The 66,309-nt window shown below is 39.2% G+C and overlaps 6 protein-coding genes across 8 annotated transcripts; 3 read left to right on the top strand and 3 right to left on the bottom strand.

Moving 5' to 3' along the window:
* Positions 1-150: 150 nt before the first annotated feature.
* On the top strand, positions 151-5,641 carry nr4a1 (nuclear receptor subfamily 4, group A, member 1). The gene is made up of 7 exons (XM_032520055.1): positions 151-302; positions 1,392-2,184; positions 2,290-2,419; positions 2,510-2,673; positions 2,778-2,980; positions 3,093-3,271; positions 4,443-5,641. Exons 2-7 carry the CDS (start codon positions 1,402-1,404, stop codon positions 4,697-4,699), a joined length of 1,716 nt encoding a protein of 571 aa, XP_032375946.1. The 5' UTR covers positions 151-302; positions 1,392-1,401; the 3' UTR covers positions 4,700-5,641.
* Positions 5,642-17,438: 11,797 nt separating this feature from the next.
* Positions 17,439-19,951, bottom strand: gtsf1 (gametocyte specific factor 1). 2 transcript variants are annotated; one of them, XM_032520109.1, is made up of 8 exons: positions 19,866-19,951; positions 19,545-19,592; positions 19,012-19,133; positions 18,809-18,924; positions 18,188-18,314; positions 18,018-18,101; positions 17,778-17,835; positions 17,439-17,681 (listed from the first exon to the last, which is right to left on the bottom strand). In XM_032520109.1, exons 3-8 carry the CDS (start codon positions 19,094-19,096, stop codon positions 17,609-17,611), a joined length of 543 nt encoding a protein of 180 aa, XP_032376000.1. In that variant the 5' UTR covers positions 19,097-19,133; positions 19,545-19,592; positions 19,866-19,951; the 3' UTR covers positions 17,439-17,608. The 2 variants fall into 2 exon arrangements, with proteins under 2 accessions (XP_032376000.1, XP_032376001.1); XM_032520110.1 differs by lacking the exons at positions 19,545-19,592; positions 19,866-19,951 and having other exon boundaries at positions 18,809-18,915; positions 19,012-19,111.
* Positions 19,952-20,848: 897 nt separating this feature from the next.
* letmd1 (LETM1 domain containing 1) lies at positions 20,849-29,610 on the top strand. Its single transcript, XM_032520082.1, has 9 exons — positions 20,849-21,074; positions 23,904-24,058; positions 25,312-25,427; positions 26,025-26,107; positions 26,340-26,526; positions 27,425-27,526; positions 27,889-28,041; positions 28,173-28,269; positions 29,261-29,610. The coding sequence occupies exons 1-9, from the start codon at positions 20,959-20,961 to the stop codon at positions 29,335-29,337; spliced, it is 1,086 nt and encodes a 361-aa protein (XP_032375973.1). The 5' UTR covers positions 20,849-20,958; the 3' UTR covers positions 29,338-29,610.
* Positions 29,611-30,570: 960 nt separating this feature from the next.
* Positions 30,571-41,121, bottom strand: cd63 (CD63 molecule). The gene is made up of 8 exons (XM_032520096.1): positions 40,869-41,121; positions 39,432-39,518; positions 34,129-34,317; positions 32,771-32,845; positions 32,581-32,679; positions 32,222-32,365; positions 31,160-31,243; positions 30,571-30,944 (listed from the first exon to the last, which is right to left on the bottom strand). Exons 2-8 carry the CDS (start codon positions 39,495-39,497, stop codon positions 30,879-30,881), a joined length of 723 nt encoding a protein of 240 aa, XP_032375987.1. The 5' UTR covers positions 39,498-39,518; positions 40,869-41,121; the 3' UTR covers positions 30,571-30,878.
* A 4,729-nt stretch (positions 41,122-45,850) lies between these two features.
* On the top strand, positions 45,851-54,497 carry nemp1 (nuclear envelope integral membrane protein 1). 2 transcript variants are annotated; one of them, XM_032520070.1, is made up of 10 exons: positions 45,891-46,076; positions 47,340-47,458; positions 48,271-48,487; positions 48,572-48,644; positions 48,727-48,820; positions 48,920-49,034; positions 49,824-50,049; positions 51,140-51,316; positions 52,781-52,831; positions 53,010-54,497. In XM_032520070.1, exons 1-9 carry the CDS (start codon positions 45,965-45,967, stop codon positions 52,785-52,787), a joined length of 1,140 nt encoding a protein of 379 aa, XP_032375961.1. In that variant the 5' UTR covers positions 45,891-45,964; the 3' UTR covers positions 52,788-52,831; positions 53,010-54,497. The 2 variants fall into 2 exon arrangements, with proteins under 2 accessions (XP_032375960.1, XP_032375961.1); XM_032520069.1 differs by lacking the exon at positions 52,781-52,831 and having other exon boundaries at positions 45,851-46,076.
* A 1,486-nt stretch (positions 54,498-55,983) lies between these two features.
* On the bottom strand, positions 55,984-60,362 carry ormdl2 (ORMDL sphingolipid biosynthesis regulator 2). Its single transcript, XM_032520119.1, has 2 exons — positions 60,189-60,362; positions 55,984-56,762 (listed from the first exon to the last, which is right to left on the bottom strand). The coding sequence occupies exons 1-2, from the start codon at positions 60,335-60,337 to the stop codon at positions 56,627-56,629; spliced, it is 285 nt and encodes a 94-aa protein (XP_032376010.1). The 5' UTR covers positions 60,338-60,362; the 3' UTR covers positions 55,984-56,626.
* Between the last annotated feature and the right edge of the window lie 5,947 nt (positions 60,363-66,309).

The following is a 66,309-nucleotide window of genomic DNA, read 5'->3' on the forward strand; positions in this document are numbered from 1 at the left end:
TGGGGAGGACAATGCTGCGGTTCTCAGCCATCCGCGTCAACGGAATCCTGGAGTGCGTCATCGAACGTCTCATTCTCTCGAACGCGCGCTGTGATTGGTCGGAGGCTGGAAATCTCCCCGCCCACCGCCCATGTATGGAAATCTTTCTCTGGCGTCATGGGAACAGTAACTCGGATACTATAAAAGTGTTCCGGAGATGTAAGCGCGCAGGGACTTGCTCCTCAGCTGGGAAACACTGAAGATGACTGACGGTTGCTTGTGGAATACAGACAGTTCAAAACACTTGTAAACGGGCCCAACAGGTAAGAAATATATTTTTTATTATTTGTGATATAGTTGCCCTACACTTGAATGCGGAAACTCCATTTTTTGTAAATGTCACAACCGATACATGGGCTTTAATTGAGTTTAAATCGAAGAGAAAGCAGCCGACCCGTTTCTATTTATTAGGCAGAAAGCAAAGTAAAGTTGTATTGATGCCACAGGTGTCTATATAGTTGACTAAGTAAACCTCCTTTTCTATATTTATGTGTGTTAACGTTAGTAGTATTGCTTTATATATTTTCCCCTTACTGTTCTATTGTTGTGCACTACAATACCAAGGCAAATTCCTTGTAAGTGAAAACCTTCTTGGCAATAAACCTGATTCTATTCCTGGTCTATTTGGAGTCAACTGTATTGTCATTACACAAAGTACAAGGACAGAGACAACGAAATGCAGTATTAGCATCTAACCAGAATGCCAAAAGCAGTAAAGTGCAGAGTAATATACAGAATAATTTGTGATATCTAGAATAAAAATAGAATACAATAAAGAAGAAGGTGTGACTGTGTCAAGATATAAACAGTGTGAACAGTAGGAATAGTGTGATATCAATACGCAAAATATGTAGTTTTTTGCCATCCAAGTGTTTAACATGTGCCCCATGTGTTGTCATTGAGTCCCTTTCTAAAAGTCAACGCCCCCATACTTTCCGGCATGAGCAGCTGACCATATTTACTATATAGTAATACATGGTATAAGGGTTTAGGACTGTGGCTATGAAGAGCAGGGCACCTTCTAGGTTTTCTCATGAAGTATATGCAGTATGTCAGGTAAGGCTGGATTACTACGCTACAGCACCAGGGCCCCCACAACGCCAGGGCACCTCCAAAGTCTATAGTTCACTGTGTGGCAATTGCAGAGAAACCTAACTTAGGTTATATAACTTTTAAAATGTATTAAATTCCAGCACGTGTATACTGTACACAGTGCACAGGTAGTAAAAGAGGTCCCAGAAGCTAATTTCTGCCCCAGGGACCCCTAACGGGTTAACTGGCCATGGCTTGATTGTTCCAAATTAACTTAAAAATCAGTTTGGCTTTAATATTGTTGATTATGTCTTTTCCAGTCTTGCAGCCATGACTTGCATACACCCTCAGCATGGATCTCAGCTCTACGAGAACAGCCTTGGCAGCTCGGAGCTTCAGAGCACAGACTTTCTCTCCAGGCTGGCTGTGGAGACGAGCAGCCCACGGGACCAATTCTCTGCTCCATCCCTTCCAAGCATCAGCTCCCTGGTGGACAGTCGCGTGGCTGACTTTGACGCTTATTCGTGTCAGTTCACTGCGGCGCCTGCCCACATCACTCCGTCGTCAGGCCAGGAGACCCCCTTGAAGTTGGATGACCTACAGGTTTACGGCTGCTACCCTGGAGCGTTCACGCTGAGTTACCCTGACGAGGCAGTGTCTCCTGGTGGGTCCGACTATTTTGGCAGTCCCGCATCCACCTCGTCTCCTTCAACCCCCCGGTTCCAGAGTCAGCATACGTCCAATTCCAACTGGGATTCAGCCTTTGGGCCATACTCACCCAGTCCAGGATACTGGGCAGCAGAGGACAACCCAGTGCCACAAGAGCCCTCTTTCTTCACTTTTGGTTCTGTGGAGGATATGTCCCATTTGGGTCAACCACACTTACGTGAGCAGAATCCTTTCACTTTCACCCACCCTAACCCCTCTGCACTGACCTACCCCAACTTGGTGATGGAGCAAGCACGTAGCCTGGATGGCACTGAGCAGCTGGATGGGAGCTTATCACCCAAGTTAAAAAGTGGAAATGAGGGCTGCTGTGCCGTGTGTGGGGACAATGCCTCCTGTCAGCACTATGGGGTCCGCACCTGTGAGGGATGCAAAGGGTTTTTCAAGGTAATAGGATCTGACCTGTCTTTGCAGCCCATTCATCTATTTCCATGCAAAGACGAAGGAAATGTTTGAGACAGATTTGGAGTAATTCTTCTTTTTATTTCACAGCGTACAGTACAAAAGAATTCCAAGTATGTTTGCCTCGCCAACAAAGACTGTCCTGTGGACAAGAGGAGGCGGAATCGATGCCAGTTCTGCCGTTACCAGAAGTGTCTTGTTGTGGGCATGGTGAGGGAAGGTGAGTTCAGTACATATCCAAATGATTGGTTTAGAATTAGGATGGTAATGCTGAACTGAAAGTAACATTTGATGTCACCAACTTTTTCAGTTGTGAGAACAGACAGCCTGAAAGGACGAAGAGGCCGCCTGCCTTCAAAGCCTAAAGTGGCCCACAACATGACAGCCACTGTGTCTCCAGTGAGTATGATCGCTTCACTTGTGAGAGCCCACATCGACTCGAACCCCAGCATTGGGAAACTGGATTACTCTAAGGTAAAAAAACAAACAAACAACAAACAAAGTCTCTCTTTTTTCCCTTAAAATTTAATTACCCACTTATACATCTGTTTGAACTGCTCTGCTGTTTGCAATTTCAGTATGACGAGACAGAAGTCAGTCCAAACCAGAAAGAAGACGCTAGTGATATCAAACAGTTTTACGAGTTACTCACATCCTCAATGGAGGTCATCAGGAAGTGGGCCAAGAGCATCCCAGGTTTCTCTGAGTTCTGCTCAGAAGACCAGGAACTGCTGCTGGAATCTGCCTTTGTCGAACTCTTCATCTTGCGTCTTGCATATCGGTGAGTGCAGCGCCATGCAAGACGTTCAGCATGCTTACTATACAGCTTATGTGTATTGCTGAATCCTTGAATAAAATCAACAAACTATCTTGTTTTTTCTTTTCTATTGAAGTTCCAATGCTGACATGGACAAGCTGATCTTCTGCAACGGGGCCGTGCTTCACAAAGCGCAGTGCGTCCGAGGCTTTGGGGACTGGATCGACTCCATCTTGGAGTTTTCTCAAAGCCTCCATCGCATGAGGCTAGACGTTTCCTCCTTCTCCTGCCTAACAGCCCTGGTTATCATTGCTGGTAAGAGCTACAGTCATTCTTTAAAGCTCCCGTGGCATGAAAATGTCAATTTAAGAGTTTTTTTTAACATTGATATGCGTTCCCACAGCCTGCCTATGGTCCCCCAGTGGCTAGTGATGGCAATAGGTGTAAACAGAGCCCTGGGTATCCTGCTCTGCCTTTGAGAAAATGAAAGCTCAGATGTGCCGATCTGGAATATTGCTCCTTATGAGGTCATAAGGGGCAAGGTTACTTCCCCTTTCTCTGCTTTGCCCGCCTAGAAAATTTGGCCTGCCCATGAGAGAGAGATCATGGCTTTCAAACAAGCATAGTGGCAGTTAGTCAAGGCCACACCCCCAGCCTCCACATTGTGCCCCCCCCTCAGACTGTGGTATTATATTATTATATTATATGGTATTAGGGGACCACTAAGGCCTATATAACAGATTTCAGAGATACAGTATTAGGGGACCACTAAGGCCTATATCAAGAGACTTCAGATACAGTATTAGGGGACCACTAAGGTCTATATAAAAGAGACTTCAGATACAGTATTAGGGGACCACTAAGGTCTATGTAAAAGCAACCAAATGCAGTATGTCATGGGACATTTAACACTATTTAACACATCAACGTTTAGAAGCAGGGATATCAGGCTTAAACCCACTGTTTCTGAGTTATTTTTAAAAAGGAAGGACCACTGTTTGCACAAGGAATCTGGTTTCATTGGTGTGAACAATACTAGGGAGTTACACAACACATGATTGGCATAACAGGTGTTTGACAGATTGTAACACAACCTCACGTATAGTGCAGAGAAGATGTGAGATATCACAGCAGACTGAATATAACCACAATGCAGGTTTAATTTCCGTGAGGGGATCAATAAAGAATTCCAAAGAATTGTAGCATCATTAACATTTCTGCACCAGTTTGTGTCCGCTTTAGCAGTCCAGTATCCCACTTAATGTTAGTTAATGTTTTGTATAAAGATTTTCCAAATTCAACCTAGAGTTGTGGTCTATTTAAAGCTGAGTAAAATCAAATGGGAAAAAAAGGAAACAAAGTTATTCAAAAATTCATTATTCAGATTTGTCACGTCATGCTTTCAAAGTGTACGGTCTTTTCTATCGCTGTGTGATATTTGTGTGACGTATCAAATGAAAATACTGTATCTCATTTTCTGCTGTAGACCGACATGGCCTTAAGGAGCCAAGACGTGTGGAGGACTTGCAGAACCAGCTCATCACCTGTCTCAAAGATCACATCTCTGGCTGCGGCTCTGACTCGCTGCGGCCCAATTATTTGTCCAAACTTCTTGGGAAGCTGCCTGACCTCAGGACTCTGTGCACTCAAGGCCTCCAGCGTATCTTTTACCTTAAATTAGAAGATCTTGTTCCTCCACCACCGATTGTCGACAAAATCTTCATGGATACATTTCCATTTTGAGTGTGAAAAGGAAGATTTGTGATGTATGAAATCTGGAGTTTAAATAAGAGCCAAAAAAACAGACGGACTCATACTTCAGGTAGAAGATGAAGAGGGGATTTTGCAGCTCCAGAGGAAAAGGGCTATTTCTGAATTATAAATTGAATGATTTATAACACAGAAGCAACATGTATGTGGCGCTGCACAAAATGCTCTTCCTAGTTGTTTTTTCCAGAAAATTGTGTACTCTGTAGACGGGCCAGCTCATGGACCAAAAGGTGACTGTTTACATACAACAAGGTGCCATGAATGGAAACATTTCTGAACAGTTACAAATTGAATATAAACAATATCAGCCCCATCATTTGAAGGACAATCATTTTGCTTTTGTTTTTGCTTTTGACTGTAAATTTCACATAAAGTATCCTACAAAGCATTATGATATCTTCAAGTTCACAAAATAAAAATGGGCATTATGTTTCTGCTTAGTTTAAATACTTAAGGTGCTCCAGGATGTTTTTAAAACAAGCAAATGATTTCACAGAACCACTTAAATACACTTTCCAGCCCCCAAACTGATGTTTGGTGAGTCCACACACAACAATATCCAAAGCATGAGGCCCTCAGAGCTCCAGTTTGCGTTATATCTAATGCCACCATATGTATTTGGTGGTAATAAAGTAGGTCAAACCTACAGAATCATTCAGTGGTATCATTCATGTATCATGAAGACACATTGAGCAGCTAATATACTGTGTATCATCCAGTTCAGTCTTATACACTGACCTTGTATGTAGATTATTTTGAAAGAGTTTTAAACCTGCTGGTGTTGTTGCTATATCAACTGCTTGTTTGGGGGGGGGGGGGGGGGGGGGGGATGTAATTCTGTTTTGAGTTATTTTTACATACTAAGAAGTTATATTTTACTGCAGCTAAACATGAAATAAAATTCAAAACAGCATATTCCAACTGCTTTTTGTCATCTTTACATATTTAGAGAAGTATATTGAATTAGCTCATGCTTGTAGTTGAGGTTGAGTTATTGTAAGACATCTTTTGTTGTTCCTACTTGTGCTTGTGAATGACATACATTATAAATATTCTTACTTTGTTAAGTAAATTAGCATGCAGTGTATTCTTCCATTGTGTGTTGCCGCAGCCTGTAAGCCTGAGTCAAGTGTAACCTCTTCTTTTGGCAACAGATAAGAATCCACCTCCCTCCCAGTTATGTACTGGTCTTTTTTTAGAAACCAGTGGAATTCCCAGTCAGGTCTCAAGTGACAGACTACTTCATCATTGTATAATGTCACATTCTCACATGCATGCATGCATGCGTGCGTACGTGCATGTGTGTATGTGTGAAAACATAAATGAACACCTTGTACTGCTTGAAGTAAATGTTATGAAAGAAGTGCTGCAAGCCAATAAAACAATATTATTTATAAATTACTCTGGCGCACCTGTTGAAAGCCCATGGGCCTCTATGATCCACTATAATGATGATGATAAAATCCAAAACATGCAAAGTCAGCATGGTTACAGAGGCTCAGGATCATGAATTAATAGTCAGAAGATCCCCAAAGTTATATGAAACGATGGTGAGGGGGACATGAAGGCCTCTACTATTCATGGAAATCCATTAAATAGTTGTTGAGATATTTTAGTCGGAAGACAAAGACACTAAAAACAAGGAAACAGCCTGTATCCCTGTGGGAGCTAGACTGATGAGGTCATCAGGTGATATTGGATTATTACCTTTAGTCACTATCGGCATATACAGTATGTTCGCTGATAAGTGCCAAGAAATTACAATAAAAGGCCTCAGTCAACAATCTTTGAAAAACAAATGTTAATGTTAGACTATTCTTTTTTAGTTTTGGTAAAGGTCCCATGACATGGTGCTCTTTGGATGCTTTTACATGGACCTTAGTGGTCCCCTAATACTGTATCTGAAGTCTCTGTTATATAGACCTTAGTGGTCAACTAATACTGTATCTGAAGTCTCTTTTACATAGACCTTAGTGGTCCCCTAATACTGTATCTGAAGTCTCTTTTATATAGACCTTAGTGGTCCCCTAATACTGTATCTGAAGTCTCTTTTATATAGACCATAGTGGTCCCCTAATACTGTATCTGAAGTCTCTTTTATATAGACCTTAGTGGTCCCTTAATACTGTATCTGAAGTCTCTTTCACATAGACTTTAGTGGTCTCCTAATACTGTATCTGAAGTCTCTGTTACATAGACCTTAGTGGTCCACTAATACTGTATCTGAAGTCTCTGTTATATAGACCTTAGCGGTCCCCTAATACTGTATCTGAAGTCTCTGTTATATAGACCTTAGTGGTCCACTAATACTGTATCTGAAGTCTCTGTTACATAGACCTTAGTGGTCCCCTAATACTATATCTGAAGTCTCTTTATATAGACCTTAGTGGTCCCCTAATACTGTATCTGAAGTCTCTATTATATAGACCTTAGTGGTCCACTAATACTGTATCTGAAGTCTCTTTTACATAGACCTTAGTGGTCCCCTAATACTGTATCTGAAGTCTCTTTCACAAAATCCAGCCTTTGTGCCAAATTACAGCCACTAGAGGCAGTCCCACAATGAGCTTTCCTTAGTATGTTCTATTTCTGAGTCTGTAGCTTTTGAGGGGGGAAGTGGGGGCAAGATGGAGGGTGGGGGTGTGGCCTTGACCAACTGCCACTGTGCTTGTTTGAAAGCCATGATGTCAGTGGATTTAGGCCTGATATCTCTACTTCTAAACGTTGATGTGTTAAATAGTGTTAAAGGCCCCATGACATGCTGCTTTTGGATGCTTTTACATAGACCTTAGTGGTCCCCTAACACTGTATCTGAAGTCTCTTTTATATAGACCTTAGTGGTCCCCTAATACTGTATCTGAAGTCTCTTTTACATAGACCTTAGTGGTCCCCTAATACTGTATCTGAAGTCTCTTTTATATAGACCTTAGTGGTCCCCTAATACTGTATCTGAAGTCTCTTTTATATAGGCCTTAGTGGTCGCCTAATACCATATAATACCATAGTGGGAAGGGGGGGGGTGCAATGTGGAGGGTGGGGTTGTGGCCTTGACTAACTACCACTTTGCTCGTTTGAAAGCCATGATGTCTCTCTCTCATGGGTGGGCAAAATTCTCTGGGCGGGCAAAGCAGAGAAAGGGGAGGTAACCTTGCCCCTTATGACCTCATAAGGAGCAATATTCCAGATCGGCACATCTGAGCTTTAATTTTCTCAAAGGCAGAGCAGGTTTACACCTATCACCATTTCTAGCCACAGGGGGACCATAGGCAGGCTGTGGCAACTCATATTAATGTAAAAAAAAAAACTCATAAAGTGACATTTTCATGCCATGGGACCTTATCAATCAGTAGCAAGTGACGTGGTTCTCAACAATTTTCACTTGGTATTTTACATTAATGTAGCTAGGTATCTAGCTATCTATGGAGGGAGATGACGTCGCAATTCTTATTGCCACCTGCTAAACTCTGATTGGTCAATTATTTCTCCAACCAGGGGAATAAAGTCGTCATTGAAGGACAACACCAGACCCCCCTGAATTACTGGATAAAAAAAACTAAAATGTTGAGAGCATTTCAAAGGACTGGAACCAGACGACGAAGGTCCCTAAAATAAAGATATGCAGTATTCAGTGCATTGTGTTAATTATGTTCTCTGGTGTTTATTTAATTTCAGACAGACTTTTGTCCAACAGCACACCGAACCATCATGAATTGCTCAGTGCACATCCATCTTTAGCTGCAGTCACACTGGGGTGTAGGTTGACAGTACATGTGGGTCTATCAATATGCTTCACTGTCACTAAGATGAATTCCTGTAGATTTATTGCACTTGGTCCGATGTCATATCAAACACTGAGAATAGACCTTGCTCATGGTTTTAGAGGTAACCTACAGCTAAATTATCTGAAGACGCAACCAGCTGGTCTCATGCTTCTCTTGAGTTACAGCTTCTAAAATTCTCCGACGGGTGTTGTTACGAAACTTAATATAAGTTGAAGGACTTAATAACATTGCAAATGTTGGGCATATGCATCAAGAGCAGTAGGATAAATCACTCTTATTACAGATCGTATTTGGGTAATGGCACACTTATAGCGATGAAGGGGGGTAGGCTGGCTCTCTTATGATCTACCCATCATGCCTTAGTGGAAACTGGGAAAAGTGAGAGCAACTTGACTGCAGCTTGTTTGCGTTGAGTATGAAATACCAGTGATAATAGAGGATCACAAGCTTCAGACAGAGTTACAGGATTAGAGGCCAGTCCCAAAGACTAAAGTGTCCACTCCACATTGTGCAGGACTCTTAATGTCTGTGAGAATATGAGAATGTCACATTTATAAAATAAGATCAACAAAGAGGCTTGGGTTTCACTGCATGCCTGAAACTTGTTAGCAGAGTGTCCAGCTGCCGGGTGAGCGTGATGTGTCTCATAAGGGTCATAGCTCAATGCAGCCTGGAAGAGTGTGCTGTAAAATATATCCAAACAAGCAGCAGGTTGAATTTTACATTAAAAAATAAAGCAGCATGCTCAGTGGCTTTTACTTCCCTTAAACCTCAGATGACCAGTTGGGGACCAATGTGCCCCCAAAGATGTCAGTTTATGAAGACGTTAGGCTACTTTATTTAGATTTTTAGGGATATTGTACATACAGAGGTCGAACGTTTGAATTATCACATTGCGTACATTATTAGTGTTTGAAATGCACAATGAAGTCACAACTTTCTGATTTAGCTATCTATTATTTCTTTTTATTTATCGTATGTCATTATTGTAATTTTTGTGATGTGTATCTGGAATTTTGGTTGCATTAATTTTAACAAGACTAAGGGTTTCCAGCTCTGTGAGGATGTGGGCTTACTAAAGGGCATAGAGGTTCTTTGAGCTAAATGCTAACATCAACGTGCTAACATGCGCACAGTGACAACGCTTACATGCTGATGTTTAGCAGGTATGTTTACCATCTCAGTTTGGCGTGTTCACAGCACTAAACACAACATTTAGTAACGAGTTTAGGATTCTGTTATAACTGATTCAGGGTTAGGGTCTTCAGGTGATTCACCTTTCCTTTGCCTTTGAAAGCACTCACCGGTAAAGACATAGAATCCCAGCTGGGTGCTACAGTAGTCAGGGCCCAGTGATTCAGACAGTTCTGTCACATTTATGAGTATGCGATGTTTGCCAGAGCCATGGTCAAGGTAAGTTGAGAGGTTGATCTTGCTGGCCTGGTAGAGGAGGATCATCAGAATGTCTGTGTCAGGTATTCTCACCACACAGGACTTGACAACCTGGTGGAGGTACAGGACAATGCGGCTGTCTGTCTCCTCCTGGTTGGACCACAGCGCATAGATCTCAGAAGTATGGACCTGTGACAAATAAAGAAACTAAATACTGCTACATAATGTAACAATTAATTCATAAGACAACAGCTGCATGACTTCAAATGTTTAAGAGCCCAACTATGATCTGCAATTGTACACATGTGAATTCGAGAATATTCACAATTGCAGAGCCATTTGGTTTACCTGTCATTATAGAGGCTAAATATTTTCAAAGCATTGTGTATTGGTTGACTGCTTAGGGATTCTGTCAACGTACATTTCAATTTGTTGATGTTAGGGAATAGGATTTCCAGTTAACACACACCACTTCTTTCATACTGTTCTCAATCCGGGATCCTGCCTCATTGCTCCCCCGGACCTTGAGAAGCAGATCACACAGCAGCTTCTTGTTCAACTCATTACCAAGGAATGACTTAAAGTCATAGGGCTTCTGGGTATGTGGACCATCAATTATAAACTTCTCAGTAAAGCCATGCCTGAGCCTCTCCTGGGCTTTGATGGATTCTGGCTGGCAGCAATCTGTGGAGAACACAAAATGGTGCTTGGCAACCATTAGGTCCAGGAGCTGCATGCAAATCTCTCCACAGGTTGGTGGGAGGTTGGACATCATGTGAAAGAGGGCATTGCCATCCTGTATGTAGACGGTGTCCTTGGGTAAGGTACTTGTCCTTCAGCATTTCGTGAAAGATGGTGGCCTTATTTGTTTTGGCAAAATAGCCATCAAGAGAGCCAAGGTCATGAGGAACAGTTGAGAGGGGATACCGCATGAATTCCTCAAGGTTGATGGGCATGTCCATAATCTGCGACTTTACTAGTAGCTGATAGGTAAGGTTACTCCGCTCCTAGTACACAAAGTGCTATAATGGAAAGTAAAGAAATGATGAAGGCATGTTACAATGTATTTTGCGTAATGAAAAGAGCTGCTCGCTCTGCCTGCACGCCGCTATGGCTCAGCAGCTAACGAGCGAGCTAACTGCTAACAGACTCCGCTGCGACCAATTAACAATACAACTTCTGTCATAATATATGTAATTTATAAAAGGTTTCTTGTGTTGGTGTATTGGTCGTGCCGTGGCTGCGTGTGCTTCTCCCGGTTGAACAAAGAACGCCGCCATGTCAGAGAGGCCAACGCGGCAAAAAACGTCCCCGTACTTTTTGACAAGCGTCCTAAGCGGGGCGGCAAGAGCTTTTTTGCAGCTCAAGTCGGTGGCAGTGTGTACGTACGGTAAGATGTAAGTACCCTCTTGCTGCAGTGATCCATCGTCTTGAGTTTAAGTTTCTTGAGATGGAACAAGAACTCCTTCCTCTTGGATACAAGCCCTCTTGGATGAACTGCTCCTTGGTGGCCTTCCACGTAGCCTCGGCCCACAGCACGTCAACCTCGACCTTTGGATCGATTGAAGCCCCAAATGCTGGGGAGAACAGTCAGCTTTTGTCAGGGATTCTCCAGGGGTTTGTGAAGCCCTTGATTGCAGCGATGACTCTCTGCACCGCCTCCTCAGACGTTTTAATCTGGGCATGGCTCCAGCTCACTATGCTTTGGCATCTCAAAGTCATCAATCATGCCACTCATCTCCAGAGTAAGCTCATAGAGCCGAGCTTGGGCAGAGGTTGAGCGGCACCACTTCTGGTTTGCGCCGCAGTTGTTTAAGAGACCGAGTAGACCACCTGCAATGTAAAGGGAGAAGTCTTCATTTTATCAACCAACATGAGCCTTTACTTAAATATAGGTGATTATGATTGTGTTCACATATTGACATACCTGAAGACTTCGCAAACATCATGAAGACCAGCCTTGCATGATCCATCATGGAGAGCCAGAACATGCCTGTTTTGCCCAGATGGCCCTTGCTTACCTTGTCTTGATATTGCTTGTACTGATTAATCAGGTTGAGGAGTGAGGGATTCGTCAGAGTGGAGTCAAGGTTCTCCCAAGTGCAGCAGTGAATGAGGTTGATGAGGTTGATGAGGGTCTCATGTGGGATGTCTGGTTTCTCCTACTCCATGAAAACATTGATGAGTAACCGTTTGAGTGCCTCTGTGATCGCAATCAGACTGAAAAGAGCCTTGACGTAGGATTTGCCACTCAGATAGTTTTTCAGGCCAGCTTCTATGAGAATCTCTGCACAGCCAGCTCCAAGACACTTGTGCTAAGTAAGCTTGCCCATGTAATTCATGGCCGTGTGGAATTTGCCAACGATGATCACATGCTTACTGAATTCCTCCTCATACTTCCACACTGTAGGACAGGCCTTCATGACCACTCCCAGGTCAAATGAGTGATAGTGTATGGTTGTCCAGGTACCTGCTGCTTGCCCTGGCTGCTTAACCATCTGCAGAGGAGATGGGTGTTGTACTGCAACATTGAGGCCTCACATGACTCTTGTTTCTCAGCAGGATGGGTAAAGTTGGCATTGTTGGGGAATGTGGGGCCAGCTCTTTTGAATGCCAGCTCTGAGAGCGTTTCGGGAGGCGTGATCTTAAGGCTTCTCATCTTGGATGATCTATCAAAGAGAAGAAGAGTCCTCTTCTTGGTACTCACATGGTTCTCCTTCACTTCTTGAATCATGATTCCCCCGGCACTGTTCACAACATTTGAGCCATGAATGTTGGTTGTGATTCTGTTCAGGTTGTCCCACTCGCTGTGAAAAGCAGTGTTTCCCTCACCGGTGATGATTTGAGAGGTTAGGTGGGTGGAAATGTCTTGGCCATTGCTGTCTCAAGTTTTATCCTGAAGTCATTTGTTTCTGAGTGTCCTAGTTGTGAAAGGATGGTTGTGAGCTACAAAAACAAAAAATTGCTTTAGTAAATATCACAATCAAATACTTGTATCAAAAAGAATTGACATCGACAATGTAGGACTTCGTAAGCAGTAAATTAACTCATAATTACCCGTTTGCTTCAATAGAGGTGTTGAAGTGTGGCACTAGGAGGATGTGCTTTGGGAGTTTCCACTTGCTGTTAGTTGCTGCTCGACACAACTCTTGTGTAATCGAAAGGACCAGCCTTTGCGTCTTCTTGCACTTTTCGCCATCAAGCGTCCCAGTCACCACTGAGCTCAGACATTGTACAAGATGCTCTGGAAGAAGCACATTCATCTTCACAGCATCTAGCTCCTGTGCGGTCGGGGGCCATGGGAGCTCCTTTGACTCTTTGACTGCCTTTATAATGTAAGAATGGAGGATGAGTGTGGCTTCTTGAAGTTGGACAGCTGTTCCAAGTTTGTACGCACATCCAACTGCTTCATCTACAGTAATGCTAGAGCTGTATATGAGGTTTGACTCAACCTTGGAGAATGGGACTTCATGAGAGATGTCTTTGTCTCCTTGTAACCGTCTTGCCAATTTCGCACTGCTGTGTTCAGGATTAGGAAAACCTTGATCTTTCAATGTCTTCATTTACAAGTTGCACATGGATCTTAGCTGGACAACCTCTTTGCATTCAATCACATTCCTAAGACTGTAATCCTTTACCACACAATACGACTTGTTATGTGCTGCTATCTTCTGGGCCTGCAGGCTGTCAATGTTGTCTGCTGCCTTTTCTGCCCTCTCTTCCACGCTCATGTGTTTAGTACTCTGTGTTGAAGTTCTTTCTGCATGATTGATGATACTTCTCCATTGCAAAAAGGCCCTTGCCCTGCATCTTGTGATAAAGAGCCTCTTTCTTTAATTCCTGTGCCCTAGGTTCAATAACTTTCCAGGCTGTGTTCCTTGTGTTTCCAACTCTTCAGTCTTGCCCTTGAACTTGGATTTTGCTTTGTCACAGAAAACACACTGATTGGGAAACAAAAAGGAACTCCTTCTTGTAGCTCCTTCAGATTGAATAAACAGAGATTTGACATGGCGCAGAAAGTCCTTTTTCACTGATGATGATTCACCAGATGTAAAAGCCTTTGACACTTTTATTAGCTGTAAAGCTTTTATAGCAGTTTTGGTGATTTGCAATTGTATCCAAAGGCAAGTCATCTAATGTTAATGGAATCTGTTCACAAATATCCATCATGCAGTATGGTGAACAGGCTGCTTCACAGAGTCTCATATCTCGGATACTGTGTACATATGACAGCTTCTTGCTTGGCCCCCCCCCCTTGCATGCGTTGAGCGTGGTAAAATTACAATGTAAAATAAGTGTGAAGGAACAAATCCTTTTTGGAGGCACTTCAGTTGTGTTTCAATGATTATTTTTTCCAATGGTATGTATGAAGTTTTTGAGCCTGAAAATAAAACAAAAACTTTAGCCAGCTACCGACTAAGCTACCAACACTAGTCAAGAATACAGAATCAATTTCCGAAAGCCTGTGATTATAGTAAAACTGTTGAAAAATGATTTTAAGTTATGACTACAAATACAATATCTTAATTATAGTTTCAAATACTTAAATACTTACTGAAGTTGTTCCAAAAGAGAGAGCAGTGGGAGATGGCGATCTGCAGGTAGGCTACCACCAGCTGCCAACCTGACATTTCAAAACTAGCCGTTGATGCTCAATCAACGTTTTGCACCCTTTGAAGTTTTTTTTTTGTAGTATTTTTTGCTTTGTTTTGATTACTTCAAAAGTAAAGCTATTTTTAATTTTCTTCAGGTCCTGGATAGGTGCAGTAAAGGTTAACATAAACCCCATTTCAGGCTGCTATTGGTCTGAAAACATTGCAAGCTTTATAGCTGTTTTTGACCATAGATGGTCAAGATGTTTTACAATATAACAATTAACAATTTCCCTAGGTCAGAATTGTATAGAAAAATGTGTCCATTTGTCTCTGTAAGTTGTTTTTATCAAAAGTTATGCCGATTTATATCATATTTAGATGTTTTAGGTTTGGTGCAAATGCTTCCAAACAAAGCATTTTGGACACTATTTCAGCTTGGTACCCAATTTAATATTAAAATAAACACTTGAATGATGAAGAAATAGCAGGTTGCGAAAAAAAAATCCTCTACACATCTTTGGCCATTTATTTAATATTTTTGTCCAGAAATAGGGTCAATATGTTGTCAAATGTCAAAAATAACCATTCCATTAAATACCTGGGGGTCAGAATTGTATGGCCTGTATGTGGTTTACTTCAAATGTTATGCCACTTTCTAAATAAATAGGATTTTTGGGGTTCTGCTCGGGTACAGCAAAGGGTTAAAAATGAAGCCTTTGGGACATTATTTCAGCTTGGTACCTGGCAGATTCTGAAAATAGACATTTGAAGGCTTTTAAAAAATCAGGTGGCATAAAAAAGCAGAGGGGTGCGCGTGGACCCCTGTTTCCATCTAGACTATAATCTTTAAAAAAAAAAAAAAAAGGAAAGAAATGCACTTTAATCAAGCCATTGAAACAGAAGAAGGGAGGAAGTCTTTCTAGTTACTGGACACTTCCAGTTGGTCTTTTGGCCAGTAGACGTACAGTGCTTCTCCCCACTGGCAGCGTCTTGTACTGGGCACTCTGTTTGGGACAGGGTGTACCCAGGATATTTAGTTTCTTTTTATGCTGCAGGTCAGCAGGTGTTTAAACATGGATTTAGCGTTAGATTTCTAGCCAAAAAGGGGAAAATGGTTTTAATCAATGATCATTTCTTACGGGTCAATAGCCACACATTAATTTAGAGGAAAAGGGTTTGGTCTAACATCGTGAGAGGAAAAGCAGTAGATTACATTGGACAGACACAAACTACAATTTTTTTTTATTAGAGATTAGACTGACATTTAATTAAGTTCATATCTATAATATGGACATTGCCAATAGTGAAAAAGTATATTTACTCAATTATATTCTTATAGTTTTGAGGTAACTGTACTTTTTATGTTAACTACATTACCAAACACTTAAGATTATTTTTTGCAGAAAAAACATTTGATAAATTGATACATTTTTAATTGAATAAAAGTATATAAACCATTATAGCTCCACATGTACAAATCAGTAAGGTAATTATATAGTACTAATCATTTTTGTACCTTTAATTTTGAATGTAGAGTTTTTGTTAGGAAATAACAATTAACATCCACAGTATTTAGAAATTGGAGAACATCTTAAGAACTAGTTATATATTTTGCTAATTACTTACTTGGCAGAGACTCCTACCGGAAAGGTTCTCAAAGGTAAACTTACACAATGTGGTGGTAAGCTCAAATTAACATCACTGACTTGAGATCAATGGGGACAACATGACATTTAAGCCTCGTCAATGAAGGGTTGAAAAGTTCAGAACTAACGTGAGCTATTTCACATCACTCAGAGTACAGGTGGTAACAGCTATAGGTTTAAGAGCAGGCAGGAGTTCCTCGATGAATGCTCAGAGCGCAAGACGTGCACGTACTCTTCTCTGAGGATCAGATCTCCTCATCCTTACAGATGGTGACAGGGCAGCACAGAGGCCCGTCTGAACACTTCTATAAATAGCCAGTCATCACATGAAATCAATAATGCCACTTAGATATGACAGAGTGCCCAGGCTGCCCGCTCTCACACTGGGATTATTCTGAGACCCAGCACACTCAAGTCACCACAGTGAAACAAGCATTGGGAAGGTGTAACTTTGGGTCTTGGGTAATTGTGACATCATTTACCTAGTCTTTTTTTAACAATCCAATCAATACTGAAAATAATCTGCAGATTAATCCATAATGGAAAAAAAAAAATTAGTTGCAGTTTTGTACAAAATAGTTCCAAATTTGCACCATCTCAATTAACCAGTGAAATCTTACTTATGCATGATCAACCATCTGATAATTTAACAGATCTAACAGTCACAGGAGCCATTTCTCTGAATAGAGTACATTTTTAAGTCTCAAGGACAATTTACTGTATAGACAGATATTTTTGCTCAACAATTTTTACTGAACATTAACATAAGACTTTAACTTGTAACATTTTCTGTGGCATTAGGACTTTTACTTAGTAAATTACCTAATCCCTCCACTACTGTACCAGCCTTATGCATGAAGTGTCTAGTTAAAACGTTTTACCAGAGGAGCTACTTGAAACAAAAAGGGGATACTCAAATCAGAGGAATGAATTAGTACATTGACTGGGAAGCAGGCACAGTGAGCTCAGTGCCTGAGTTGATGAGTACTGCCATCCTGTGGCCATGAAGTGACAGGCACAATGTCTGACCCGCTGCTTACTTCGATTGGGGAGAGTAGGGCGACGATTGACTATAGTTAAAATACAAACGTGAGTTTGCAACCAAATTGTTACTGTTAAATAGGCCTGTGTGCCATTTGTCTCAGTTTGTAATACTGCTGAGGCTTTCCAAAATATAAAAAACAGTCTCATCCCATTGCCAAACTGTATTTGTAATCCAGGCACATAACATGCAATTAATCTTTGTAAACATTGAAACACCTACCATGCAAGTTTCACACAATTGTTAGAAATAAAACACCTTTGTATAACAAGCACAATATTTCAGTGCCAAGTATAACTGCATACAGTTGGAAATGCAGAAAAATTAAAACAAATGGACTCTCAATACCTTCCACTTCGGTTGACTAAAATGACACGGCTTCTACTTGAAGTTAGATATAAAAAAAGCTAAGCACATAATATGGTTTACATCTGGGGCCAGGGAAGGGTATTAGGCATTCTACTTTGACCCAGGTTGTTGGTGGGCCTCATTTCCTCCCTGCAGAGAAACAAGATAAAACATTAAGAAAAGGTACATTAAGAAAATATGCACTTGCTAAGATCTGAAGCGGACTGGATGATGCGTAGCACTTACTTTTGAGTCAGGACTGTGTTCTCACCCCACACAAACGGCGCAGCATCGTCATCAGCCTCTGCAAGACAAAATGCTCCGTTACTTTCACAGACTAAAATCAGTGTTTTCAAAGTCTGGTTCTGACCAGGGAAGGAGAGAAAAAGAATATTGCTTTAGAAACTATGCAAACACAAGCACCTGCTTCTTTGTTCAATCACACAAAAATCAAGTTTTAAAACAAGTTGTGGTTATTAGTAATACCTTTGTCCCAATCCTCAGTCATGTTCTGGTTTACCCAAGTGCTGACTGGGACCTGCCATTTGCTGAGTCCATTTGTGTTTCCGTCTGCAAACAGAGCACAATTCCACTCAAACACTGCGAGAGCATGTTAACTGCAAGGTTTAAAAAGAGCCAAAAAGTGACAGACTTACCATTGTCAGTGTCCACAGATATTCGGTCTTCACAGGACTCCGTGTGGTAGGTCAGCTCATGTTTTGGGACCAGGTGGCGTGCATTAAATGGGCACGTTTTTAGCTCCATTGCCAATTTTGGATGATTCTACATAAGTGAGAGAAAAGAGGCAAAGGACAGGACATTTTTGGTTCAAATATACATATTACACACATTAGGGCTGGATGATGTGGAGGAACTCAAGTATCAAGGTATTTTTGACCAAATACCTCAATAACGATATTGCAACACGTAGGGTCGACCATTGGTGCGGTCACAAAATATTTACACACTGAGATTTGTGATAAATAATCATCTGTGATGTGGATAAAGGCAAATGATAGAGCAGCTAAAACAAGTCTGGACATTTCAGAAAATTACATCACTTTACTGTAGTTCAGCCTGTCAAACCAGGGAAAGACCATACTTAAGTCATATTACGATACCCAACATCTAAGCGATCTCTAGTCTCATATCACGATATTGATTCATATAAACATATTGCCCAGCCCTAACACACATCTCCAAACTATGTCTGTGTAAGTCTACAATATTTCGCCATGCCTGCTGGTGTTGCTAGCTATGATGACTTTTTGACTTACCTTCCTGCACTTTATGAGATGATAAGGAAAGCGGCAGGCTCGGATTTGGTGGTTCTTATCAAACGGGCACTGCAGAAGTTTCTCCGGGTCACAGTTTCCTTTTTCATCTTTAAAGTCTGAGAAGAACAAATTGACCGTTTAATCTTTACTAAAACAGAATACAGTTTAAGATGTTCAAATGTGAAGAAATATTTTAGTTTTACCCGTGTCTTCATTCAACTGTGAACTCTGGACTGGAGTGGTTTTGCAAGGGGAGCAGGAAGTTCCAAATCTAACTGTGGTCGCCATCACTAGTTAGGACTCAGTAAAAACACGAGCGGCAAAACTGGTAGGGTAGATACAAGTCAAGTTAACATAGAATTCAAATAAAAACAAAGTAGATATAAAAAGGTACAAACAAATACTGACAGGTTTCTAGATGCACATGCAGCATTCAAACGTGGCAGAACCATGACAATGGCATCATTCGAATGCAGAATTCTGTCTAGTGTGTACAGGTGTGCCAAATTATCTACCAGCTGAAGGTGTATAGTGTGGACAGGTGTGCCAAATTTACTACCAGCTAAAGGTGTATAGTGTGGACAGGTGTGCCGCATTCTCTACCAGCTGAAGGTGTAGGCTTGTTTGGCCTAATATACCAAGTTATGGCGTTAGCGACACTGAGTGAAGCGGTCGCCTGGGGGAAGAGAAAGCATTAGCACCAGGTTTTACGTTTAGCTACACGGTTAATACGTACCCAAGTTGTGCAGTTCCCAATCAGCCGTTTAGTAGAGTTAAGTTTCACCTGGATGGCAAGAAGACACATTACACAGAAGCATTCGTTTAACTATAATTAGCTCATGAATAGCCAAACTTTGCCCTTAAACCGCGCAACCATGACATGTTGGCTAACGTTGGTGGCCATGTTTGCTTGCCAACACGCGGCAAGTCGCCCAGCTTTAATTGTAAATAATAGAGTATAATGCATATTACCTAAAAAGAAAGTTTTAACGAGTGTTTGAAATAGAGTGAGTTACAAAATAGAGAGTATTGCAATGGAAAATAACATTTTATGGACCTTTTTTTCTTCTCTTGTCGTCGCACTGCTTGCTTGCTTGCGACCGGTGAAAGTTCTCGATCATTCCGTCGCCCCGCCCCAATTTATAGAACGTCTGAGACGGGTATGTCTGCAGCTTGGAGCGTCCCGTCTCATACCGGGGTGTGCCCAACAGTAGATTCAGATGGTCAAAAATACGAAATTGCGAATAATTTTCCAGATGGAGTCCTGGGTAAATTCGTGACTTTATTTTAGAGATGGACATGTATTTTTTAAATATAAAAAAAGTATTTTAGAGATGGACATGTCAAGTATTTCAAGCATTTTATTCATTAGCATGAGACGCAAGCTTTTACTTTGAAAAAGTAGGCTAAGAGAGATTTTTTTTTAAGTATTTTATTTTGAAAAGTAGAAGCTCGGGGACGGCACCAGGTGGGATCATAGACATATATGGGTGGGATGGCGGAAGGATTTTTTTTAGTTTATAGGCAGACATATATTTTTAAAGTATTTTATTCCTAGCATGATACTCAACGCGAGCTTATTTTATTCCAGATGTGAGCTTTTATTTTAAAAAGTAAAAACTCGGGGATGGCACCAGGCGGGACGGCATGAGACGGGACGTTCCAGGCTGCAGCCATACACTCTTGGAACGTCTCGAAGTCACAAGACTTCTTCCCTAAAATCATCCTCATTCAATCATCGACAGTTGAATAAAGCATTCAAATCAACCCAAGAGTCGTTACTTTTGCACAACATATTCTTAAAAAAAGGTTAGGTTAAATGTGTGTGCTATAATTTGTATAATTGCCTATGAAGTTGTGGAACATCTATTTTTAAAGGCTGTCGCTAAACTAATTTTCTGGCCTTAAAACCATACAACTTGAATAATGACAATAATGTATGAAAAGTGTGGAACATTGTAAGGTTTGAATAAAGTTTCTAGCTGAAAGCATGACTAGGTAGAGAAAAGTCTGACTGAATTTGTGTGCGTGTTTTTGTTGAATCCGTGTACAAGGCAGCCTTTACGGTAACTGGACGGCTTTTGGCTTTGTCGTACATAATCGTCATTACGGTAACGTACGCGGAACTTTACTGTATACATGTATGAAACATGGCGGTGTCCTGCTCCAACCTATGTAGCCATTTGTCTTTGACCCGTCTGTGTGGTCTCAGGACAAACAGGATAACAAATGGCCTTTACTTTCCTTATGTGTCCTGTCAGTCCAGGTATGTTTAACCATATTTATGCTTCATTCGTCCAAGATACATGTCTGTTTGTTTTAATCGCTTGTTGAACCCTTGATAAATTAAGCTAGCTGCAATACAGTAACGTTAGGCTACATGCTCAACCGTTTGTATTTGATATAAATATATATTATAATGTATAAAACAGTTGTCCACTTCATATTAAATCATGCTACTTTGCTGTGTCATTGACACACGACCAGCATACAACCACCTTTTATTTCTGTCAAAAACATGACGTAAGAGATGGTTTCCGGTGTTCTTACAATTTATGCTTTTACCTTATTGTCGAAAGATGCTACCTTATGTGTTTATTGGTGTATTTCCGTCAATATTATGACACCTCATTTGTGTTTTTGATCACGAAACCGGGGTTAGTGTACTGTAAGAATATTGGGAGCATATTTTGATATCTTGTTTTGTTTTAATCAGGGTTGGCGTATTTCGATAGACACAATCTCTTACCAAATATTGCTCCCATTGCATACAGTACACACCTTCTCATTCAATGTGTTTCCTTTATTTTCATGACTATTTACATTGATTATCATTCAATGCATCAAAACTAGGAATGAACACATGTGGAATTATGTACTTTACATAAAAGTGTGAAATAACTGAAAACATGTCTTATATTCTAGTTTCTTCAAAGTAGCCACCCTTTGCTCTGATTACTGCTTTGCCCCCTCTTGGCGTTCTCTTGATGAGCTTCAAGAGGTAGTCACCTGAAATGTTTCCCAACAGTCTTGAATGAGTTCCCAGAATGCTCAGCACTTGTCGGCCCTTTTGCCTTCACTCTGCGGTCCAGCTCTCCCCAAACCATCTCATTGGGTTCAGGTCCGGTGACTGTGGAGGCGTAGCACTCCATCACTCTCCTTCTTGGTCAAATAGCCCTTACTCAGCCTGAGATGTGTTTGGTGTCATTGTCCTGATGAAAAATAAATGATGGTCCGTCCATCTAAACGCAAACTGGATGGGATGTCGCATGTCACTGCAGGATGCTGTGGTAGCCATGCTGGTTCAGTATGCCTTCAATTTGGAATAAATCCCTAACAGTGTCACCAGTGAAGCACCCCCACACCATCACACCTCCTCCTCCGTGCTTCACGGTGGGAACCAGGCATGTAGAATCCATCCGGTCACCTTTTCTTCGTTGCACAAGGACATGGCGTTTGGAACCAAAGATCTCAAATTTGGACTCATCAGACCAAAGCCCAGATTTCCACTGGTCTAATGTCCATTCCTTGTGTTTCTTGGCCCAAACAAATCTCTTTTGCTGGTTTCCTAGCTGCTATTTGACCATGAAGGCACTGATTTGCGCAGTCTCCTTTTAACAGTTGTTCTGTAGATGTGTCTGCTGCCAGAACTCTGTGTGGTATTCATCTGGTCTCTAATCTGAGCTGCTGTTAACTTGTGATTTCTGAGGCTGGTGACTCAGATGAACTTATCCTCAGCCGCAGAGGTGACTCTTGGTCTTCCTTTCCTGGGGCGGTCCTCATGTGAGCCAGTTTCATTGTAGCGCTTGATGGTTTTTACGACTGCACTTAGGGACACATTCAAAGTTTTCGCAATTTTCTGGACCTTCATTTCTTAAAGTAATAATGGCCACTCGTTTCTCTTTACTTAGCTGATTATAGCCAAAGATACTGTACATATGGAGCACTTATGGAATAGAGTTTAATTTCTCAGTCACTGCATATCACAACTAATGTAATTACATTTAAGTATTGTATTAAACATAATTTTTTGATTGTTTGGTGTAATGGCAGGAATTGTTTTATATAAAACTGAATCTGTGGCACCACACACGTCCAAATCTTTAAATGGGACTGCGGTGCACAGTATAGGGCGGCTGTGGTTTAAGAGGAGGTTGGTAGTTCAATGCCTGCTCGCATGACCATAATAGGAATTCTAACAGTTGTCCAATAGGGCTGTCGGCTGTGTATCAACTGACACAACTGATGGTCCCAACCCGATTTAATAAGGCAAGGAATTCCACTAATTAACCCTGACAAGGCCCACCTGTGAAGGGAAAACCATTTCAGGTGACTACCTCATGAAGCTCATTGAGAGAACACCGAGGGTTTGCAGCGCTATCAAAAAAGCAAAGGGTGGCTACTTTGAAGAAACTAGAACATAAGACATGTTTTCAGTTAATACACCCTTTTTTGTTAAGTACATATTTCCACGTGTTCATTCCTAGTTTGATGCCTTCACTGATAATCTACAATGTAAATAGTCATGAAAATAAAGGAAACGCATTGAATGAAAAGGTGTGTCCAAACTTTTGGCCTGTACTGTAGCTAAGTGTGTTCGATTACACCACTACCAACTCCATGTATACTGTAAGAATTAGGCCTGCAACTAACAACTATTTGCGATTAATCTGCAGATTAGTAACAATTAATAGGGGAAAATGTTAATCCCAGTTTTTCAAAGTCCAAGGTGATGTCTTTAACAATTTTTTTTTTTTTAACTTTTAAGTGATTAATTAAAATGTATTTATTAAATTGATTTTTAAAATAGTTGCCAATTATTTTTCTGATTATCTACTTATCGATTAGTCAACTAATTGTAGAAGTGCTAGGATATGGGGATCATCTATGAAACAGCATTAATGTATTTATTTAAGATTTTTCAGAGTAGCCCATTTTTGAAAGACCAAAATTCCCTATTAGATATTGCTCCCACACATGGAGAACCCAAGCACACCTCGATAGGGAACACATACACGTAGCATATTAATCCATTTTAATGGCTGATGATTTCGTAGGCGTTAACCTTTTTGTGTTTCCCTCTTCAACTCTACAGGTTGCCCCTGTGCCGACACTACTCATCGTCCAAAGTTAGACGAGGTATTGGGCGCTATGTGGCCTCCAGCCTCCAGAGGGTAAATACCAAATATGAAGGTTTCCTTAAAAGGCGATTCCCCCGCTTTTATCAACTCTATCACACTTTTACAGAAGGTAAGACACTTGTACTGTAGGTGGAATATTTAAGAATGCAGGTTTTGTATTTCATCTATTCTAATGGTCTTCCACAGAAGGGTTAGTTTGAGGTAACCCGATCCCACAGTTTAGAATAGATTGGAAGTTGTAAATCTATTGTCTTACATATAAGGAGTAGTTTGAAGGTAACACTACCACAGAAATAGACAGACTGAAATATGGGAGGACAAAAAGAACATAAAAAAGCAGTTATTCTGATGTTCAGCAGACACTTGCGTTCATGTACAGCAGGTCGGCTCATTGTCATGAAAGTTTGTTCACTGTTTGAATGAATGCTGCAATTAACCCGAGCTCCTCGGATACGTCATAATTTCCCGATATCAGTCCCAGGTATCAGACTGTTACTGTAACTCACCTCTCTGGCATCTTTAATACTTTATGGTTGTATAGGTGCAGGTTTTTAAGATTAAAGTTCACAAGTGGAAAAAACCCAAATAGTATCAGTAGCAGCATTCATTCTGCTAGTAGCAGTACAATGAATTTAAGTTTAAAAACACGAGTACCATGGTATCCCAAATTTGACATTCTCTGTCTTATATACTTATATTCTTATGTTTTATACTTTTCTATTTTTATAACTCTGGTATATTTGTACCATGCATTGTACAGTGTTTAATTTGCACCTTGTGCATAGTCTGAATGTTGCATCATTCTTTCTTTTTGTTTAGCGCCAGGGACCAGGAGAAATACAAATGTCTTGCTCGGTGTACTGCACTGTGCAGAGCGATGTCAATAAAGTCTCTCCTCTCTCATATTTAGAGAGTCAGTCCAAGTTTCAAAGACAATATCGGTTGATATGTTCTCCATACTATATCTAAAGATACTGTACATATGGAGCACTTACGGAATAGACTTTAATTTCTCCGTCACATCATATCATAACTAATGTAATTACATTTTTAAGTATTGTATTAAACATAATTGTTTGGATTGTTTGGTGTAATGGCAGGAATTGTTTAATATAAACCTGAATTTGTGGCACCACCCACGTCCAAATCTTTAAATGGGACTGCGGTGCACAGTACAGAGCGGCTGTGGTTTAAGAGGAGGTTGGTAGTTCAATGCCTGTTCACATGACAAAGTGTCTTTGAGCAAGACACTGAACCCCATTTGCTCCCCCGATGGCAAGGCCAGCACCTAGCATGGCAGCTACGCCGCCATCCCTTTCATCCATACTTGTGTTATCAGCAACGTGACTTTTATTATTCAAGGATTCAAGCTACTGTTCCGAGATGCCAGAGATGTGCAGAGGATAAAAGCTAAGATGTTCTCTGACCAAGTGGAGTTCAAGGATTTGCCCTACAGGGAGATGGAGAAGCTCAGACAGGTGGGTCATTCCCACCACCATTAGTCATATCCATAACACTGTCACATTTATAACCAGGTATTGAGTCAAAAAATTGTAAAATTTGATTAAGACACATTACATTACTTGAAAGGAGACTGGCAGTATCTTCTATTGTGTGCACTGAAGGTAATGTTAATAGTGAGAAAGATGCACTGGAATAAACCCAAAACTATCCTAAAAAATAAAAGAATATTTAAGTGCTGTGTTGTATTACAGAGCTAGGACAAAAAAAGGTTTATTAGATGTTTTTCGTAGTGAAAGATATAGAGATTCCAGTAAAAGACCTATACCAGTGTTTCCCTCACATAGATTTTACCTGGACAGGCCACCCAGGTATATTGAATTTGGTGACCCATTCTAGCAGCTATAAATAAATATTAGAAACAGAAGGAAGGAGTTGGATATTGAAATGACAAAGCAAAATAATCAGATTAAGTCAGATGTCTGCAACTTCAAGTTATTTCCTTATAAGTGAGCAGTACTTTCATGTAACGCTTTGTCTTTATTGTATAATTTCAGCTCTGTAAAGTGTATTATCTCACAGCAGCTTTGCTTACTTTTACATTTGCTTTGCAGTTTCGCAGAGACGTGATCAAGGCCGTGCCGCTGGTGGTGATATCCATCCCTCCCTTTGCCAACTACCTGGTTTTTGTCTTGATGTGAGTTACTTTAAAATAACCATCTTTTCATTTCAGTTGGCACCCTTTTGATTCATATTCAGCGAAGCATTCTGAAATGATTGATAGTCATGTTCCTTTATGTCCCTCTTAATGTTAGTGTTGGATCCTCCTTGCTATCTTGTCCCTGTTGAGATATATATATAAATCTTACCCTCTATCCCTCCGTGTGTCCCTCCTCTCTCTGCCACCATCTCCTCCTGTTCACTGCCAGGTACTTTTTCCCCCGCCAGCTCCTGATCCCTCATTTCTGGACTCCTCAGCAGAAGGACGAGTTTCAGGGATTGTACCACACCCTGAGGGCCCGGCACCACCGGCCAGTGCTCAAAGGGCTCGAGAGCACGAGCCAACAGGTCAAAGACGGCCAGCTACAGAGTCGCCTGAAACACCTGTGTGCCACAGTAAGTGAACACATCCGAAGTGTTTGGTGACAGAAATACGGCATTGCGATGAGGAAATATGTGACAGGGCACAGTAGAATAGATGCAGAATAGATCAAATCTTTGCCAACCATCTGTTCTAGTACCACCAGCTATACATCAGACTCTTCTGTTGACAATGTGCACAAGCATCATTTTAGAGCATGCATCCATAAAGTGACTTGGCAGATAAAAATAACTAAAATGTAAGAACTACCTGACGACTGTGGATATGAACAGTCTAATGCTTAAACAACGCACACTCTCTTTACAAGTAATTACAATCATTCAAACCCTAAATAAGTAAAATATATTATTATATATTACATTATTTGAAAAACCATGCAGGGGACCACAGCTTAACTGAGGGTTTGTGAGATGATTGATAGGAGAACAAAAAAGAAAAAAACTAAGTTCCATTCTTTGGACAGTTCTCTGATCTTTGCTTTTGTTTTTGTAATATTGAATTGTGGCCTCACAGTTATTAAGATAAAAAGTTAGTATGCAAAATCTGTCTTTGTTGGAACTGCTACCAATTCATAGACATCGGATTCATGACAAGGAGAACAACTAGACACTTCTTTATAAAGTCCTCATATGTTTTTCTTTGTTAAAATCTTTATCTGAAAAGTAACTAAAAACTACAGCTGTATGTTAACTATAGTGGAGTAAAAGAGTAAAATATTTGCCTATGAAATGTAGTTCAGTTTATGTAGAGACTATCATCAAGTACAAAAAATGAAATTACAAAAGACTTCATAGCCAAATATTGTTGGTTAGATAATCGGATAGAGTCCCTCATTACTAACTCATACACATACAGTACATAGGTGTAAAACAACAGGTTGATATTGATTTTTTTTTTTTTTTGCATGTTCAGGTGCAAAGTGGAGCAAACCCTGAAGTGTCTGAAATCCTTGCCGTCCGAAGCCTGTTTTCTGGACCTCCTCTGGGTATAAAGAGGATGAGCGTGGATCAGATGGTTAGTTGGTTAGATTTTTGCAACACACGTTACAGGCAACAGAAGCATTCCTGCACGTGATGCTAGTTAACACTAAACTTAGCCTACTGTTACCTACTAGCTGGTTAAAATGCTTACAGCTAAGCGGACTTAGCAATAAACAAGCTATTCTTTCATGTCCTTGACTGCGGTTTTGTACTCTTTTTTTATATTTTCGGGGGGTTCCCAAACGATACCCAACCCTAGTAACACCCCTCCACTCTTCTAAAATCCTAATATCCTGCACCAAAAAACACTCATTCAGTTTACAATGAAATGCAAACGGCTCAGTGAACCTGAACACCACACGATTATCTCCCCTGTCTGTCTCCACGGCCAATCAGAGACTCGTCAGCCCCCTGCTCTTCCTGACGCCTCACCTCCCGGGTTTCCTGCTCGGCCGCCGGCTGAACAGCCACGGCCTGGTGCTGCTCCAGCTGGACCGGGCCCTCAGCAGGCTGGGCCCTCACCAGCTGAATGACTCCGAACTCCGAAAGGTCAGTCGCTCAGCCACAAATGTCATATTCACTGACCAAACCAAAATGGTTTACATGATCAACGTGGTTTACGGATGTGCATCCGTCGGTAAGCTGCCATATATAAATACATAATGTTTCTCCCTTGTCAGGCTTGTTATGTGAGGGGGCTCCATTCTAGTAGTCTTGGCATTAATCAGTGCCGCGAGTGGTTATCCCAGTGGCTTCAGGTGTCCTCCTCACTGAAAGGTATTTTCATTTGGATGTGCAGTATTCTTATATTTTTTTTACTTCACTCTTGTCCTGTTGACATGTCTGTTTTGTCTAATATATAAATAACTGGTATAAAATGATTAGCTTTCTTGCCGAGAGTCAGATGAGAAGATTGATACCACTCATGGCTGTACTGTAAATAGGAAGCGTCTGGTTAGCTTAGCATAAAGAAACAGGATAACAGCTGGCCTCTAAAGCTCACTAACTAGCACGTAACATCTTATGTGTTCAATCTGTACAAAAACGGACTAATTAGTTTTAAGAGGATTATGTGTAAAACATGCTTGATATTTCCAGTATTTATTCTAAGCTAAGGCCTTTTCACACGTACAAGGGTATTTTGAAAATTTCCTTCGCTCTTAAAAAACAAACCTGTCCACACAAACATTGTTTTGAAAAAAATGTCCAAAAGAAAACGCAATTGAAGCACTGTCAAGAGCATGCCAAACCAACAGGTAGTGATTTAACTTTAACCCTAAAGCCATGTAAGCCAGTCATGCAATGTTGGCCAATCAGAAGCCTGAAAAAGGTTACGTGACTGCAGTGGCGCATTGAGGGGGGGAGGAATCATATGTGTTGATGGCGGAGTGGAGTTATTCTTAAATATTACCCTTATAATGGATATAGTATAATAGCTAATGAGATGTCATGCTTTTTTTCCTTGTCAAAACCTTGTACCTACATTACCCACAATGCACTACAGACCCATCCAACTCTTGACTCTAGTGACTAGTTGCAATTTATCAGACTGCAGCTCTCTTTGGAGCCACAAAATGCTTTATACAGATTTTTTTCACATAATGCAGGAGTTCTTCTTTAATGCATGAATATGAAAGTGGTATTAGTCTTCTTGTTTAACTCTCTGGCCAAAATGTTGAACTATTCCTTTAACCCTTACCATAAACATGTCTTTTCTAGTCTAAAATGTAATGTTATTTGTATGCTTCTTTTGTTGAATTTTCTGCAGACTCAGAGGTGTCGCTGCTTCTGCACAGCATTGTATTTCTCTCCGCCAACTACCCGAAAGGTGCCAGCCGACACTGACAGGAAGCCTGAAGCCATCTGCTTTTGCGATTATGCTCCTTTTTCGCGCACTGGGCAGCACAACTTCCTAAGAAATGTCAACATCACCCCCCCTGCAAACGAAAACATTTCAAAACTGTTCTTGGCATGATTTAGAGATTTAAGGTAAAAAACGTCTTAACCATAAACTGGAAGCTTGTGTGCCGTAAAGAAAAAGATGCCATTGATTTTATACACCTTAGAACTGAGCGGTTTTTCCAAGTACACACCAAGTTAACAGGATGTTTTTTGGGGAAAAATAGGATGAATCTAGTGTGTTTATCTGGGGAGTGGTATGGGACTCCTCTTAACGAATTGGCACAGTAAGACTAAAAACTCTTGCTCAGTGAAGTTCTCCAACGAGGGACTTAAATTGATTTTGATGCAGTATATCTAGTGGTGTTGTTGAGGTAAAACCTGTCGCTGTATTTCAAGCTTGTTCCCACTGTTAAGCTCAGGCTTGGCACTTGTTTACTTCTGAGCTAAAGCACCATTACACACTTATAAAGACACGCGGGGAAACAAAGAGGATATCGTTAAGTCAAAGTTCAGCAGCACTTTGTGTGCCGTTAATATTTTACGTGTGGAATGGTAAAATAGTTTGGACTCATTCCACTTATAAAAATACAATTGCTTTTATGTGCGCGTGTTATTACATGTACACATCAAACACGTACTGTAGCTTCTCTTGCATTTACCTCACTTTGTGCTCTGTTCGTACTTCTTTACAATTATAAAGATGGCCAAAGGGGAATTTTGTTGCAACTGTCAAAAACGTCAAATATGGAACTAAATGAGATGTGATGGCACTTTCTTTACTTGCTTTGGCGGCTTACTATGACATTATCTCATCCTGGTCCCACCACACTTGTGCACAGAAGTTCATTGAAGTTTTTTTGTATTACTTCAGGGTGTCAGTAACAAGAGGAACTGCACATCCCCTGCACTGTGCAGTGTGAAAAAGAACATGACATCTCCTTCCTGTGTTATTTTGCAAGAAGTGGCACAATTATTCTAAAATATAAGTTGCAAAAGTTCTTTTCTGTTTTATTTTATTTAAAAAATATATATATTATTTGCTTAACAGGTTTGGAATGTTATGTTGTTGAGTCATTACTATACACATTGTACTGTAATGGAACTGTGTCTGCAATAAATACCTTTTGGGTGCATATATTTTCTGTTTGTATTTACACTTAAAGCAAATTCAGGAGGTAATTTAAAGAGTCTTTAATAAAAACAGAAACTGGGAACCAGCAGAACATATAAAACAAGGTCTTAAGTCTAAACAGAACAAGTAATGTGACTAATGTTAATATTCCTCAAGCAACAAGAATTTATGCTGACAAAGTGAACATTCTGTCTACTTCCTAAACACATACAGCATCAAAGCAGAGATGTTGTTAACCTGTGAAAATACAAGACTAAATCTATTGTGCTTTGCATTATATCTGAAGTATAAAATGAACATATTTAAGTTTTCCACAGCTCCCAATAACCGCGACCTGAAAGGACAACTCCTACTACATGACTTCGTAGCCGCTACGGATTCCTCTCATCAACAAGCAGGCAAACGCGATGCCCATTATCTGGAAGGAAAACAATCACAAGACAGAGAGGACGTTGACATAATATTAACAGATCAGTTTTATTTATTTAGACTTGTAAATAACTTTATATCCTATAGCACTTTTAAAAGCAAGATAAAACCACCAGACGTGACAATACAAATGCAATAAGACAGATCAAATTTTAAAAAATTAGTTGAAATTAATACAAAATATTTTCCACTGATGTTACGTACCTGCAGGACGGCGATAACAATAGCGGCAACTATCACCCACAGCATGTTTTTCTTCAGATAAGCCACCAAAGCCTCACCACAACCCTACAACAAAAGAAAACCCCAATTTAGATTCAACATTTTTGGGCATTTTAGGCCTTTCTTTGTGACAGGACAGCTGACAAAGGAAAGGGGAGAGAGATGGAGAATGACACGGGCCGCATCGAGGACTGAGCGTCCATACATGGACTGCACATGTGAGCTACCCAGGCGCCCAACATGGACATTTTCACTGGTTTACTTGGAGAGTAGCTGCTTCGGGATAAAACTTTGACTTCTTTTTATAACTGTTGTGTTTTATTAACTTTGGCTTGACTGCCTCTTTTTCATTGTTTCTTTCTTTCTATTTTTTATTTTTTAGATAGGACAGCTAGGTAAGAAAGGGGAGAGAAAGAGGGAATACATGCAAGAAACAGTCACAGGTTGATTTTGAACCCTGGACCTCTGCATCAAGGCATAAATCTCCAAGTATATGTGCGCCTGCTCTACCCGCTGATCCACTGGCTTGACTTCCTCTTTAGGTCCTACTTAAAAGTGGTAACCCTTCACATTGCCACAAACTGTTCTTGCACATTTGATATATGCACCACAGATAATGGAGGAGTTGTGCAAACCAACTTGAACCAGGATTCCCATGACAATCAATGCTAGGCCACATAACTGCACGAAAGAGAGGGAGAGGGGTAGTTTAAGGTGGAATTTGTGTGAAATTCTGCTTATTTTCATTTAATACAGGCATTGTTATTACACCAAATAAGGCTATATTTTATCTTTTACATGTTACATGGGCCATGCATAAACAAATATTTTATTTTGTTGCCAAAAAATCATTCAACATAGTTTGTGGCCAGTTATACCACTGCTGCTGGAGACAGTGTTGAGCTAAAATAGGATTAAAAGCAATACAAGCCAGAGTTCCTGTTCACTGTCCTACAGCCGAATGACAGCTGTATAAAGTTACTGCTAATGCAAACACTACATTTCGTCCTACTGTTGTTCAGCCGTGAACCAGTCACAGTTTACCTCCTGGTGAACTTTGGCAGCGTCTGTCATGGCCCCGACTCCACATTTGGGAGTGACTTTCACACAGCATGAGTCAGGCACAGACTTCTTATCAGAGCTGAAGTCTTTCCAGTCAGAAGAACCGTTGAAGCCACAGCATTTCAACTGCAAATGAAAAAACATTAAATATGTAAAAACATGCCAGCAATGTACTGTAAAAAATAATAAGTAAATAAAAATAGACCTTGTGTCAACAGCTGTAGCTGCAAAGAAACACAATGTCATGTCATGCAGCGCAGACCAACAGGATGCAGCGGTGTGGGGTGAAGGTGTTGTCAGACTGAGTAAACAATGAGTAGGAGAATTTACAGTAAACTCACATCCTCCTGCAGCTTATCCAAGGAGTGTTGGAATTCTGCCGTGCCGTTCTCGTAATCAGAAATCATGTTTTTGAGACTATCCTGGACGACATCTGTGAGCTACACGGGAGACACAACATGAAGTGAAACCACACCTTCTGCAGGGTATTATGTTCTGCAACACATAAAAACAGTGTAGTTCTAAACTGACTTTGTTTCTGAAGACGTATCCAGCGATTACTGCAGCAATCTCAACAAGAATGACCAGAACGAGAAGGACAGTGAACTGGCGAAAAGAAGAAATAAAAGATAGTTAGAGTGACTTACATGAACGTAATTAATATTCTAAGCTACATTACACATGTTTTCCACACATTCTCTCATCCTACCGCAAAATTAAATTCTATTTAACCCTTGTGTTCTCTTCCCATCAAAACTGAAAATCAACACTTTTTAATCAATGTTTATAACTTTTTCTTACGTTTTTGTCCCATTTGTTTTTTCAATGCTTGTCACTTTTTTTTTTAGGTTTTCAACTTATTAACTTTATTTTTACAGTTATCTTTGGAATTTATGGTCAATACACCTCATTTATAGGAAATTATACCTAATGTTTGAGTTAGAAAAGCAGAAATTAGGAATTATTTAGACTAAAATTAAAGGAATGGATGTTGATTTTTCCTCGCCACTGTCGCACTGTTGCTTGCTCTGGAGGAAACTACTAGAAATGTTGGATCCTTGTCAATTCTGGAGTGTGGTCTAGACCTACTCTATCTGTAAAGTGTCTTGAGACAACGCTTGTTATGAATTGATACTATAAATAAAATTGAATTGAATTGATGGTTAATCACAGACTGGGATATTTCAACTTTTACTAAATACTATTTCAAACCACTTCAATGTTTTTTCAAATGCTATAAAATTGATCAAGACACCCCAAAATTAATGAAAGTAGAGATTTGTACTTGCCAAAGAGCGTTGTGTGGAATCAATCATGTTATTTGGTGTAATTAAATAGAATGTTGATATAGGAAAACGGGTCAATTTGACCCTAGGACAACATGAGGGTAAACATATTTACATTGCTACGTTTTGGATGAAAAAATTAGTATCTTTTTAGAAGGTTTACAACACCTCAAATTCACACTGCTCTGGCATTTCAGAGCCCCTAATCCGGAGAAATTTAAAAACACTCCAAACCCCGGTTTGGTTTGGAACTCAACACTTTTGGACACTGACGCCAATGTTTTGCCACCTGATTGGGTTATAATGTCTCGTTCTCTGAGACAACTAAGCTACTAACGTTACCACGCAACTACCAACAAGGGCCAGAGCAGACATGCTGCCTCCTGTTTACCTCGGCAGGGGCATGTCCAGTATATGAGGATGTTCATGAGTTTAAACAGAAATTAGTAGTAAAAAACACTTGTGTGCATGGAGTTTGCTCCTGGCTCAAAACTCCCCTTAAAAACCAAAACGTAGCAATGTAAATGTAGCCTTAATGAGACACATCTAACCCCATAGAATTCAACCTTTGTTGTTGTTGTGTGGTTTAACTATGTGAATTACCGTGGCGACCATGCAGTGGTTCTCTTTCCAGGCACCACAGCAGCCGAAGAAGGCGATGAAGAAAATCACCACGCCGACGGCAATCAGAACAATCGCGGGTCCTGATGCTGAGGCGTTCTTCATCATCAAGGTTTTGTGCAAACCCACTTGAACCAGGACTCCCACCACAACCAATGCTAGGCCACATAACTGCAGGAAAGAGAGGGGGGAGGGGTTAGTTTACGGTGGAATTTGTGGGATAACTTCTGCTCATTTTCATGCAATACAAGCACATTTCTTTGGTTTGAGACAACAAATTATCTGGTAACACAATGGAGGTAAAGAAAGGCTGTAATAATTGTATGAGGGATTTTTTTTATTTTATTTTGTTTTTTTTATTTAGCCACTACTAAATACTTACTGTTGTAGAAATTTTATTTATCACAATGAAATACTGTGTTTGACAACTATTGATCTGAATTCATGTGATTTGAATTCTCTTTAAAATTTCAAGACGGTAATGTTAAATTTAGCCATCATAAATGGTTGACCATCTCAAATCAGCAAGCTAACATTTGCTAACTGAAACTGAAGTGGGCTGACGGAATGTCATTAGCTTTGCAAAAACACCGTTGGAAGAAATTGGCATTTGGACCCAATGGTGGAGCTAAATAAAAAAGGGGACCATGAATGTCTGTACATAATTCCATGACAATACATCCAAAAGTTGAGATATGTGAGTCTGGACCAAAGTGAGAGGAACCAAAGATAGCCAATGCCATCCATAGAGCCAAACTGCTTAAAATACCTAGAGGAGAATTTACCAGTGGGAAATAAAACCACATAAATAGATGTATTAACTACTGTTAGATATCCACTTGCTCATATGATTCAGACTTCCATGTGTTCCACTTGCTTCCATCTGAACAACTCACTCAAACTAAATGATTAAGCACTAATGCTAATTAGATGGAAGGAAGTTGCAACGGTCTTCAGTTCCCGTCTGCAGATGTGAAATGATTAGGTGATAGAATGTCATACACATGCGTCACTGCTTTGGGTGGGGTACCGAGAGCAGACCATTTCTACAAACATTGTGTGGGTGGACTGTTTGACCGTGATCAGATGGTATTAACTGGCTCTAAAGCAAACATCACACTGAATGTTCTTCACTTTGACAGCAGGCTGCCTGTCCACTCAGGGCAGATACAACATGGTGGGTGGAATTCAGTACAAAAAGGACGGGATGGAACCACGAGCTGAGAATAGTCAATTAAAAGATTAGTCCAGCAGCATAAAAATATGTATGTAATAAATACACATTATATGTGCCAAATGATTTATCAACACAATAACACGCAGATTAATCAATAAGGAAAATATTCAACAAGGGCAGCCACTCAACTCTGTGTCTTCATTTATTTTTATTGGACATTAAACAGACCTTCAAGTACTAACTCTAACTGCAGCAGACAAACTAAACTACAAACTCCTTTGCAGGCAGAACCTTGAAAAAAGTGCAAAAAGACTTATTACTGCCATATTTTGTACATAAATGCTGACAGGCTATGAACATTTCTTAAACTGCGGCTTATGTAATCTAATGATACACCAATGAGGGTGTTTGAGTAAGGACGTCACTGGTCAAGTGATCCATGAGGACAGAACGAGGAGCGGGAACAGTTTTGGAAAATCATGCGACTGACTTTGTACTTGTGTCATCGTTTGTGACGACGACAATGTTGCAATGAGCATAACATACTGATAAATAGAGCTTAATTTTTTTTATTGCTATTTTCATTACTCAATGAATTGTTTAGTCTACAAAATGTTGGGGGGGGGGGGGGGAGATATTAAAAAATACCCTTTACAAATTGAAAAAATAATTGAAGAAAATGCAAATATTCACATTGAGTAACTGGAAAGTGATATTTGGGCTTTTTGGTTTTAAAGAAAAAATAAAAAATAATATTGTGTCCGGCCTGGGGGGGGGGGGAGGTCCTAGTTTGCCTAGGAAGGGCGGGTAGACGTCTGGAATACTTTGCTTAGCCTGCTACCCCCACGGCCCGGTCCCAGATAAGCAGATGAAAATAAATGGGTAGATTAATGGAGTTCTAAAATGAGCGCTGAATGTGTAATCTGTTTGAATAAATTATTTTGTCTAGCTGATAAATAATCAACATACAGTATGGGGTTAAACCTCAATGATGCCTATTATCATTAGTGAGTCAGACGGAGATCATGTATTGACCTCTTGATCAGTCTACCGTTACATACGTCATCACACAAAAAACACACACACACACACACATCCTGGCAGGAGGTAGCACAGGAAGAGAGGTTGTTATACAACTATTTCTTTCTGTATTTAATTTAAGAAATGTAATTAGTCAATTCTCAAGGTGTTTTAATAACTTTTTCTTTTTTTTAAGTCAGTATAGCCAAGTCACTGTCAACAAATTAACAGAAGCCCCAAGATCAACAACTCCCAGCCAAACTGGGCTTACTACTGATCTCGAGTAAGATTAACAGAAATGCCTGTCTGTCCGAATAAAAAAGAAAAAACATACATATGAACGCTGGAAGTCTCTGGCCTTAATGGTGTGTGTTATTCATGTTAGCCCACTGAGTACTTCCCTCTTTGTTGGCAACACCAATGTAAATATTTGAGCTTCAGTCAAAGAGGTGGCTAATGGTTGACGTAGGAAAACATAATGGAGTGAACAGGAAAGGCAAACAGAGCAAAGACGGTCACATCAATGCCACAATGGAACAGAATGAAAGTGAATAGAATAGTAATGAAAATAACTATGGGTTTATCCAGGTTATGTTTCTTTGCTTTAGCTTGAACTTATTTTCTTGACGTAAATGTGTAGAGCTGATTATTTACTGTATTAATAATCAGCAACCATTCTGATTCTCAATGGTATCATTATATAAAAATGTGTTTTTTTAATGTACGCACTGAGTAAAATTAAAAAAAAAGTCACTTTAAACGGTTTTCCAACATTAACTGACTTCTATCATTGAGGAAATAAATGAATCAATAAGGTAATTTTGCTTTAACCCCTCCTATTTAGCATTCATGTACAGTATTAGTCAGCAACTATAACTTATCCTAGTCAGTCTTTTTTATCATTACAATTGTGTTCTGCTATATTATTATTCATTATCTGTTTATACAACTACATTATAGTGTGTTACAAACTTGTATTTAATTACTAAAAACTACTGTTTTTTGTTATATTGCATTAAACTGGACTGTTGGACAAAACAAGACATTTGACTAGCTAGCATTATAACGTGTGTTACAAAGTGGCGCACGTTCGTCACAGTAGTAAAGGCTGGACAATAGAGTTGTTTGGAGCAGTTTGTGAACAGTGTTTTCTGTTGGAAATGGGAAGTCCTGGGGGGGGGGGGGAGACTTTGGGCTTTTTCACTTTGTAAACCTATAACATGCACAAAAAAGATATATAACACAATAAAGGAAAGGGGAAAGCATAATATGAACACTTCAACCCCTCCTATTTAGCATTTGAAGCAAAATATAATCATTTAATAAATGTTTACACTAAATATTAAGATTATTAATATACAGTATTTGCTAACAAATATACGTTCTTGTGTAAATGGGTTCATTTATATAGCGCTTTTCTAGTCTTAACAACAACGCAAAGGACTTTTACACAGTATAGGCCCCATTCACACCCGCTCCTACACCGGGGGCTGAGGCTGCCGTACAAGCTGCTCATCAGATAAACATTCACACACCGATGGTGCAGTGGCATTCAGTGTCTTGCCCAAGGACACTTCGAACATGGGACTGCAGAGCCAGGGATCGAATCTTTGACCCTCCGATTGGTAGACAACCGCGCCACCACTTGAGCCACATCATGACAGTTTTTTTTGTATTATTACAACTGTGTTTTATTATATAATTAGGGCTGGGAACATAATTCAATACTTTTTAAGTAATAACCAAATTGCTTCCTTAGTATCCAGTATCTAAAAAATGCCTCGTCATTCAATACCAGTTTTCAATACCTAAGGAGGAGTACATCTCATCAGCGTCAGTGAGCCAATGAGCATGCAGCGTGCTTCTACCAAGATCTAGTAATGCTGCTGATTTGCTGTCTAACATTACACGTCATAGAGGAATGCTGGGAATAACTCTATGTCACGCACAGAGATGTGGGGCTCACATAGCAGGAGCTGACAAATACATAAAAAAATTGTGCCATAATGTGTAATGTTGTAATTTTTATTTTTTAAATAAATTTGAAATGGTATCAAAAAAGTATTTTTCAGGAACTCTTATCAAAGTCACGGTATTGGTACCGGTATTAACATTTTTGAACGATACACAGCCCTGATAAATTATCCAGCTGGACCGAATTTATTATTATGTGTTTATACACCAGCCACCACATTCATTTTCCAGTTATTCTCTCAATTACATTTGTCTATAAAATGTTGGAAAGTTAAAAAAAAAAATGCCAGAGTGACATCTGCAAATGTCATGTTTTGTCTAACCAACAGTCTCAAGATATTCAGTTTATTACAACAGAACTAAAATACAAAACGTGGATACCATCAATAATATAATACAAATAAATAACTGTTAGTTACAGTCCAAAATGTGCACTGAGTGGAGGGAATAAATAAATCTTTGTCATTCTGTACTTCCTCCTGTCCTGTGTGAGATAATCGTGAGTGTAACTGTGTCAGTAAAGGAGGTGAGAGAAAAAAAAAAATCTGATCAGGAATGAAAGGTGTTTATCTGGAATCTCTCCAAAGTCACATGAGTCTGTGACATTTAAAAAAAATCTGGTCATAAGATACACATTCCATCATCACCACTTACTGCTCAAACATGACAATAAACAGGCAGGTTCTACCAGGAAATGCTCTGCTTAAACCAGGAAGTATGAGACGAATGTCCTCGTGTTCATGTTCCCTTCATGCTTTCAAGAAATTGGTAACAAACAAACATGTGACCCAGTGAGTAAGTGTTTAGAAATAAGTCAAATGTAGCTTGCCCATCAGCTGATTTTGTGTAAAAATAAAGCAGGCAAAAAAGAGAAATGTTTCATTAACTAGTCCGTATTTCAGCCTGCCAAAAAGATACACTGATGTATTTTGATAAGACAAAAATCACATTGGAGAACATCCCCAGGCCTTATTTCCGGTTAGCTTCTTTGTTGCTTTCATTTTGGCAACCACAAGCTCCATTAACTTTGCACTTGGATTGTGGAAGCAGATCTGCTTCCACTCTGCTGCCTTTTGATTGTTAACATTAAAATAGATAGTAAGCTGTTACTCACCCAGAAAATGAAGTTGAAAAAGAAGAGCAGGAACTTGACACATTTCATTCCCCCCTCTACACCCATGGCTGACGACAATATGGGTTCCTAGAAGAAATATATACATTTTATAAAAAACACACTTTTTCAAGGCAGAATTATATGAACATTGCCTCAGCTGTAACAAGGGCAGCCGCATCCATGACAGGAGTCATTTGATGTCTGAATGCTACTTGAGTTATAAAAGGCCTTGAACATTAACTGGACAGCTGTGACAGCACATTTTAGTTTCCATGACATACGTAGGTCAGTGGACCACACATGTCCCCATTGTTTGGCCGAATTTAATTACAACCAAGGCGATGGATCATCCGGGCTAGACTACTGCCCTTTCCTTTTCACCTGCCTCAGCAAGTTGTCCCTGGACCATGCCATGTAAGGCTGCTGCGAAGCTGTTGAACAGGTCCAGCAGCCACTCCCATGTTATCCTCTTTACACTGGCTTCCTATCAAGTTCAATACTCATTTTAAAGTCCTTGTTCTGGCCAGGTAACTGTGTACTTCTCTAACCTGCGCCATCCTTATATTCCCATCTCGGTGTCCCTCGCGCTCTTCTAAAAACTAACGGTGACCATGTTGTCTTTACACATCCATGGAGCGTGCCTCTAAAAATGGCCTGCGACACCGTCGAACGACCGTCCTATTGTCGTACTTTTTGTGGTCTCTGTAGACGATTTCAAAAGCAGCTATAGACTCGTTTAAAATTGCCTTTGTCTCATGTTTGTAATTCAGTTTGTTTTTAAGTTTTATGTTACTGTTTTAGCTCATTTTTGTTTGGTCTTATGGACTTTTGTTCTGTAAAAAGGTGCTATGTCAAATAGCCTAAACGTATTACCCATAACGTTAATTAAATGAAAAATACAAATCAAAGTTTAGAGCCAACGCTACTTTGTGTAAACAGTAAATTGGCCCTCAAAAAAGGGACAGGTCTGTACTTTAAATATATTAAATGATGTTCAGGTCCAATAACACATCGTCTGGACCCCTGGTAAGATCAAAAGTTCCATTTTGAGGAAGAAGCAGAGCCCGTCCTCCCCTTTAACTGTCTATGGTCCTCCCCCGGACCGTAAATCGCCGCTCGGTTAGCAACAATACCAGTTTTGTCGCAGGCCAAATAATTACATTAACCACTTTCTCTTATTGAATTTGTTCAGCTTAGACAACTAAGTTAGTCCTACATAAACACAAACAGCTAGACACGTTTCCTCCACGACTGTACAAGTGTGGAAAAACTTCCTCTTTTTAGCTAGGTTAGCTAACTAAATAACGTTAACTCCTTTTTTAAGGAAACTCATTAACCGTTCGCTAAACGCTCCGTTTCAAAATTGTTACTAGTAAAATAGTAATAATAACGAATAAAAGTCCGTTATTTCAGTGGTCTTTTGAGGTCTAACGTTACCTTTGTGTGAAGAAGTCTTAACAATCCAGCAATGAGAGGCGCAGACGACAATGTGTTGAAATTTAGTTCTAACTTGTGTTTATAGTTCCTCCCTCCTCCCTCGGCTTCTTTACTTTCCGCCTCCTCTTCCCGACTTCTCCATTTGTCGCCCTAAACTAAATGCTGCCTTCAGGGTCTTCTCGTTTAATACACAACTCTATTAAAAAAAACGTCCACTGGGCCTGCTCGCTGGTACTCATAAGTGGGAAAAGAAGAATTCAGATATTTTACCAAAGTAAAAGTAGCAACAATGGTGGGTCGTTACTAAGTACCGTACTGAAATACCAATTTGAGGTGCTTGTAGCCAACTTTATTTGAGTAATTACATGTTCTGTCATTGTGCTACATTTTTCTCCACTAAGCCTATATCTAGCCTTGTTAAAATCTTTAGTTATTAGTTTCTTTGCAGATTCAGATTATCAAAACAAAATAAAATGAATTTATAAATGACGATGTGTTATAGATTAAACTACCCAGCAGTATAATATAGGCCTATCAGAAGTAAACGCGCTCATTAAGCAAAAATGGTCCATTTGACAAAAAAGTATATTTGTGTATATTTATGCATAACTGTTGATGCATTAATGTGTACATAACTTTCATGTTGCAGCTGGTAAAGGTGGGGCTAATTCCAAATAAATTATATACTACTGGGCAGCTTCATCTATAATACACCATAGTTCATCACCATATTCTTTAATAATCTGAATAATAAGGGTAATGCTGTTACTCATTAATAGATGCTTAAAAAGTCATTAATAATAGATTTTGGTTCAGGAGATTGACACTGACACATTTACAGAAATGTTGTGCATTTTCCTTATAAATAATAAATAAATTAAATAAATCTCAAAGTCACATGCTGCTCGTAATAGTGAAATACACAAAAGGAAGAAAGGCAGTGTGAAATATATGAATGAGATTATTATCCCACAAATTGAAATGAAACACTGTAAGTCATGTATTTATTTTATCTATATTATTGTAATTTATTTTATGCCTTTGATGTTTACGTAGCCAACCTTATGCTTTTATTTCTTTTTTAATAATATTTGTTGTTTTTTGTTTAGGCCACTTGTAATTGTAATTGTTACATATTATAGATATATTATCAATATAATTCCTCTCTTCCTTAGGTGAGACTCCTTCTATAATAACCCTAGGGGTTTTCTTAATCTCACCTGCACAGTCTTTATTTTTAATTTTTTTTTTATTTTTAACATTTCCTCTTTTACACGTTGACTGACTCCGGCTGCTGAATAACGGTTCTTGAGCAATATGTTCAAAGAATTCAAATGACACTCAACTTTTTGTCAAAAAGCAGGAACCATTTCAAATTAACTTTCAAATTGCATGTGCTTTACTTTCAAACCTAAGATCATTTTTGACAACGTAAACGATCATTACTCTCATAACCATGTTATTACATTGTCATCCTTCTAACTCTTGATTATGCTTTACAAGTGGGGACCTCTGAATATTAGAAAAGATACGTCTTATCAGCATTGATATAAAATATCTTATCTATATCTTATATAGCTTTATCCAAATCGTTTACCTCCATTGTCTCATTCATATCTGCTTTATGGCCATAAGCTTATCAAAAATCAAACAACTGAGTGACCCACATCTCTGAGCAAACCATGATGGGCCTATAATATGAGCTTACACTTTATCTCATGCTCAGGAACTGAATTTACAGAAACATTTCATTTGACTGGAACAAGTATGAGTGTTGGTTCCAATGACACATCTAAAGCAGAAGGCTTCAGGTTAAACCTCCCTGTGAGCTGTGGAACCACAATGACAAGGCAACTGCAGTGCATCATCATGTGGTTAAGCTATTTGTACACCCAGTGGTGTAGTCCAACATATTTTTTTATTTGATTGGAACAATGCACGTTAATCGACGTTTCTTTAAATGTGCCTGTGATAGCCAGTGTTAAAAAACATCTAACTGCGTGTTCGTTGAATCTCTAAAGAAGAAGACTTTGGTCCCATGGAGAATTAACAAAAGGTTTAATGACACAGCACGATGAAAATGATATGGCAAAGACAATAAGACACAAAACATAATAACACTGCAGCTGACAGCGGACTTGATCCATACTTCTCCTGGATGGAGTCACATGAGACCAGTCCTGAAAATTTCCAAATCACACACATTTATTCCCTAGAGTAGAGGGTGGTTCCACAAGTGAAAACTCTCCTTATTGGTCAAATGAGACCACATCTGGCCACGTGTCACCTATTTTCAAACTACCTGAACACACATTCTTTGTTCCAATCAAGTCTGGCCCAGCAGGGGCGGATCCCAAAGGTTGGGACAGCAATTACCTTTCCTGTGGTAACAAAGAGTTCCCTCATATATGCTAAATGATAGATATGGCATAATCAATTCTTTAGAGACAGAGTAAGGTATACTTTACTTCATATTTTATGCAAGTATACGCAGTATACCCATTAAGAAAGCTCCAGGAGTTCCACATACTCACTTAAAAATGTGCTATGAAATGTAACAACAGACTTTGCATTATTATTTTGATATATTTTGAATTGTCATCTTTTTTTTTTTCTTCGCATAGTCTAATTTAAGGTTATTTCTACAGTAAATTGGTCCATAATGTGTTAGAATGCAGGAAAGGAAGTCATTGATTCTTAAAATGTTCCTGGAGGATGACACCCAGACCCCCCTCACTATGATATGTCCCCCTCATCCTGGCCCCTACATACCCACTACAATGCATTGTAGACTACACCACTGCATAGGCCTGCAGGGCAGTGGTTAAGTGAAGAATGAGACTGTACAGCCATGCTAGGAGCTCTGTGACACTCTACTTGGGCACAGTGGTACTTTGAGCTACATGCTAACATGCTCAAAATACTGATGTTAAGCAGTTATTATGATCAACATTTTCCCCGTCTTAGTTGAGCGTGCCAGCATCACAGAAGTCAGCGGGATTCATCCTCTGGAGACCATGAATGTATGTACAAAATACCTTGTCAATCCACCGTTGTTGTCTGTGGTTTGGATGTTGCAATGTGCAGAGAGCCTGTTCAGCCTATTAGTCACAGCGTATCTGGGCATGCATGGACAAATATTTGCTATTCCGACAACCTTTGTGGTTTTTTTAATTCCATGATGGTGGTTGTATTGGGTGGGGGCTAGTGTGTAGCTGTCTGTTGGTTGTGTTTTTGTACTGTCAAAATAAAAAAAACTATAAAAAGTCTGTTGGTTTGTCTTAAACAGCTTCTTCTGACTGTCCACACGAGGGTACCACAGGGTTCAGTCAGTGTTGGGCACTTTATTTGATTTGCACATGAATGATCTTGTCAAATCATTTGTCTGTTAAATGCGACAATCTATCACTATGCAGCAGATACAGCTGAGTAGACATGGAACGCTTATTGGCCATCTACAAAATGCTTTCAATTTGACTCCGTCAGAGATAAACAGGTTCAAACTAGTTTTAATTGACAGTAAATCCAAAATTAATGGATTGTTTTAAAAATAGAATACTGCCACCAACTTATAACTTATGCATAAGAGTGTGTCCAAGTCAGTTTGTCTTTTAAACAAAACAAAAAAAGGCTAAAACTGGGTATTCAAGTCATGTTGTAAAACTAAGAAAGGTTTGTGGCTTACACGTAGAGGTATTGTGGAGGTGTAATAAAACTTTTTACATTTAAGATTTATTATGGACTCTCATGCTTACAGTCATTAGTGTGTGTGTATAGGACAAATCCAATGGTAGCCTACACCCTCATAAGCGTATCCTTGAGAGGGCCTCCACATCGCCACTTGTATTTACTTACTCCACCAATGTCAAACTACAGGTGTTCTTGTTTGTACTAAAGGTACAGGTTGACAAAAGACTTTCTATCTGGGCCCTTACATAAACCAATTACAGTAACATTACATAATTTTAACCATGAAAGCATGGACATGCAATAGACTGAAGTGGACAATGTTTCAATTATGTGTCTGTAAAGCTTTGCTAATATGTTTTATTTGTGGTTTAGGTAAACAATACACATTTTCATACTTTATCACGGGGCTGTAATCACGATTGTAGAAATGCCACCCCAACCATATGCAATTAAGAAATCACAAAACTACATTTTAATATTTTTAAAAGCGTTTTCTACTTTGACAAGTACATACTGTAGTTGTGGTGGTGCATATGAATCCCCTTTGTTTTACTTTATATAAGTCTATAAATCTAAACATAGGCCTAGTTGGTCCATGTGGTCTGGCCTTAACTTCATCTCAACAGTCCACTTGGAGAGACGTTGAACAATCCTTGTAAAAGACACTGAATTTTGTTATACCTTTTCATAACAGACTGTAAAAATAAGCTGGATATATAGTATATAACACATCGATGCATTTGAGCATTGAACGCATACCGACAATAACAACATCCAGTGTGAATCTGTGATTGGCTCAGGTAACTCAACCAGGCTGCCATAGGCCGAAGGAGCTCAAGAAAGCAAATGTAAAACTGCACATTAAACTGTCAAAATCAGAGGGAAAAGCAGAACTTGGAGGGAAATATCAAAACAATGGCAACAACATTGGGATAGTGTGGAAAAAAGGAGACACTTACATACAAAATGCATGAATGCAAAATAAAGAAGGAGGACTGAGAAACATTGGGGCTAACCGAAAAGAGCAAATCATTATCAGTAAATTAAGAATTAGTCATACCAGATTGAAAAGTAGGCCTACACTTTTTATAAAAAGGAAAGACCCAACTGGGCACAGCAGTGTGTGTGAGGAAAAGAAGACGCTGGAGTGCTGGTTTCAGGGTCATGTTTGCAGGGCTGCATAAGTTATCAAAAAAAGAGGAAACACATATTTACATATTTGAAAAGCACCGGATTAGAAAATTACAATGGAATGAAATAATAGATGACGAGTGATAACAGTAGGAGGCAGTAATGCAACGTGTGGGATGCCAACTGGTGTAAAACCCAAGAGAAGAAGAAGAAGAAGAAGAAGGCGGAAGGGGCGGGCAAAACCCAAGAGGAGGGAGGGAAATGGTGCTATCATCATGGCGGGATGCATGAAAATGATAAACAATTATACCTCTAAACGTGTTACATTAACGGTTTTTACGGTGCTGCTTGTATTTTTAGCTCACACCTCAGGACACCAGGATACGGGTAAGAAGCAGTGTTAGGTAGCAATAATACCTTAATTAGTATGATACGTATTTTAAACAAGTCTTTGCTCACGCTAACTCATGTTAGCTTGTGTTGGGCTTTTTTTTTTTTTGATGAAGTGAAACTGTAACGTTAAAGAAGTTATGCTAAGCTTTTCTTTTAGCCCGGTCACTGCTAGCTGTTCTCCAATTCTGTCTCTGTGTAGGGGAGATATTTATTTAGCTGTTATAGATTTGCTGAGAACAAATTTGGGACATTTTGCTCGAGCTCACAAGCCCGCCCCGCCCTCAGGTTATTCTAATCATGCTAATTAGAAAACCTGTGCGTCACTAAACGCACCAAACGAAATAAAAACAGTAATACGGACAGTAATAGTACAGACACATACATAACAATAAGTATATAAGACTAAAATAAGAATAGAATACAAAATAGAAATTAAACAAGACAAAAACTACCATGTAAATTGACATAAGTTAGTGTTAAAGTGACAGTAGTGTAATAGCAGATTGTGTGTTAACAGTGTACACTAAACTGATATGATTAAGTAGGGGTGCATAGTGTTTGTCTGTAATATAGAGATGTAAATTAATATGGAATATGATGCAAGGAAATATAAAACAATACAAAAACAACAATACAATAGTGGTGTGCAGATTCTGTGTTAACAGTGTGCACTAAACTGATGATATGATTAAGTAGTGGTGCATAGTGTTTGTCTGTAATATAGAGATGTAAATTAATATGGAATATGATGCAAGGAAATATAAAACAATACAAAAACAACAATACAATAGTGGTGTGCAGATTCTGTGTTAACAGTGTGCACTAAACTGATGATATGATTAAGTAGTGGTGCATAGTGTTTGTCTGTAATATAGAGATGTAAATTAATATGGAATATGATGCAAGGAAATATAAAACAATACAAAAAGAACAATACAATAGGGGTGTAATTACTCTAACTCTAAAGCATTAACTCATGGTTGAGTAGTAGTTGCTAAACAAACTGCAGTGCACAGCTGTTTTACTGTGAGTTACAGTCTTAAAAATGCACACTATTGCCAGTGTTCTTTTTTAATTACGTTAATTAAGACAACAGACATTCGTTCATGTCCAGGTTTCTGCTACAGTAAACAGTACAGTAAAGCACTTTGGATACCTGCTGGTAATTGTAAAGTGCAATATAAATAAATTTTGATTGATTGAAGTCATGTGATGCAATCTTAGTATTACATGCATGTCTCTGCTTTTAAACCGCAGGTAACAAACCAGTAATTGATCTTAAGGATGGAGAGGAGTACATCATGGTAGGCTCCAACAGGTTCTGTTACAAAAACTCTGTGGTGCCAACTTGGAGGCAAACCTGGACAAGAATTCAGGTAAGTTAATGTATGGCACTCACCTTTCTCAATCATGCTTGGGTATCTTGGGGTCAAATTTGACCAAATCTACAAAATGTGGTTTAAAGCTTAGATATGATCTGTGACATCAAGAAAAAGTATATGCCTCTGGGTTAAATTTGTTAGGGATATAGTGTCAACAGTTATTGTTAACAAGGGTTAAATCTGCGTATGTAGACTACACCACTGGGCCTACGTGGTGTACAAATAGCTTAAACACGTGATGCTAGACTTTAGTTGCCTTATCATTGTGGTTCCACAGTTCACAGGAAAGTTTAAACCTTCTGCTTTATATGTGTCATTAACCAACCCCACTCATACTTGTTCCAGTCAAATGAAAATGTTACTGCAAATTCAGTTCCTGAGCATGAGTTAAAGTTTAAACTCTTATTATAGGCCCATTAGGGTTTGCTCAGAGATGTGGGTCACTCAGTTATTTGATTTTTGATAAGCTTATGGCCAGTAAGCGGATAGGTATAGCTATAGTGAGACCAAATTGTTTACCTCCATTGGTCTCATTTATCTTCTCAGCATTGTTAGAACAAATGAGTTCCTAACTTATAGAGCATAATCAAGAGTTAGAAGAAAAACACTGCAAAAAAAAAATCCTATCTCACTGAATTGGTGGAAAATGGAAGAGTGCTGCGTTAACACTTTGTGTTAAATTTGCCAGGGATAGAGTGTCAACAGTTATTGTTAAGGAGGGTTAAATCATACTGCACTTTATTTTAACAATTCGTTATGGCGAAACTCAGTTTAATAGGTCTATAATAACTGAAGATTTCTGACAGATCAAAGTGTGGAGTTCCAACGTGTTTAAGGTGGAAACTGTGGAGGGGGAGGAGGAGTTGCGGGAGCTGGAACGATTCAGCGTCTGGAGCTGGTTTCAGAGCTTGTTACGTGAGCGGCACAATGAGACCACTATTAACATCAATCTGTTCAGCAAGGAGACGTGCTTCAAGATCGACCCTGCTGACAAAACAAAGTTCACTGTCAACCCCCTTCGTAGTAAGTTGAAAATAAATTGACACAATTAATTTGCTGGTTTTTGACCGATGTTACATGGTCAGCACAGGTTCTTTTCCCTTGCAGAGTTTGATATCTATCTGTTTTTGGTATTCCTCGCCGGAGCATTGTTGTTCATCTTTGCAGAATCACTCAGCAGGTAATTTTTCTTGCTCAAGTTACATTGTTAGGATTTAACAGGATTAAATACTATTATCTAATTTTTCCTCCCTTTGATGAAGGAGTCAAGCTTTCTTCTACTCTGCTGGTATGAGCACAGGCATGATCGCCTCTCTCATCATCCTCTTTTTTATTTTGGCACGCTTATTGCCAAAGGTATGGAATTTCTTTACTTTTAAATCCATGATTTTACAGGTTAACTCAATTTGTCCTCATGTCTAATTGTTGTACCCTTTGTGTTTGCTGTTACCTCAGAAAAGCCCTTTTTATGTCTTGATTGTTGGCGGCTGGTCGTTTTCTGTGTACGCCATCCAATTTGTCTGCAAGAACCTTGGTGTAATTCTGCGAGAACACTGGAACATCGCATTAGGTACATACCCTTTGTCAACACAAACTTCTGTTGTTTGACACATCAGACCAAAGCGAGAACCCTAATATAGCAATTTCAATAGAGATGGTCTGATGCCACTTTTTGCTTCTTGATTCTGATACTTGGAACGTGCATATCGGCCGATACGGAGTACTGATCCAGTACCAGTCCGTCATATATTTTATTATGTTTTAACAACTGTATTCTACTCTCCCTGTATGGATGTGACATGATTTCTATCTCCGTTGTCAGTCTGGCTCAGGTTAAAGTCTTTGTGAAACATGAACAAACACAACCTACAAACGCCACAGAACTTTCTTTTTTCATCCAGTTTGACAGACAGTTATAACGGAAAAAGAACATAATCTACTTTTAATGTAGAATTTCCTTAGGTTTAAAAAAAACAAATTTGCGTGGTATCAGATTGGTGCATATACTGCAGTTCCCAATACCAGCATTTTAGGCAATATTGGAGGCAATACCAATGCTGGTATCGGAACATCTCTAATATTAAATGGCTATTTTTTCAGACCAGTGAGTCGAGCATCCCCTTTGTTTGGTAACTTGAGAATCACCTTTGTTTTCTGTAGTATGTAATGCTTTAGTGTGCATGCTTAAATCTACATACAATACAGATACCCGCCCCACTTCAAGCCTTGTGATTCGTATCACCAGGGGAGAAAATACAATAAGTATGATAAGCTCTAGGCCCAAAAAAAAAGTCCAAAACACTGACTGTGTAAATAATAACACTCTAAGTCAATGTGTATGTTTTTGTGTTTTTGTCAGGTTATGTAGCAGTGGTGGGATTCATCACTTTTGCGGTGTGTTACCGTTACGGTCCTCTGGTGGATGAGAAGAGCATTAACATCTTGTCGTGGACGCTGCAGCTATTTGGTCTGCTCCTGATTTATTTAGGGATTCAAATCCAGCAAGTTGCCTTCTCCATCATCGTGGCAGCTGTGTTCTCCAAACATCTGGAGTACCCAGTCTCTCTGACACTTGCTGCTTTGAGGTGGGTGTTCACAAAGCTGCCAGAAGGTGGCGCAAAGGTACAGTAATATAGTTCCTGTTATGTCATGCAGTGTAATGCAGCTCTGTGGTAGTAAACAAAAGTTTATTTACACATTTATTACCAAGAGCACTCTTTTTTCTTTTTTTTTTTTATTGTACAGGAGTTTTTGATTTGATAATCTATACTATATTTAGTCATTTTTAGGAAAGTTTTGCATGATGTTTGCTTAGTTCTGAATAAGAAAAGATACACCTTTTATTAATAGCTCAAAAAATATAAACTATACAGAGCATTTTGACGTAATAAAGTGACAGTGGTGTGATTAATAGCAGAGTCTTAATATAATAAAATATAACTAACATATTGGCATCATATAGTAAAATATGGTACATAATAAAATGAGGGAAATGAGTATAAGGTGCAGTAGTGTAATAATATAGTATAGAATAACAATGTATTGTAAGGCTGCATGATATGAGGAAAATACATATAATGTTGACTATTGCAATAATAATCATCCTTGCAATAACCAAACAGATTTAAATCTACTCAGTTCTGTACTCAACAATTGTATTTTAAACAAATAAAAGGAAATCATTGCTAACAATTTATTAGAAGAAATTGAACATTGAATTAAATATAAGACACCCCTAATAAAGGAATAGTTTTTAAAGTGCAGTTTGTTTATATATTTTTTCCAACAAACAAAAAAAAGAATCCGAGTGTTCGCGAAATGTGGTAGCCTTTTGCGATATGTTTATTCAATCAGCTGACATTGCAGTGACAAAAAAAACACATATATAGTCAACAATATAATGTGTATATAGTGTAGTGCAGCAATATATCAAGAGTATAAGTATAGTGAGGCAATACACAGAATATAACAGTGAGTAAGTTGCTAAACTACGGAAGCTTACAGCAGTGAGATATATAATATATATATATATATATATATATATATTATATAATATATATATATATATATATATAAAAACACTATATGGCATTTTGCTTTTTCCATTTAGAACCAGTGGTCATATAATTTTTTTTAATTGGATTTTTCCTAATAACCTTTTGCTGTGTTGTGCAGGAGAATCAAAAGATACATTCACTGGAAGCCAGAGCCACGTCGCCTGTTGACTGAGGAGGAGTTTCAGAAGCAGGGAGAGGAAGAGACTTTGCGTGCTCTGGAAGAGCTGAGGAAGTACTGCAACAGCCCGGAGTTCAGCCCGTGGAAGACGGTGTCCAGGCTTCAGTCTCCGAAAAGGTGCTTATATGATATTCTGTTCCTAAGCATATCATTTACACAATAAAGTATACAATATTTGTTAAAACCCATGGCATCATTTAAGGTATGATTTAAAGCTCAGTCCCAGCCTTGGTTTAACAAAAACAAAAGACTGTTGATATGCTTCTTACCACATGGAGTCAAAGTAAACTTAATGTAGTGTTTTTTTTTTTGTTGTTTTTTTTTTACTGTGAAAGAGATGTAGGTTATCCCAAAATACTGATTCACAAAACGTTGGACCTTTTGGAAACGGTACAAGTGTATTTATGCTACATCAATTGAAATCCCAATTCCCCCCCTATCTCCTTTCAATGTGACTTCACATGCTGTTGCAACAACTAGTAACGTTAGGAAAACTACAACACCATGAATGCACTTTTTCCTAAACAAGGTAAAAACATAACTACTTAAGGTCAAAATCCGACGACGTGGATTCTTTGGCATGTAATGAGATATTCAGGACAACAAAACAACAGGAACACCGCGCACACGCCGTTTGGGCTTGTGAGCCGGCCAAAGAGTAGTAACGTTATATTTTGAGTGGTCGGCGAGCGCGAGACGATGAAATTGATCCCAGTAAGATTCTGGATGGAAATTTTACTTTTTAAAAGTTGCCAAATGTTCCATTGACGAGACCAATGTGATCTGTGTGGTGTCGTCGTGAACTGAGTGATCGCAGCACGTCCAGTCTGAAATACCACTCAATGGCCAAGCACACAGCTGATGCCAATTCTCTCTCCCCCCCGGCAAATTATTCTTTTCACCCTTTTATTGATGGACAGTGTTACATTGTGTGAGAGATTATTTGCTCCAAGTGAGAATGTTATGTGTGAAATTGAACACTACAGTAGGCTATATGCTGATGTTGTTTTCAATACAAAAAAAAAATAACATTTGCACAAAGCAAGCCGATCCACTTTTCCATGTTGATAAGAAAAAAAAAATTGGGACATTTAGAATAGATAAAAATGTGTGATTAATTGCGAGTTAACCATGACATTAATGCAATTAATCGCGATTAAATATTTGAATTATTTGACAGCACAGCAATGTTCATTGAGATGTCACAATAATCTTTTTTTAATCATGCTTTTATCTTACTTTGCCATTTATAAAGGACATCAGTGCACTGAATGTACTACTCTTGTAATTTTGCACGTTTGTACATTGCAAATTTTTATAGAAATAATTTATAATAGTCATTCCAATATCATCCTGTTGATCCCACATGTGAATTTCTGGTAGCATCAGTATGTTTGTAGACTAGTGTAGTTACCTTTTTAAGGGTTAATCTGTTACTGAAACGTATGATATGATGCGTTGGTTAAGACTGGCTTAATCATTAAAGTCTGAATGCGTATTGATACTGATTGATATGGAGATTTAATCTTTTTTGAGTTGTTGATAAAGAGGTAATTGGTGTTTTTATTTTTTTTTTAACAGTGATTGATTAACTATCTCTTGCAAGCTGTGTCTGCACATTTAAGATTTGAGGTATATGAATATGAATCTATCCAAAATAACGTTGTCTTTTACTGAAGTGTTGCCAAATGTCACCTTTAAGTTGTAAATATAAGTGTATGTGTTGGTATATAGGTATTTAAATACCAGTCATGGTTCACATATTGTGTAACACTGATGTTGTCACTGATGTTGTCACTTTAACCCACAGGTTTGCTGATTTCATTGAAGGGTCCCCTCACTTGATGTCAAATGAGGTGTCTGTCCACGCGCAGGAATACGGCTTTGGGGGATCTCTTTTTGAGGAGGATTTTTTTGACACCGATGACGACGAGGAAGACGACATTAAGCCTATGATGAGACCCGAGTGAGACACCACTGTGTTAAAAGGCGAATGAAAATAGAGACGATTATACTATTGCCTTTCAGAAAGGTGGCCGGAGAACCGCTCTCTGTGGCTTCTGTGCAAACGTCCCGACTACGGGATTGGGATTTCAGTCACAAGAGGCACCACGTACACAACAGGCAGAACAATGTGGCAAAGTAATGTAGTTTCCACGAATGTGCACTAAAGCCAGAACTCTCGTTTTTTTTTGTTTTTTATAAGGGAACAAAGGCTTCTGTTAAAATTGAGGTTACAAATACAGTGATGCTCTGTGACCGGGACCTTCTACTGGGAGGTCGAAGCAATTGAACTTTTTACTGCGTGATGGTAGTTTGTGTTGTCTTAAGCTTACGAAAAGGTTTTTACATTTTAGTTTTTGAAACATTAGCCTCCAAATGGGCTCACTCCAGCAAACTGTAATGAGGCCATCCAGATTGCATGTATATCCTACACCATGTGTTTAACGTTCTCACCTCTGAGCAGCAGCATGACGAGGGAGTCATCGTTACTCTAGCTTTCTGCTGAGGGAGGAAAAGTTTGGTCAAGTTTGTATTTCACCGTTTTCATTTTAATAGACATACTGTACATCAGAGGAAGTGCCCCCAAAGTATTTTGAATAAAACAAACATTTGAGCTCTGATGTGCATGCATTAGCATCATTGTAAAATAATATTAGGACTAAAATTTGGCAAGATGTTATGGCTTTGGTTAATGATTCAAAGCATTTGAAACCAAAAAGCTGGGGTTTTATTTTTCATAGTAGCGCATATAAAATTTCTTCAGTGGTGGAAAGGAACTACGTTCTTTACTTGAGCATTTCCATTTTATGCTTCTACTCCATTTTAGAGGGAAATATTGTACTTTTTACTCCATTACAATTATCTGACAACTGTAGTTTCTTTGCAGATTAAGGTTTTACACACAAAATTTTTGATCAATTTATAAAATATGGTGCCTTTTTTTTTTTTTTTTTAAACTACCCAACAGTGCTAAAGTAACTTTTCATCAATCAGATACAAGATATAATGCTAGTGATATCTGCTTTATATTCATCCAAAAGAATCCCACAAGGACCATTCTGCTACATGTTGACTACTTTTACTTCTGATACTTGAAGTACATTTCCTGCTAGTACTTCTGTAATTTTACCTTACTCTGCTATTTTCACTTTAGTAAAAGATCTGAATATTACTTTTCCATTGTAATTGGATTTTCCATATGGATTTTGAAGTTTTACTGGGTTCCTCTTTGCATCTATGGCTGCAACTTACTAATTAACTGAATTTTCTATTAATCGTTTAGTCTATAACATGTCAAATGTGTTAAAAAAATGCCCACAAGAAGCTGTTTTGTCAAAACGGGACATTGGACCATCCTTGTCCAAAAAACAGCTATTTAATGTACAATGGTATAAAACAGATCACCCTTGCATTTTAGAAGCTAAAAACTGTTGATTTGGGGCTTATTTGTTTAACTGACTTATTCAATGGTCAATATTGTTTTGGATCAATGTCCTATCACCTTAACAACTAGTCTAGATACCATTACAGAGAGCTTAATATAATGACCCGTGGGAGGAAGATAGACATGAATCTTTGGAATTTCCATTTTACAAACACAGGGCTGACCTGTATTAAACACTGCACTTGCAGATGCTGCATTTGATTAGAAGTGACACACCAAACAGTTTGAATCTGCGTTTGAAAAATGAATCATTCAAATCTAGCCATATGAAAGACATCCGTTTGCCTTTCAGTTATCTAGATTCCCAAATGAAACGGCATTTAACTTTATACCCTATTTTCTAAGAAGTTCACCTTTTGCAGCAAAGTAGAAATTTCTGACCTTTCTTATATCTTCACTCTCCCTCTGACATCTCCTTTGGTATATCTTTCCATGTAACGGTTTCAAAATGTTAAAATCAAAACAAAGTGATAAGTGGCATACACTGCATCTACAATAAACCGCATGTCTGCAGTAGATAACCAAAATTAGCTGTTTAACTGAGATAGCAAATGTAAATGTGCTGTATTTATATAGCGCTTTTCCAGTCTTAACAACTGCTCAAAGCGCTTTTACATCTACAGGAACCATTTACCATTCACACACATTCATACACTGTGGCCGGGGCTGCCGTACAAGGTGCCACCTGCTCACCAGATAAACATTCACACACATTCACACTCCAATGGGCAGCATCGGGGGCAACTCGGGGTTCAGTGTCTTGCCCAAGGACACTTCGACAATGACTGCAGGGGCGGGGATTGAACCACCAACCTTCCGATTGGCAGGCAACCGCTCTACCACTGAGCCACAGCCGCCCATCATTATCCTAAATCAGCTAGTTTTTTGTATATGTTGCAGGAACAAACATTTGAAGGTAGGAAACACCCCAATAACTGTTGCAAATTATTACACGTATGACAGCTAATACATCGGGCATTATTTGCATGTGTTTCCCAGGATCAGGTGGGCATACTCAACAGTAATCAAATTCACACGGTGTTGCATTTCCTATGACTTCCCTAAAACAATGCAAAACCAACAGAAAAACCTCAGTGCAATACAGATCTGACCACATTGGTGGACGGGGGTATCCCTTTGAGATCTGAGCATATTGCCCGCACTGTGACAACCCCCTCATGGTGGCTTCATGTAAAGCGTCTGTACTTCCCCACAGCTTACAAACTGGCCCACAAACAATCAATTGATTCTTACAAACCTACACACAAAAGGAGTTTGCCGTTTTTCGACTTGACCATGTGGAATAGAGATAAGACGACCACGTGTGCACACCGTGTAGCTCTCACTGCTCATTTTATAAGTGGGAAAAAACATCCCGATTTTTAAGAAAACAGTAAATTACATGATTATGTGTCCGATAGCCAGACTGCAGTGTTTATTGTAGGCGCGTAAATGCATGCTGCAGGTAAATCCATCATAGTAAATCAAGAAGAAAAGCATAAATGAAAACGGAAACGTGCCAGCTTCATTCGGAACATGAACCACGCTGTCACAATGAATTCATTCACATTTATGGCAACAGACAGAGAGTTTTACAGATGTGCAGCCAGTGCAGTTTGCAACAGAAATCATCTGAGACAGACAAGTAATGAATAAATGTCACATTCGAAAGCAGTGCAGTTCAAAATTTGCTCTTTCTTGAAGCCAAGGTGTCTGGCCTTTTGACGAACTTACAAAAGGAATGTCAGTAAAGAAATAAATGACTTTCATGAAACAGCAGCAGTGCATATACTATTTTTCTCAGGCATGCTGCAAGAGACAGCACAAACTGCAACTTTCATATATTACGCCACACAGTCTGTACAGTTAAGACAAATCCAAGTGGTTCTCTTCTTGTCAACCTCTAGACTTAAAATAGTTCAGCAGAAACAGAAAACTAGATGTCCAGTGTTTAAAAATCCAAAGCTCAGTCAGTTCTGTCAGTATTTGTTGATCCCAAATATCCGAACTCCGTGAAATTGAGGCAACTTTGGGAGGAGGACACTAAGGAGGGAGCTTGTGTTGATTAAGAAATGCGTGGGATCGTATTTTGTGTAGAAACTGGCAAGAATATACCTGCAGAGAGAGAGAGAGAGAGAATAGTGTCAATGTACACGACAAATGATGAGTTTCAAGTCGTCATCAAAAAGAAAAAAATACATTCCACAACACCTCACAGGTTGATATTTTATTCTGCAGAGCTTTTGGCCTGCATGATGAAGTAAGCCCAGGGCTATACGATTCACACTGCACTGCTACTAGCCGTGGGTTAAATGTCTGATGTAACACGTGTGGGAAATGAACTTTTCGACTGTAGATTTCGTCACTATGGGATAACCCCGCAACCTCAAAGCTAACCGTGCTCCGGAGCAGGGCCGGCAAGCCTGAGGCTAAAGTCGGGGACAGTCCACTTGGAATTTGCCAGGATTGCAACAGTGTGACTGCTGTCTTAGCCTGGGGCTAAGTGCAGCGTGAAAAGCCCTCTTGAAGTTTATCTCAATTTTGAAGGAATCAAAAATTTGACCATGCTGAGTAGGGGTGGGAATCACCAGACGCCTCCCAATACGATGTCATCACAGTACTTACGCCACGATACGATATATTTCCATTTATAACCTTTTTTCCAACTTCAAATTTTTCCCAATTTCAAATGATGTCCCCAAAAGGAAACTTTGTCAACATTTGTTTATCTAAAAAGATACATTTCTCTGTTTGTTTATGTCACTTCAATTTCATTGCTGCAAAACGGCAGACAAACTGACCAACACATAGTAAAAGATCGATATTAGGTACCCGTGTATAGATACAGTTTTTCCACTGAAAATACTGCGATACTATGCTGTATTGATTTTTTGCCCCCACCCCTACTGATGGTGATAAAAAAAGATTACAGGATCACCAAAACTAATACAGTTCATCCCATAGGGGAACATGAATGTCTGTACCAAGTTTAATGGCAATCCAACCAATAGCTGTCCAGACATGATGGCGCTTAAGGAATGGTCAGTGGATCACCAAAGTCATCGTATGACATTGCATGTCAATAAATCCAAACGTTGAGATATTTCAGTCTGGACCAAAGTGGTGGACCGACAGACACTGCCATTTGCAGAGCCATGCCACAAGCACAAGATCATATAATGAATCATCAAGTTGAGCTGCACAATTAAACGCAATTTTATTGAAATCGCAATATGGACTAGTGCTCTGGCTCTAGTGGCTGTAAGTCTGCACCAAGGCTGAATTTTGGGAAAGATAAAAGAGACTTCAGATACAGTATTAGGGGACCACTAAGGCCTAAATAAAAGAGACTTCAGATACAGTATTAGGGGACCACTAAGGTCTATATAAAAGAGACTTCAGATATGGTATTAGGGGACCACTAAGGTCTATACAGTCCCTGACAAAAGTCTTGTCGCTTATCTATTTTGTAGAAACACCTGCTATTAACCTGACTTTTAATTAATCACTTGGTGTAAGAAATAGCTCATATGAAAAGCTAAAACCCTCCCAAATGATGTTCATTGCACTGAAATAAATTAGTTTCACTGAAAAAAGATTTATAATTTAAACAAGACAGAAAGGTCAAATTTTGGCAAGACAAAAGTCTTGTCGCCTATACAGAAATTGAACAAATTTACTGCAAATAATAAAATATGTCAGCAAATTAAATAGTGGTGCTGTGAGATCCAAATGTAATATCGGACCAGGTCTTGTGGAGCTCTGCTGCAGTGGAAAATGGGCTGGCCTTGGATTTTTGAGCCAATAAACGGTCCTCTCGAGCAGTTGTCTTGCGGGGTCTGCCTGACCTGGGCTTGTCAAAAACGTCTCCAGTGTCTTCAAATGTTTTGACGCTGAGACACATTGAAGGTGTCTGCCACATCAGCAGTGGATCTGGTCTTCAGCCTCTTGATAATCAAAACTTTAGTCTCAGGGTGAATCTTAGGCATGTTTGCAGAGGTCTAGTTGCAGTTGATGTGAAGGTCTAGTGTACTGGGGTTGTTTTTATTCACACCTGAGACCTGATTGATCCATTATTAGTCACAGGTGAAGCTCATATGACAAGGCGACAACACTTATGTCTTTGCAAAATTTGACTCAATGGGCTTTACCAAGCTGTGAATATTAGAATACTTTTTGACAGTTTCGTTTTGCACTGAAACATTATTACAAAAGCTGTTGGGATTAAAATGAGCCATTTCTTGTAAATAAATCTTGATTAGAAATATATTTCAGCGGCACTTCAGGTCAATTTGCACACAAGCGACAAGACTTTTGTCAGGGACTGTATAAAAGAGACTTCAGATACAGTATTAGGGGACCACTAAGGTCTATATAAAAGAGACTTCAAATACAGTATTAGGGGACCACAACGGTCTATATAAAAGAGACTTCAGATACAGTATTAGGGGACCACCACGGTCTATATAAAAGAGACTTCAGATACAGTATTAGGGGACCACTAAGGCCTATATAAAAGAGACTTCAGATACAGTATTAGGGGACCACCACGGTCTATATAAAAGAGACTTCAGATACAGTATTAGGGGACCACTAAGGCCTATATAAAAGAGACTTCAGATACAGTTTTATTTATTGTTTTAAAATGAGTCAGCTGGAAGAATTAAATAGTCAACCAGAGACAACATTTTCAACCCAGTTGTGGCGCTATCATTAGCTTAAAAGCGCCCATATTATGATAATTTTCAGGTTCATAATTGTATTTTGATGTTGTACCAGAATAGGTTTACATGGTTGTCCTGAACATTGCTGGAGATCCTGTTTTCTCCCTGTGTGTTTAGGTTTTAGCTACAAAGTGAGACATCTCACTTGTTTTAGCTACAGAGTGAGACATCTCACTTCTATACTATCTCTGTTGGGAGTGGCACATGCTCAGTAGCTAGGTAAGATCCCATCAGCTAGATAACTCTTTCTCCAGCTTTGGTCAGTCCAAGGCAGGATTAGCTGGGAGACTTCTTCTAGACGAGGGCAACTTGTGGAATACCTGCAGAACAGGGACAGGAAGTAGTTCTTTTGGAGATTATGGTCAACTAGTGTGTGTTGTAGCAGTGTTTCGCCATTGAGAACGAGCTAGCATGCTAGTGCTAGCATGTGCTATGGTTAGCCACCTCGTCTGGGCTAGTGACGTAGAAAGCCATGCAGATTTTGAACAGCTCACCCGGAGACTGAAGGCAGAGGACATTCAGTTTTTTTTTCCAAGTTTGTATGCGTGGGGAAGCACCAGAGACACAAAATAACACCCCAAATCTCAGAAAAAGTGATTTTTTTTTCATAAAATGGGCACTTTAATTAATTGCTATCATAATAAATAAGTTGCGTGAGAATGGAAAGCTTGACAGGTAAGTTACCAGAAGACAGCCTAACAGCCTGAAGAACTTAGTCAAAAACATGTTTAACTACATGCTGATTTAGTCATCATATTGAAAGAGAAACTTCAAACCAAATGTCCAGCTCTGCGATAGACTTTCCAAACATACTTACAGAACAATTGGTGAGATAGTGAGGAATTTGCGAGAAGATGTGAACTGGACACCGTAGTCCATCTGTTCCCAGTGTGTGAGCAGACGAGCCTTGCCTTGGTCCGGTGTCTCAAAGGGAGTGCCCTTCACTGTGTGTAGGAACAAGTACATCACCTGCAGAGACAAGATGCAAAACTACTATCAGCCACAAAGACAGATGGCTTTCCGAAAAGATGCCTCATATACATATGTGCAGGCTTGCCACATATTTAATAATTTATAGATGCAGATGTTGCAATTCCAGTTATTTTAAACTGTTGATGATTAAGTGGTTTCGTAGTGAAGTAAGAAAGTAACAAAGTGAAAGTTACTCAGCTACATACATGATACAATTATCTTCTACAGTTTATGCCATCTTAATATCAGGTATAAATAATGATACATCATGTCAGAAGATTTTCTGGAGAATTAAACAAGTCTGTTTTTTGGCAAATCCAGTGAATTGACAAATTACATTGATGCATAAATCACATACACATCTACCATTTGAGAAATAGTATGACATTTTGGGAATATACTTTTTTGTTGAGAAGATCAATTCTCAATTGATCAATATCCCCTCTCATGACTGTTCAATACAAATGAAGCTGGACTTGGTTTGGTTGGCTTAACATCACTCTGTCCAAAGGTACAACAAATTTAGTGTACCAGCACCTCTTAAAAGGACAATTCCGGCACAAAATGAACCTAAAGGTGTGTACATGGGTATCGAGTCAACCGTTCTCTGACATGTGTTTTCATGCTAATCGAATGTGACCAGCAAACCCCTAATTAGCTTAGAACGCTAGTTGTCGGGGCACGCGAAAGTAAAAGTCACTATTTCTATACCGTCCCACAACCAAAACCCCGGGTTTAGCTTTGTTACGGAAAATTTCTAGTTACACAGCGTTCCGTTCGACCGTTTCCCCAAATGGCGCCTGCCCGGGACGCGAAAAGGGCTGTCGTTTTAAAAATATCTTTTAAAACGTCAGTAAAAATTACAAAGTAGTAGGGGGCCTTTTCATCTACTGTGGGAAATTGGGGTTTCTATTATGACCTGTAAGTGGTAAGGGGAAAAAAGCCATTTTTTTTACTTTTAAATAAACCCATTACCCCCATCGTTTTGAGGCGAATTAGGGGGTTACCCAAAACGGGGCAGGGTTGGGTTCATGAAAAATTATCCCGGGGAACAGTCACTCCGGGGGACCCATTTTTTTGTTCCCGGTTTATTTGGCCCCCGGGGTTGTCCTTTTAAACCAAACACTCCAGGAAGTTTTGGCTCCCCGGCCCCAAAAAAAGTCCAAAATACGTATAACCCCTATATTTAAACCCAAAAATACATGTTTGTTTTTAAAAATTTTTTTTTTGGGTAAAAGATTTAAAAAATAGATTCACAGTTAAATAAATTTGGGTTAGAAGTTTTTGGAAAGCCGGGGTTTTTTTTGTTTTTTTTTAAAAACCTTTTGGGGACATCCAGGCTAGCTGTTTTCCCCCCTTTTTCCCGTCTTTTTCTAAGCTAAGCCCCCACCTGGTTAAAACCCTTTATATGCAATTTCCCACTCCGGGGAAAAATACATAGAATGTGTGATCAATGTGAACTTCAATGCAAAACCCTCAAATTAAAAACTACAGCTTCTTATTTAAACAGACAGATTTAAAAATATCAGTTTTAACTCGTTCTAAAATGCAAAAAATGTTGAACAATTCTAACATATGGCGGTCCTACTCATGGATTTTAAATATTGCCCATGATGGTCTAACACACCCAGAGATACTATATAGCAGAGGTATTCAAGAGGGGGTGTGACCCCTCCGTGACCCCCGGGGAGCCGCCAAATTATGTTTAAAAATTAATTTTTTTCCCAAAATGAAAACATCTGAAAATAAGCTTATTACGTTAGCCACTATGGTAGCCATACAGTTCATTTTAGGGATTTACAGTGCCTTCAACATGTATATTTAATGATAAAACCCTAATGTTTTACTTACCCTATCTATTTATTTAATTTCCTCCGGCCCCGTTTATTATGCAACCCAATTGATACAATTATGTACAAACTAGTAGGGGGGTCCCCAGGGCGTCTCCTTTTACTAAGGGGTCTTTGGGCCCGAATACCGTTTAAGACGCCTGCTAATTTGGAAAAAAAACCTTAAAATAAAAATTTTAGCAAAAACTTGTGGGGGGGTGGGTGGTAAAAACATATTACCCATCCCCCAAAAATAAATATGTTTTCAAAATATGTAAAACGGGTTTAAATCTTGGGTTTCTTCCCTTAAAACCCTAACTGTCCTTCCCGGTCAAAAAATGCAAAAGAATTCTTTTTTGGGCCTTTTTCCCATTTTTTTTGTTGCTTTTTTATTTATTTTCCCTTTTTTCCCGCTCTTTGGGGTTTTTAAAAAAAAAACCCGAGTGGTTTAATAATATTTTTTTAAATTTTTATTCTTGAAAGTTTATGGTCCCCCCAAAAATCATTTAGATCAAATTATTCATCCGTTTTTTGTTAAAAAGGAAAAAAATTATGAATTATTTTTACATATTTTAAAATCAAGGGGTGTTGAGTTGATCTCAATAAGAAACCCTAAAAATTTAGTCCCATACTGTTTTAAACCTTAAAAAAAATAATTCAATGCTAAAACCCAAAAAAAAAACCCCCAAAAATTCAATGGAAAATAAAGTTGTAGGAACATCCTGGTTTTTTTTTGGGGGGAAATTTGGGTTTAAAAAAAAAATCCCAATTTTGGTTTTTAAAAAATTAAAACGGGTTTAATTTTACCCAAGGGCAAAACAAGGGAAATCATTGCTATTGTTTCTATCCCTTTTAAATGACCAGGGTTTTTAGGGTGGTTTTTAAAAGGGCCCCGACGACGGGAAAAGTGAAGGGAAAAAATGCGAAACAAGACATTGGGAACCCGCGGGCACGCGGTTTGGGGGGGCCAAATTTCCCTTCTGTTTATCACCCTCGTGTTGGGGGTTTACCTCATGTGAGTACGGGCCCCTTTATCTTCAGGACGGGGGACAAAAGCAAGAGGTTTAGGAGGCTGAAAACAAAAATTTTCAAGGTTTTAAGTGGATGTGATAATTTTAATGTAATGTGGACAGGGCCACAAAGATCAGATAAATAGCCATTTGGGCCCTTGAGCGGGAGAAACCCAAAACCGAAGTTTGCTAAGGGGCCCAAGGGGGTTTTGCCTGCCCCGCTTAAATTAGCTTCTCAAACCGAAATTTGTAAACACACAATCACCCCACTTAGGGTGCCGAATTTGGGCCCAAAAGGGAAAAACGATTTTTTGGAGCAAAATTTTGATCGCGTTATTCTCACATTTTTTGTTTATTTTAAACCCCCAACAAAAATTTTATTGGGGAAATGGTATTAAAAACGCGAGAAGATGTGAAGAGCTGCTTCAAAGGGGAAAACGGCGGGCTCATTATTTAAGGGGGGCACGGGCAAAAACGGATACACACGTTGTGTGTAAGGGAAAAGTCGTTCGTCACTGCGTGAATTTTATGAACTATGAATTCTGGGTGGGGCACATTCCCCTGGTTTCCCGGTCCCCGCAGCTCCTCTAAAACCCTTTTTAATCTCCAAGGAAGTTAGTGCTCAAAAACTCTTTTTGGGTTTTTCGCCGTGGCGGCCGCGATAGCAGAGTTACCCGCGGAAACACTGGTACAAATACAGGTTTGCTCCTCATACTTAACAATATAAAAATTTAAACTGTGGACAAATGTCAGAAGTGTGGACCGGGCCGCTGTGTGGCAGGGCTGCGCGGAGAGTAGAGGAGAGAGAGTACAGATCCAACACAGGCACAGCTTTACAGACGAAATGGGTCATGTAACGCAAAATTAAACCAAATCCATATAAACAGCATTGCAGCGGACGCGAGGACATTAGCGCCGGTGCGTCCTAGAGGAGCTGACAGCTAACAGAAGCTAACTAGCACCGACTAGCACTGGTCACCGCTGTTGTCTGAAAAACAACAGATGGGACAAAATGTTGCGTTTACTGGCAAACTGGTAAACCTTGAGACCGACGTATGACCGACTGCTATCTGTTGAGTTTTCCTCCCGTTACTCTGTCCTCTGGGACTGTCTCCATCTAGAAACTAAGCTGCGCGGTGCAGGGAACTACTCTGACTGGCACATGATCAGACAGTAGTTAACGGAGCAGTAGATGGGCTTGGCAAAAAACCCGGAACGTTCTATGAAATGACGCTTTAAAAAAAAAAAAAAATTGCTCGATCACGCAAATTTGATCGTGGGAATTCTAAATCGTGATCGCGATTAAAATTCGATTAATTGTGCAGCCCTAATCACACTGCAACTTAATTTCATGTTTGTACTTTGCATTGTGTCGAAGTAAAGTCTATGCACCAACTCCTTCATCAAAAAAGAACCAACAAGAGCTGCAACTTACAATTATTTTTTAGTATCGATTGATGTGACGAAAAGTTCTTGCTTTGTCCAAGCAGTAGTCCAAATGACAGTCAAACATATTCAATTTTTACAATGCCATAAAACAAGGAAAAGCAGCAATTTGTCACGTTGGAGAAGGGGAAACCAGACAATGCTGCAACTACTGTAATTATTATCAATTTATCAACCGATTATTATCTCAGATAGAATCACTGCATGTCTTGAACTAGTTTCCACTGAATTTCAGTCGATCCGATCCATAATGTCGGATCAATGAAAACTGAACAATTTCAAAAAAAATTTACTGGTCAAACATTACCATGTTCAGCTTTTCAAATGCGAAAATGGGCTTAGCCTACTTTATAACACTGTACATTTAATATTCGGGGGTTTGGGACCTTGTATGATACGTGTTTCACTGTTTGACTAATGATGTAAAGTTAAGCGATTAATCGGAAGAAGAAAAATATCGAATCTTTGGCGATAAATTAACTTTGGGAAAAGACACCGCCCGACTGAGTGTCTAATTACCCCCCCCACCCTACATCACTCGGCTACATCTAGCCGCAACATCCTGACAATAACGTTAACCAGCGTTGAAAACGACAATGAAGCAGCAATAACGCTTAATTAATTCTTAAATATGACACAATAACATAACAGTAACCCGTTCGCACAAAGCCGAGATTGTTTAACTTTCAGCTTAACGGTTGACGTAAGATGACATAACGTTCGCATGCTAGCTAACGTTGCCAGTTGAGCTGCTATCTACAGGTTGACATGCTAACGTTAGCTCAAAAGTTACGTTGTTCAGGATGTAACGGCTGCGGACAAACAGTGAAAGGGTCAAATATCATGTTAAATTGGGATAAATTAGCCTCGCCCAAGGGCAATTCTAGGTTTAAAACTAAACATTTCAACGGAGCCAACTTTACCTTCCTGTGTTGTCGTAGCTCACCAGGAAATTCCTTGTTTTTTTTTCGTCTTTAACCCCGCCTTCGTTAGCTTTGGGCTGGTTCCTCCGCAGCGGCGGACATCTGTCAAAACTCCAGCCGGTGTCCTCCTGTCCTCAGCATCGGTACATAGTTAATGTCACAGCAGCATACATAGTTACGAGTTATGCTTCAGGTTATCAATTTTAAAATCTTTCCTGTCTAGTGAAAGCCACGTATCTCCAAATTTGGTGATTTTGTATTTTTCTGAAAACGGAACAATTTTGATTGAAGTGTTCCTTTATGGGATGAGAGATTTCCCTATATTTCTTAAGCTAAATACGTTTTTAGAGATATGTGGTTGTTACAGGACAGCAAAAGCTACAAACATAGAATGATTTTATAGAATATGATGCATTGCTATAGATTAAACAACCCACCAGTCTATACAGGAATTAAAATTAGCATTTACACATGGACAGAATAAATACAACATAGCCTACACATGAAGGCAGCAGTAATATTAATCAAAACAAATCATAATAGCAAAACACTAAAGAGACCAATTTTCTGCAAAATGTCAATACTTTTCTTCAATAGTTACTTAGGCAACATACTTTAACTTAAAGCGTAACTCTCGCCAAAATGCAACCCAGGGTCTTTTTGTGAATGCACCTGAGTCAAACTTTTATTTAAAAGCATAATTAGGACAGAAGCGCTACTTTTCAGATTTACCGTATTATTGATTTGGGTCAAATGGC

The sequence above is a fragment of the Etheostoma spectabile genome, chromosome 7 (assembly GCF_008692095.1).
Source record: "Etheostoma spectabile isolate EspeVRDwgs_2016 chromosome 7, UIUC_Espe_1.0, whole genome shotgun sequence".
Classification (NCBI taxonomy): Eukaryota; Metazoa; Chordata; class Actinopteri; order Perciformes; family Percidae; genus Etheostoma; species Etheostoma spectabile.

Bases quoted from the DNA above. Each gene is read 5' to 3' on its own strand.
- nr4a1 (XM_032520055.1), top strand. From the start codon at position 1,402: ATGACTTGCATACACCCTCAGCATGGATCTCAGCTCTACGAGAACAGC. The intron at 2,981-3,092 runs GTGAGTGCAGCG...TTTCTATTGAAG, and splicing joins ATCTTGCGTCTTGCATATCG to TTCCAATGCTGACATGGACA. The intron at 3,272-4,442 runs GTAAGAGCTACA...TTTCTGCTGTAG, and splicing joins AGCCCTGGTTATCATTGCTG to ACCGACATGGCCTTAAGGAG.
- gtsf1 (XM_032520109.1), bottom strand. From the start codon at position 19,096: ATGGCGACCACAGTTAGATTTGGAACTTCCTGCTCCCCTTGCAAAACC. The intron at 18,102-18,187 runs GTAAGTCTGTCA...CTCTGTTTGCAG, and splicing joins ATCTGTGGACACTGACAATG to ACGGAAACACAAATGGACTC. The intron at 17,836-18,017 runs GTATTACTAATA...TTTGTCTTGCAG, and splicing joins GACTGAGGATTGGGACAAAG to AGGCTGATGACGATGCTGCG.
- letmd1 (XM_032520082.1), top strand. From the start codon at position 20,959: ATGGCGGTGTCCTGCTCCAACCTATGTAGCCATTTGTCTTTGACCCGT. The intron at 27,527-27,888 runs GTTAGTTGGTTA...ACGGCCAATCAG, and splicing joins GGATGAGCGTGGATCAGATG to AGACTCGTCAGCCCCCTGCT. The intron at 28,270-29,260 runs GTATTTTCATTT...AATTTTCTGCAG, and splicing joins GGTGTCCTCCTCACTGAAAG to ACTCAGAGGTGTCGCTGCTT.
- cd63 (XM_032520096.1), bottom strand. From the start codon at position 39,497: ATGGGTGTAGAGGGGGGAATGAAATGTGTCAAGTTCCTGCTCTTCTTT. The intron at 34,318-39,431 runs GTGAGTAACAGC...TCTTTCCTGCAG, and splicing joins TTTTCAACTTCATTTTCTGG to TTATGTGGCCTAGCATTGGT. The intron at 31,244-32,221 runs GTAAACTGTGAC...CTTTTGTTGTAG, and splicing joins CTGCCAAAGTTCACCAGGAG to GGTTGTGGTGAGGCTTTGGT.
- nemp1 (XM_032520069.1), top strand. From the start codon at position 45,866: ATGCCAACTGGTGTAAAACCCAAGAGAAGAAGAAGAAGAAGAAGAAGG. The intron at 46,077-47,339 runs GTAAGAAGCAGT...TTTAAACCGCAG, and splicing joins CTCAGGACACCAGGATACGG to GTAACAAACCAGTAATTGAT. The intron at 50,050-51,139 runs GTGGGTGTTCAC...TGTGTTGTGCAG, and splicing joins CTGACACTTGCTGCTTTGAG to GAGAATCAAAAGATACATTC.
- ormdl2 (XM_032520119.1), bottom strand. From the start codon at position 60,337: ATGTACTTGTTCCTACACACAGTGAAGGGCACTCCCTTTGAGACACCG. The intron at 56,763-60,188 runs GTAAGTATGTTT...CTCTCTCTGCAG, and splicing joins ACTATCTCACCAATTGTTCT to GTATATTCTTGCCAGTTTCT.